This window comes from Phoenix dactylifera, chromosome 4, assembly GCF_051530095.1.
Source record: "Phoenix dactylifera cultivar Ajwa chromosome 4, Ajwa_hap1_PhDact_Kaust_v1.1, whole genome shotgun sequence".
NCBI classification, from domain to species: domain Eukaryota; kingdom Viridiplantae; phylum Streptophyta; class Magnoliopsida; order Arecales; family Arecaceae; genus Phoenix; species Phoenix dactylifera.
Window position 1 is genome coordinate 5,207,261 of NC_143193.1, and position 70,910 is coordinate 5,278,170.

Below are 70,910 nucleotides of genomic sequence, written 5' to 3' on the forward strand. Positions count from 1 at the left end.
TCCCATAATTTTTATGAATTTATTGAAGAATATTTTGAGCTAAAGAAAAAGTTCAGGGATAGCCGAGACGTCTCCTGATAGTTTCAGAGACGTCTCTGGCACAAACAGGAAGAACTAGCACAAGCCGAGACGTCCCCGGCACCTGCGGAGTCGTCCCCGCAAGTAAAAAGCAGACCAGCGGAGACGTTCCCTGAAAAAGCGGAGTCGACTCTCTTAGAGAATTCCAGAAGACTTGTTTTTCGGAGATATAACGGCGGAGTCGTCCCCGAAGCAGCGGAGTCGTCCCCATGCAAAAAGTGCAAACAAGCGGAGACGTCCCCGTAAAGCGCGGAGACGTCCCCGAAGCGCGGAGACGTCCCCGTAAAGCGCGGAGACGTCCCCGGAGCGCCTGGGACGCGATTGACAACTTTTTCAGGTTTGATTTGAATTTCAAACGTCTCTTGTTTGTGTCTAACGGCTATATTTGCTTTTTGAGCTATAAAAGGGACCTCTTAAGTGCTTCTAAACAACCTCTTACCAACCCAACACAAGATCATTCAAGAGAGAAGAAAGAAAAAGAGGTTCAAGGGAGTTAGAGCTTTCAAGAGGAGAAATCAAGTGCATTCAAGCCTTCCCAACTGATTTCGTGCTCAACTACTCACTCCCATTCGGCATTCAAAGCTCACATCCAAGCCAACGCGATCCACATCGGAAGAACCATCATCTCCCACGCTTCCAACGGCTAAAAGGGTTCTTGCGGGTTCCATTGTTTATATTGTTATATTTGCTTGTTTAAGAAGCTTTGATTTGTTTTAAACCTTTATTCTAATATCTTGTAACTTGATTCAATCAAGGGATTGAATCAAGGGGTTAAGGTTTGTTGGTGAGCCAAAGGGAAAAACCAACGTTGTAAGGTTGTGGTTGGTGAGCCTTTGGGGAAAACCAACCGGGTTGGATTGTGAGCCCGTGAAAACAATCGGTTGGTTCGAGTCGGTGAGCCTGTGAAAACCGACCGAGTTCGTTGTGATCTCGTAAAACAACAAGTTGGGTTGTGAGCTTGTAAAACAACCGACTGTAATCTAAGAGATTATAGTGAAATTCCCAAGAGGTCTTGGGGAGTGGATGTAGGTGCTGGGGTGCACCGAACCACTATACATCTTTGTGTTTGTGATGTCTTATCTCTTCTATTTCATGCCTTACATTCATGCTTGATTGTGTAATATCTCTAGCTTTGTTTTCTATAGAGTTATAAGTGATTTGCTTAGCTTCCACTCCATTCTTACCATACACATAGATTAAAATTGATCATACAACTATAAGTTAATTTTAGATCAATTGCACCCTAAAGCCATAGTATAATTGCTCTAGCTTAATTTTCCACTGCTTTACTTGTAATTGCCTAGAGCTTAAGTAAATAACATCTTATTATTCCGCTGCACTCTATTCAAAGTAAAAATTAGGGAACATAATTTTTAGAAAACCCAATTCACCCCCCCTCTTGGCTTGTCACCTTGGGCAACATTAATCAAACTTGTCCATAATTTAGCATATCTCAGATTATCATAAAAGACCGGTTACATCCTAATTGATGACCTAACCATATTTCGAAATTTGAAATCTGAATTTAAAATTTTGAAATTTGAAATTGAAAGATTTGTCCACCGAGCAACCTATATATCAATTGGATTCATCCAAGATGAGAGGAACATGCAAAAGGAGAATTAGAAGAGAAAAGAAAAAAAAGGACGAGGGCAACATGGTAAAGGAGAATTAGAGGAAAAAAGAAAAAAGAAGAAGGAAGAATTGAAAGGGGGAAAGATGATATCTAGCCTAAATACTAAATATTCAGTCCAACAAAAGATGAATCCATAGATCAATTGGACTCATCCATGATTTAGTACATCTCAGTTGATCATAAGACCGGCTAGATCCCAATTAATGACCCAACTACATTTCAAAATTTAAAATTGGAAGACTTAGTCCACTAAACTTTGATTCTCCGAAACTATACACCATATAGCAAAAGATCGGCCTATAGATCAATTGGTTTCGTCCATAAGAAGAAAAGAGCAACATGCAAAAAGAAAATTAAAAAAACAAAAAAAAAAGCAAAAAGCAAAAAGAAAACAAAGAAGGAAGAAATTAAAAGGGAAAAGATGATACCTAGCCTAAATACTAAATGTTTGGTCTAACAAAAGATGAATCTATAAATCAGTTGCACTTATCCATAATTTAGTATATCTGAGCTGATCATAAGATCGACTAGATGCCAATTAATGACCCAAATACATTTTGAAATTTGAAATCTGAATTTAAAATTTTGAAATTTGAAATTGGAAGACTTGTCTGATTCACCGACTATGGACACCAATATATTAAATTTGGTTTAGAAAAGGCCAACCTATAGATCATTTGAATTCATCCATAGTACAAGTCTATCCTAGCTTATTCTAAGATCGGACAGATCGCAATGTAACAACCCAACCATGCTCCAAATTTAAAACTTAAAATTTGAAAACATGTTTGGCATTACCCTAATTGAATTTTACCACCAACACACTAAAGTTTGGTCCAACAAAAAAACCAACCTATAGACCAATTGGATTCGTATATAATTTAATTCTATCGATCCTATTGCAGGACCAACTAGATCCAAATCTAACAACTCACCTATATTCCAAATCTAAAATTGAAATCTAAAATTTTGAAATATGAAAACCTATCCGCTAAGCTCCAATTATGTAATCCTTTCACTCTAGCGTCACCATGTCACCCCAATGACCCTATTACATTCCACATAAACACAAGGCACTGCCTAAATGAATTTTCATTAATAAAAATATCATGCCCTAAATTCGACGCTTGGGTCTTCTGTATGACAGCCATATTACCTATAGGGTATAACCTTATAAGTATGTAAGACCTGACACTTAATAATAGAAGATAAGAAAATAAGATAAATTAAATATTATTATTAATTACAGATAATTGAAGTTGTCCATAATAGAAGGTCAGATATATTTAATATGAGATATAGAATTTGATTGATATTTTCTAACCAGAAGTTCCAAATCAAACTCGTGAAACTAGGCATCCTATGGCTCTAAAAAGGAGAAATAATGACATGACAAGAATAAACACCCACATATTCAAGTTCGGGCTAATGAAAAATCAACCTATAGATCAATTGAGGTCATACATAATTCAAGCTGATCGGAACTCGGTTCAAGACTGGCCTAATCACACTCCAAATTCAAAATCTAGATTTGAAATTTAAAAACTTGTTTGGCCACCTTTGAATTTGAAATTTTAAAAGGTAAGTTTCTTCAACATTACCACCTCGATATCCTCGTGTCACTCCAAAGGCACTACCTAACTAAGGGCGTGTTTAGATATTTCTACAGGATTGGGCTAAAAATCCTTTAGGATTTGTCAATTGGACTGTCCATTTAAATATGGCCCTGTATCAACTAAATACCACCTAATCTAAATTCTATGGGAAGAAAAAAAATCTCCATAGATCGTATTTGTTTTGTAGTCCAAAGCCTCGAATCTGAGCTGGATTTGGATAGGCTATTAGAAAATACAAAATGGATGATCTAATGGATTCAATTTCTACAAAATTTTTAGTTTAATTCTGTAAAAATATTCAAATAGATCTTGCGTAAATATACTCTATTATCTCTCCTTTATCTCCTTCTACTTAAATTAAATGCCAAAAGCGGAGAATAAGCTCGTCCTTTCTTGGATATATGGATAACTATTTTAATAAAACTAACTTAAACAATGAAACAAAAGACAACCATCTCTTTCAAACAATTATAGAATTTAGTATATATTAAATACATATATTTATCCTTTATATTTATCTCTTCAATGAAATATATAAAATTTTAATTCCGTAAAATTAATTTTATTTATTCAAACTTATTTAGATAACTTTTTTATGTCCTTTCATAATTTATTTTGCAATGGAACTCTAAAAAAAACATTGGACATATTAAATGTTAGTACTATATTTACCTCTTCAATAGAATATATAAAATTTGAATTCTATAAAATAAATTTTATTGATTCAGACTTATTTAGATCACCCTTTTTTTGTCCCTTCACAATCTAATTTGCAAAGGAACTCTATATAAAATATATGTTGAATGCTAGTATTATATTTAGCTCTTCAATATAATATATAAAATTTTAATTTAATAAAATAAATTTTATTGATTCAAACTTATCCACATAATTTTTTTTTCTTCACAATCTAATTTACAATCGAACTCTACATAAAACATTTGTTGAATGCCAGTATTTTATTTATATTTTCAATAAAATATATAAAATTTTAATATTATAAATAAATTTATTTTTTTATATTTATTTAGATATTTTTTTGTCCTTTATAATCTATTTTGCAACGGAACCTTATGAAAGACAATGCTCATATTAAATGCTAGTATTATTACTGATAATTATTACGACGTTTTTTTTTACTGAAATAGATGGATCATACATTAACCCATCCCTTTCAAACAATTATAGAATTTAGAATATATTAAATACATATGTTTATCCTTTATATTTATCTCTTCAATGAAATATATAAAATTTTAATTCTGTAAAATTAATTTTATTTATTCAGACTTATGAGATAACTTTTTTATGTCCTTTCATAATTTATTTTGCAATGGAACTCTAAAAAAAACATTGAACATATCAAATGCTAGTACTATATTTACCTATTCAATAGAATATATAAAATTTGAATTCTATAAAATAAATTTTATTGATTCAGACTTATTTAGATCACCCTTTTTTGTCCCTTCACAATCTAATTTGCAACGGAACTCTATATAAAATATATGTTGAATGCTAGTATTATATTTAGCTCTTCAATATAATATATAAAATTTTAATTTAATAAAATAAATTTTATTGATTCAGACTTATCCACATAATTTTTTTCCTTCACAATCTAATTTGCAACCGAACTCTACATAAAACGTTTGTTGAATGCCAGTAATTTATTTATGTTTTCAACAAAATATATAAAATTTTAATATTATAAATAAGTTTTATTTTTTATATTTATCTGGATATTTTTTTGTCTTTTTATAATCTATTTTGCAATGAAACCCTACGAAAGACAATGCTCGTATTAAATGCTAGTATTATTACAGATAATGATTACGACAGTTTTTTTTTACTAAAATAGATGTATCATGCATTAACCCATCCCTTTCAAACAATTATAGAATTTAGTATATATTAAATACATATGTTTATCCTTTATATTTATCTCTTCAATGAAATATATAAAATTTTAATTCTATAAAATTAATTTTATTTATTCAGACTTATTTAGATAACTTTTTTATGTCCTCTCATAATTTATTTTGCAACGGAACTCTAAAAAAAACATTGAGCATATCAAATGCTAGTACAATATTTACCTATTTAATAAAATATATAACATTTGAATTTTATAAAATAAATTTTATTGATTCAGACTTATTTAGACAATCTTTCTTTTGTCCCTTCATAATCTAATTTGCAACGAACTCTACATAAAATATGTGTTGAATGCTAGTATTATATTTACCTCTTTAATAGAATATATATATAATTTTAATTTAATAAAATATTTTTATTGATTCAGACTTATCCACATAACTTCTTTTTTTCTTCACCATCCAATTTGCAACCGAACTCTACACAAAACATTTGTTGAAGGCCAGTATTTTATCCATGTTTTCAATAAAATATATAAAATTTTAATATTATAAATAATTTTTTATTTGACATATCTATATACTTTTTTGTTTTTTTTATAATCTATTTTGGAACGGAATTCTTAAAAAAAAATCTTGAACATATTAAATGCTAGTATTTTATTTACCTCTTCAATAGAATACATAAAATTTTAATTTAATAAAATAAATTTCATTGATATGTGTTGAATGCCAGTATTATATTTATATTTCCAATAAAATCTATTTTTTAATATTATAAATAATTTTTATTTTTTCACATTTTTTTATTTTTTTTATTTTTTTATAATGGAACTCTGCAAAAGACAATGCACGTATTATAATATTTTTTCTAAAATAAATGTATCATACGTTACAGATATGAATACAACTAAAAAAATTAAAAAATAATAGATTTTGGAGTCAGGTAACCCTCTCGCCTCCACCCAAAGGTTATGGATCAGAGATATGAGATTCCCTTGCTTCCTTCATCTGCTCCCAACCGTGCAGAATAGAGCCTTTCGCTTGTATAGCCCTGCACCCCCATTGTCGGGTATATAAAGCTTATAGATCAGAGAGAACATAAAGAGCTGAGGAGGAAAAAGGAGAGGAAGAAGATGGAAGGTGCTCAGTGGGACACTTTGCTCCCATTCTTTGTTGCAGGATTTGTGAGCTTCGCTGTGTTCTACCTCTCTAACATCCTCTGGCTAAGGCCAGAAAAGATCAGAAACAAACTGAGGAGCCAAGGGATAAAGGGTCCTTCCCCTTCCCTCCTCTACGGGAACATATTAGATATGAGGAGGATCGTCAAGGAGGAGAAGGAGACCCAAAAGGGTGGCAGTCGGCATGTATCAGCCAGTTATACCTCTGCTCTGTTTCCTTACTTCATTACGTGGAGGAAGGAATATGGTATGGTGAAAAACTTGAAATAAATTGCATGATATCTCTTTTTTTTGGCTAAAAATTGCATGGTATCTTTTGATTTGCTCAAGTATGTATCTTTCTAAAAAAGAAATAATTAAGTTTTTTTTTCAAGAATTCTGGTTCTACTTTTCTATTTGGAAGATTTAGCAAGGGAAAATTAGATGTTATGATTAGGGGAATAACCCATTAGATCATCTTCTATAAAAGATATCTCTTTATTTTTAAGTAAATGATCCATTAGATTTGTTGTTTTTCCTGGAATAAAAAATAATATCTGTGTAATTTCATCGTTTATCTTGAGTACAAATGGAATAAGATCATGCTATTCATTCCACTAAGAGGTTGAAATGATCCTATAGTGTTTCTTTGTTGCATTCTTTTATAACACTGTGGAAAACTCAGGCAGCTCCTTAGTCACTGCTATTTGCTTTTCAAATCTTGCCTGAATAAGAAGTTTGGAATTGGTAGGTCCAATATTTATGTACTCAACGGGAAGCATACAACTATTGCATGTAAGTCACCCTGATCTCGTGAAGGAGATAAGCCTCTGCAAGTCTTTAGATTTAGGGAGGCCTTCATACATGCAGAAAGAACGTGGAGCTCTTTTTGGTCGGGGCATTTTAGCATCAAATGGCGCTGTTTGGGCTCACCAGAGGAAAATTATAGCACCAGAGTTCTTCATGGACAAGGTTAAGGTAAGTTCAGCTCTTATTGGTATTTTCAAACCTTATATGTGTTTTTGCACAGTTCATGCTCACAAAACTTTGGGTAATTTGGAGCCAAGGTTAACCTACTTCTTTAAGCCCTGACTTTAGATACTGTGGCATGGTACTGAAGCTGAATTTTTGGGCTTTTAGACATACACTGCTAATTGATCATGTGCCAAGGCATTGTGAGGTTCTTGTTTGCTTTGGGAACTTAGAAGAGCGGCGGATTCCTGATAAAATTGAACATGTTAAGAAAACCACTAAATTGTTTGGAAAATTAGTTTGAAATTTTTCTCATAAGCTATTACCTTGTTATGCTTATAGTATATTATATTGGTTGGCTATGATAATGTCAGACATTCAAAGTAGGGATTGGTAAATAATGGTGCCAAACCTTATCCATGAGATGTGCACTATCTTCGATTCACTGTGCAAATATATACTGTGAGCAGCGCAAATTCAGTTTTTCCTTTGATCCCCTCTTGTTTACACTCCATGTCCTGCTGCTCCCAGCCTCTAAGTGGTGGGCACATATAAACGCTTGCGCTCTTTCTCAAAACCTTATAAAGTCCTATTAACCAACCATTTCATGAATAGTGTCACAAAAATCACTTACATTTTGTTTATTTACTACAGCTGTATGCTTGTAATCCCTTTTCATATTGCTAGTATAGATATGTCTTCAGTCCTTTATGTTGACAGATTCCAACTCTGGTTAGCAACAATGTCAACCCCCACACAAGAGCCATATGAAACTCATGTATTCATGTATTATAAATGTAATATGAGATGTGGACAAGCAGAAGTTTAATATGAAATTGATTGTGAGAGAACAACTGCGATGACTAGCTATGAATCCCCCCCCCCCCCCGGGTCATCTTTCTTCCCGAGCTCTAACAATTTTTAAACCACATATATGTCATCACAATGTAGAGTGCACATATTTGCAGCACATGGTGGACTTAATTGTGGAGGCCACAATTCCATTTTTGGAGTCATGGGACAGCCTGCTTGAGAGTGAGGGAGGCACTAGAGAAATTGTAGTGGATGAAGATTTAAGAAGCTTTTCAGCAGATGTAATCTCCAGAGCTTCTTTCGGAAGTAGCTATGCTAAAGGTGAAGAAATATTTTCTAGACTTAGGCAACTTCAGAAGGCATTGTCAAAGTCAAGCATACTTATCGGGATTCCTGGCTTAAGGTAATTTGGACCCTTCTGTTAAACTTATTTTTAAATGCTTAAGCATGCTGAGACTTAACAGTCTTGAAATAGTTCCTAATAGATTTTTAATAAGCCAATTTTATCACTGCAATCTCTATTGATCATTGTTTCCTTCTTCCCTTGGGAATACGTTTTTGCTAAGGACCATCGTAGAATTCTGTCATGTGAGTGAGTTCTCCAACAACTCACCACCAAGCTTATCTGAGTTTATTCAGATTTCTTACTCTTATCGCTAAAATATATGCATATTAAATTGCTAATAACCAACATCAGATAGTAATGATAGCTCTATCATTTAACAGAGAATATTTTGAACTTGATGTGGTCCAGGACAGTTGCATTTGGCAGAGATGACTTCAATTATTTGTTTAGCAGAACAGACCCCCTCTCCCCGGTTTGTTTAGTGGGTAGGAGGTTGTGTTAATGTCAAGTGGAGAATTTTTACAGCTATCTTTGGAAACAAATCTTTCTTTATTAATAGGGAGGGACGAAGCATCTTTTGTCCCATCCTACCCACTATGATTACAATAAACATTACTCCTTGTCTAGCCCACCCACTAAAAAATAGCAATATATGGCTTCCATTAAACACTAGACAAATTCTTAATGGCCTTAATATGAGGACACCTAAGGACAAAAGCATATGCTCTATCAAAATAAAGGAATGGAACATATTAACTTTTCGATAGTTTTGGGTATTTGAATACATCATTTATTAAACATCTTCTCTATCAAAAACAAAACACTCTGTAAAAATATTTGCGTAAGGTGACCTAAGTAGCAGAAGATTGCCAAGTTTGAATTTCTTTTCCCAATCATATTTCACATTTCTACGAGTGTCGTATTGGTGGTTTTAACATCTGGGATGCAACAAGGAGCATGATATTTTTTTGGTTTTTTTCTATAAGAAAGCAGTTAAAAATGATGGTATGACAAGCCAAAAAAAAATTTCTTAATTGCAAATTTTACCTGTTTTTCTGAAGAGTCAAATATTTGACCATGCATTTAACAAAGTTAATGACATTCCTCAAAATTAAAGATTCACACTACTGATCATGGTTTACAAATATTTAAATCTGTAAAAATGAAGATCATATATGTTTGGAAGCTTTCTGCTTATGCATCAAGGAAATGCAAAATAAACAGTTCTAAACAATATTTGATGATAATATATTATAAAATTTTCCAACATATCGGATTTTTCTAATACATCTTTTATGATGCGTTAATAATGATTCGACATTGTGAGTTCTTAATTTATGCTATTTGATTTATGTATTAAGACACTGACACTAGTTTTACCATCCATTTTATGCTCCCTTAAGGCATAGGAAGGAGACCTCCAGAACATATGCATTTTCCCTTATTGATTTTTCTAGTGATGGTACATCATGATAAATTTGCAGGCTTTCAATTTGATTGGTCCAGCATTAATTTTTTGCATTGTTAATTCCAAAACCAAACAATTGAGAAAAATGAAAATATGTCGTTTGTCAACTTCATTCACAAAAGAAACAACAATGGTTTTCTCCAGATTCTTACCTACAAAGAACAATAGAAACATATGGAGATTAGACCGAGAGATCAGGTCATTGATCCTAAATATAGCAAATGAACGTAGAGAAGGCTCGCAGGGTTCATCAAAGAAGGATCTCTTGCAATCCATCATCGACGGTGCCAGTGCCATCCATGCCAAGCCCAACACTATCGATGAATTCATCATCGATAACTGCAAGAACATCTACTTTGCAGGGCATGAGACGACTGCTATCACTGCAACATGGTGCTTAATGCTTCTTGCTTCACATCCAGAATGGCAAGCTCGTGCTCGTGCTGAAGTGTTGGAGGTCTGTCAGGGAAGATTACCAGATGCTGACATGCTTCATGGGTTAAAAATGGTAAGCAAATGGGGGTATAGTTGTAAATCATGCAGCCACCCATCTCCTGGAAAAGGGATGGTAATCTTTAGTCCAAAATTTACTGCAGCACTTTCTTATAGGTCACTATGACTAATGTTAGTTTGGTTGATATGCTCATTTTTTGGAGATGATATTAATTTTCATACGTAACTAGACCTCATCTAAGAATTTTTTGTTATGTATGCTTAGTTGCTTTGCTTCTAAACATGTGTTCCTTGATACATGAAGGTAAATTTGCAAAAAGAGTTATAGCTTTTTCTTTGTTTTAGTAGTCTAGAAATAATGAGAGGGCGAGCCTTGGCATAATGGTAAAGCTGCTCCTGTATGATCTGAGTGTCATGGGTTTAAAATGCAAAAAATAACCACTCCGCACGTGCAAGTAAGATTGCATACATCCGGCTCTCTCTAGACCCCATAGTGGTAGGAGTCTCGTACATCGAGCCACCTTTTTAGTCTAGAAGTAATGACTCTTTAAATCAACCATTTATCTTTACATGGCTCATCCCTCTCGGAAGTTTATTGTCTTAATTTTTTCCCCTCTTCCTCTTTATTTACTCTCTTCATAAAGAAAGATCTATCTTATCTCCATTTATTTCAAATTTTGATGTGAATATTAAGAAGGGATGTGCATTTAGCTGACCCCAATCTATAGATATGACACAGTAGCACCCAAACACAAAGTTGAAGTTGCATGCACTTAGGACATGGGGGGAGTATCACAATTGTGGCAACCAAAGATTAGCATCATGTACGAGAATGAAATAAAATGTCATATTGACAAATAGAAATCCTTATATTAACTTTTATTATTCCTTGATTCTGAGTGTAATCCTTGAAAAATGATAAGCTCGTTGAGTTCTATTAATGTGAAATTTATTCCCATGATAGAACTGTTTATAAAATTATTTCATGAATAAATCAATGAATTCATTGTTCAGAAAATCCATAGACACCGCTTACTGTTGTTAAAGTACAAAAAGATCCATTGTTTGATGGTTTTTCTTCTCATGCAAACTAGAATTGTCACTGAAAATGCAGTTGACTATGGTGATCAGAGAGACTCTTCGCCTCTATCCTCCGGCAGCGCTTCTGGCACGAGAGGCTTTTCAAGACATGAAGCTTGGAGGCATCTATATTCCAAAAGGCATCACTCTATCAGTCCTGATATCAGTCCTGCACCATGACCCAGAGTTCTGGGGACCCGATGCTGATGAGTTCAACCCCGAGAGGTTTGCGCATGGCATCAGCAGTGCTTGCAAATCTGCTCATGCATACATACCATTTGGTATCGGGATTCGCACGTGTGCAGGTCAGAACTTTGCTATGCTAGAACTGAAGATTGTCCTCTCTCTTCTTCTGTCAAAGTTTAGCTTCTCTCCATCACCGAAATATATCCATTCCCCAGCATTTAGATTGACTGTAGAGCCTGAGTTTGGTGTACCACTTATTGTAAAGAAGTTGTAACTGTCATAATGGTATGGTGTTCGAAGGTCATGACTCTTTAACGAGCCTGTTTCGCTGATGATTTCGGGTATAGATTTCATGAACATTTTGGTCTTGATTTGATAATCAACTGAGTTGATAGGAATAGTCAACTATTTAGCTTACTGAAAAGAAAAGGTAAATTGCTGATTTATATAGCTAAAGCAAGCTTGTGTTTCTTGTAACAAAATTTAGTATCATTTGTCACATGCATAACCCAAAACTTGGGCCTAAAGTATCATTCATATTTACTTGGAAAGTTTTTCATTTATTCAGTTGACGCATAGCATGGCAGATATAAGTGGTTGTTGTTGTACTGTAAGCAAACTTTATAACTTTGATTAAGCTAAGGTAATTGGAGATCAGTGTCACTCGAGTAATATTTTGCTGCTTGATGAATTACGGACCTTCCGTCATTGCTGTGCTTTTATTTGCAGAAACGATAGGTCTTTAACCATTTCAAGCCAGCAAATTTTAAGATCTGAATATGGTTCTCTGAAAGATTTTTCAGTACATCACTGAACATATGATTTTATTTACAAATCTCAAACTCTGCTATATATGGTAAGAAGGCCAAAGTGGGAATTTAATTTCCCCTCTGTAGAGGACCCAAACTGCACTCTTCATCAAGAATTGATCATTAATGCATTATGAAAGGATGCTTGCTAAATCAGGATTTCTATCACAAGAGATTCAGTGAGATTCACCGAATGAGCCAGGGTGGCCTGAAAGGCTCAGAGACACAACTCATGAGCCTAAGTTAAACTTCAAAGCTCCAAAATCTGATTGAATATGAAAGACAGGAAGTGCTTCCAACATCTGGCTCGTAGCCAGCTTGGAAAACTGAAAGCAGCCTTCCTACAGATTTTTCAATGCCCTGCATAATGGTAAACTCATTCAAAATGTTCGCAAGGGTGAATTCATCCAAGCCAATCCCATCTCAACGCATCTCCTGAATAGCTAATACATGCACGACTCATGCATCCTAAATTACGAAGAAGAATAGTGCAACAAAATATTCCAAGACATTTTCCATGGCAAGGAGGCAAGGTAGGTGGATATACCTCGTAACTCATTTTTTGACTGCATCTTGGGCTGGAGTAGCTTTTCCAAGTAAAAGGGCCTAGGTACTGATCTCATCTTCTGTTCTACTGACCTTGGGTATGATAGCAACAGCTAGTTCTTCAGGTTGATCACTATGATGTGGGCTCCCATGTTTTGGCACTTGGTCCGCCTTCAGAGATGGCTGTTTGTGAATAATTTTGGATTCCATTTTTGGAGGTTGGGTGGACTAGTACACACTGTTCACGTTGCATTGTATGTAGATCTTTCTTTGGTTTACACACAGGTGGGTTTGGTGGTTTGTACCCGAATTTTGTGGGGTTACGTGCTCTGCTTTTGCTGTGAAATAGGAAGCTTGAATCCTGACGACAATATCTTATTCTTAAAGGGAGACTCTTGTTCTTTGGTGTTGCATTCCATTTCCTCGACGCTGAGGAGGCCTAATATATTTTTAAGTAAATTACAAAAGTTCTTCTGAAGTTTACGTTTATTGTACATACACCTAATAGTTTGAGTAAATTTATAGCGAAAAGATGGAAAGTTCCTGCTTTCATTTATTTACAAGTAAGAGAAATATGAACCCAATGCACCAATTTAATGCCAGGGATGGTACACCATTCCAATACAAAAGTAAGCTCAAGCAGAACCAGAAAGAGGAGTGAAGAGAGGAGATGGAAGGAGCCTCCAGGGAGCTCCTGCTTCTGCTCCTTGTTTCCACACTGGTGGGCTTGGCTCTGTTCTACGTATAACATTCTCTGGAGGGCCGGAAAAGAACAAGAGAAGCGGAGGAGCCACGGCATAAAAGGCCCTCGGCCTTCCTTTCTCTAAGGGAACATAGTGGAGACGAGGAGTCTCCTTGAAAGAGAAGACGACCAGAAGAGAAGGCACTGGGAACATCATCACCGGCCAACCATTCCTCAACTCTGTTTCCTTTCATTAAATGGAGGAAAGAATATTGTACGTGAGAATGTGTGTTTCACGCACTACATATTAATGTGAGTCATTTGTTTTGCTAAAACTCCACCTAATTTTCTACATTTTGGGAACCTTTTTTTTCATCCAAGTTTAACGCAATTGTTTTCTATATAAGCATCTAAGATTTACCCATATATCCGATATTGTATTAGATGGAATTAGGTCAACAGAGTTCATTTCATTCTTTCGATGAAATCAAACATGAGATTTAAACTCATTTCTGTTCACAGAAAAATCCAAATAACACCTTCTTTTTGAGTAAGGTCTTAGATTATTAGAAATAGTATTAGAGCAAATCTGATCTATAAACTATATGGACCAGAGAACACTGCAACATGGGTCTATTTAGAATGACCACAAGTTAATTATGGTAGTCATGATAGGGTCTATAGTACTTGTAATTGAATTTAAATGGATTTGTATTCTTAGCCTGGTGAAAATGTTAATGCTTAAATGGAGGATCATGTGAGGACCCGTGCGGACATGTGTTGAGTCCTATATGGGCTACATATTATATAGATCTTGTATAATTATACAGGTCAAAAAAAATTAAATAACATCTTCTTACTAGTTTTTTTGAATGAACCCTTATATTGTTACAATAACTAAGGGACAAATGCAGCTCTCACCTACTTCATCCACAAGGGATCTAATACAATCCATCATCAGAAATGCCTCTTGTCAACAATGGCTATCGTGGCCCGAGCGATGACTTCATTGTTGATAATTGCAAGAACAACTACTTTGCAGGGCGCGATTCAACTGCAATCACTGCTACATGGTGCTTGATGCCTCTGTATTCACACAAAGAATGGCAAACTCATGACCGTGATGCAAGTATTGGAGGTCTGTCAGGGAGGACCACCCAATGCTGACCTGCATTATAGGCTGAAAAGGGTATGTAAAGGGGGACATGGCCTTTTCACCCTCCCTAAATTATCCCCAGGTTCTTAGATGAACTACTGGCTTTAATGGGAATTGGATCATGTCATGTTATTTCACTGAAGTTTGAAAAGAAATGGGGTCTTGCTATAGAACAATCATTTATTTTTACATTATTCCTTCCTTTTGATTTTGTTTCCTCTTATGTTCCTCCCTTTTTTTTCCCTTGTACCCTGTCTGTAAAGAAAGATTTGCCTGTCTCTGTTTATTTCATCTCATATTTATGTTTCCTTGACAAAATTGTTCACAGAGTTACTCAATAAGAGTCAAAGTATAGATCATCCAGAAGCAAGCTAGAAGCAACGATCCCAGAGTTAGTCAATGTAGTCCAAATGTTATTAGCCACATAAGCCGCCACCCTATCAGCTTCATTGTTGATTTTTTTATAAACATATGCCATCTCAAGAGAACGAAAAATAGCAGCCGTACATCAATAATCCTCTACAAGAGGATAAGAACTAGCAGTCTCTTGATGTCGTGCCAGTAGCCACCGTCTCTTATTTGATAGCAAGGAAATAAATAGAAAAGTTCAAAACAAGATTAATCCACTAAAAAATTAAAGAAGCAAAAATAAGCTTACCAAATTTATTGATTTTTCAATTGAAACAAACAAATGGAAAGCTAATTTTTCCATGAAAATAGGTTTTCCAATTACTTTTCCATACAAGAATATACATATAGAGCATGATTAGGAATAAAATTTAAAAGCAAAGAATATTGTTTCGGAGGCTATAATTAGGGGAAAGAATTCAAGAAGCAAGTTCTTCCATAATTGGAGTCCAGCTACAGAAAGTTTTTTGAGTTATAAAAGAAAAATTGTCATAGAAAGCTCCTCTCCTATTTTGGTAGAGCTGATGTTGGCTGGTGCTTCTTTGGGATTACTTTCCTTCCAGACTAATCTGGTTCTAATTTGACTCTGTTTCTTGCTTGTACACAGTTAGTACTAGCTGTGTATTCGCATTATGGAAGGAGCACAATTCTAGAGTAATCCTAAAGAAGAAGACAACTCCTTTGAGGCTTGGCGTGTTTTTGTTGGGCTAGAGTTTCTGATAGCCATGTTCTCATTGTAATCTCTTTAAAGACTATTTCCTTGATCTAGGATGATACATCTTTTTTCCTTCTTTGCTTACGCTCAATAAGTTAAGGGGGGTATTTTACCCCTCCGCTCTCCTTAAAAAAAAAAAAAAAAAAAAAGAAGAAGAAGAAACTTCTCAAATTAAAGACATAAAATAAAATTAAAAAGATAGATATTTATAGTGAGAATTCCAATCTACCATTCTTCTATTATATTGGTTCTACACCACCTTAAGCATTGTTTATAGCTCTTTGATTGGAATTTCATTAAAACTCCAAGCAACTAGCTAACTCTTTCTCAATGTCACATCATGCAGCATCCATTTTAGTTTTCCATGGTCCAGGTTCTATAGTCTTTAGAATTCAAAATCTCCATCTTACATATTAATCCAAGTCAGGATGTGACAACTTTCTACCCATCAGGCTCACTTTATGGGTGTTTACTAGCTGGCATGACCATGCTAATGCAAGCATTCCAAACCAATCCTCTCTCTCTCTGTGTCTATATATATATATATAAGCTACAACCTGAGGAGATTCAGAGCTTATTTACAATCGCCCTGCCCTGGTTACTAGCTTTTGTAGATGAAAGGTTATTTCATGAACGATTAGGTGCTATGGTAGACGGCTACAAAAATGAAAGCTGTAGCTTACGTACATGTCCTTCTAGGGGTAAATTGTGCAATGGATTGGTCCCACCAAGATTCTTTGACGTCAAGGGATGTGATCATTAAACCACCGTTGGTCCATGATTGTTAGATCAAAAGGGAGACAACCTGCGTCTCCCTCTGTAAGGGGAGGTGATTAGATTGTTTGTCATGTCGTAAGGTCCTTGATATCTATGTACGGCTGATATGACAATCCCTATCTAAAATATATGCTTATGTTCCATGTCAATTCGCTTTCAAACAATGAATCCTGTCGATTCTAATGAATCATATTAATCCACACGTCACACGGGATGATAAAACTTTTTACGCGACTAACGCCAGACTCCCAGCAATGCTTAGCTCTAAAACCAAACAAAAATTCCGTCCTAAGTTCAGCATCAGCCATCTTGGTACCAAGGTTCATGCAATGCCGGCCGTTACGTGGCCCATCAGAGCTTGATTGTAAAAACCTATGCAGACTTATATTTAGTTCCATATCGATTATTTGTTAGATAGATTTTGAGTACCTATACAAGATCAAAAGAATCCAAATAATATCTTCCGACTAACCATTTGGGATGAGTTTCTGAATTGTTACAAACGATATTAGAACGAATCCGACTCATAATTTATATGGACTAGAAAACACTACGGCACAGATTTAATGGGATTGAGCACAGCCTGTTAATCTGACGAGGATGCCATCAAAATTGTTATTTATACCTAGAAGTCAATAATCATAGCCATAATAATAATAATAATATTTTTTTCACTACTATTCCTATTATAAAGGAAGGCCGTCATCGAATAGCCTAATATTATAACACAAACGGGGGGCTTTGGAAAATTATTAAAACAGCCTTTTCAAAATAAACAAAGGTTGATATCGCCGCGCCTGGGAACCAGGATTTTTTTTTCTCATGCTTGTTATCCCTCCCGTCAACTGCAGGCTAACCAGCAAACGCCTCGAGCCCAGGATTTGTGCATAAAAGCAAGAGAAAGGGAGAGAGGAAAGGAAGAGATGGACATCACGATACAGTACTTCTACTTTGTGGTCTTGATAGGTTCTTGCAGTTTGGCTGCATATTTGTATACTACCGCATGGCTGAGATTCTATGGTATCCAGAAGCAGCTCAGGAGGCAAGGGATTGTAGGCCCTCCCCCCTCGTTTTTCTTGGGAAATATCTCGGAGATGAAGAAGATGGAGGTGCCGGCAAAGATGGCTCCAAGAGATCATGGTTCCTTGCTTGAAGACTGCACCAAGACTCTCTTTCCTTATTTCGATCAGTGGAGAAAAGATTATGGTATGTTTCTTCTTCTTCTTTTTCCATATCATAAATGATTCAGCTTTTTCTATTTTCACGTCACACATTCTTAATTCTTAAAGTAAAGGGGGGCACAGTAATACAAGAATTACTTGCATCGAATATGCGAGGATTAAAACACCTTTCAAGATTCAAATACGAAATCTCCTTGGTTTGGAGGATAGGCGCCGCAGCCATCAGGCTGTAGCTCAATTCGTTTTAGATAAAAGTTTGAAGTCACGAATAACAACACATGCAGGTGATTAGAGATACAAAACCCATATCACAATTCCCAACAACAATAATCCTAAGCATTCCTCCCCTTCTTTTTAAGAAAATTTTAGTTGTTCTTGGAAATCCAAGCCCTTTCCTTCTCGTGTTAATCCAATGTTTTAAATCTCAAAATTTGGAACTGGTACTTGGATTTCAATTAATCATATGTACAATCGGATTCACAAGTCAATGAGATCATTTGCAGGTCAGTATCAAAACATATAAATTAAACAAGTAAGATAATATAGTATATATATTAAATATTCCGAAAACATTGAATCAAAGATTTGACTTTTTTTTTTGATAAAACAACATGGAACTATTAAAAAAAAAAAAAAAAAGAAATGTATTCTGCTACGTGCTGAGCTTTGTGTTGCTGTTTGCATCACCTAGGGGGCTAGAGGAAGCCGAGCATATCTAGCGTCCAATCCAGCCAAGATTTGAACCAATTTAGTTTGATACGGCAGTCCCCAGGCCGGTTAGTCTTGATGCAGCACTACCTAGGTTGGACCACCGAGTTCTGCCATGTGTGGTACATAATAGCTGACAACAGTCAGGAGCCGACCGTTGCCACAAAACTCGTACCTGCATGCTTGCTGACGGGGAAGCGTTCTAAGTTGTAATATATTCTTCTCCGGATCTTTTGCGGTGCGCATTTTGCACCACATCATCCGATCATCGAGATAGATAGCTATCGCATAGAATATGATGTACAGTATACATAATGCGTCATGTATGACACGCAATGTCCATCTCGTATGATAACCATCCATCAATCGGCTGATATCTGAGGTTGCGTTCAGATCGTAGAGAGTCCAAACTCGTATATGTCTACCACATTATATATATATATATATATGCAGATACAAACATTAATGGAGATAAGATAGGAGGATTTGGATATAGCACTGTTCTCCATTTGAATCTAGGAACTAGGATAACACATGGGAGGCAGGGGATCTTTTTTTATGAGGGATATTGTATAGTTTAATGGACTGCGTTGGTATTTAGCTTTTACATATAAATAAGGCAAACCCTGCTAGAGTTTTGCTAGTGGCCGTTCTTCAATGGACTTTTCTCTCTTTCATGGTATCAAAGCTTGTCTCGGGTGACCAAGAAATAAAAATAAAAATGGACTTTTTTTTTTTTTTACTAAATAAGACCTCTTTATATTGCATGCTAATTCCTTTCACTTTAACATTCCCAAAGTCAGTCCATTTAATTAACTTGTAGTGCTCCTAATTTCGTCTCCCATGTTGATGAAAGAGAGTGGATTGCCGCTGAATTCATGGAGGACTGTCTACAAGATTGGCGATCTATGGAGTTTACTAAATAGTGTAGTAATTTAGTCAAAATCTTCTAGTTATAAGCTTACCGATACATCGAAGTCTTGGGAGGGGGTGTTAATCTTTTTTTTTTTTTTTAAAAAAAAGAAGAAGTTAGATACTTCATATCTATTTTCCGAGTTGACAGCGTTAGAATAACATACACTGAATTTTGTGAGTTAGGTATCCCCCTCACTTGGGAGTGAAAGATTCAAGTTATATTACCTATGAGATAAACTTATTGGGTTTCAATCCAATAATGAAGACAACTATTTATGCTGACATACCATGAGAGCATTGGTGCAATTCAATGTTGTTAGGCAATTCAAGAAGAGGTAGCCAAATCAAGATGATCAAGCAAAAACCTACAACACTTTGGTTTCTAATACGTGAGCAATTTTGGTGAGTTCTATTTTACGATCTCACCAATCATGAAGCAACCACATGCAAGGTCAAACTCCTAGGTTGGTCAGGCATATTCAAGGATTGACCTTTGGTTCGATCTTATGAAGGCAGCGGCCATTCTAAATATGTTATGTATTAATGAAATTAGACATAGTACTAACTGGTGTAAAATATTTATGTCATATTTGGTTAGAGGAAATTGGGCTTTGGAATAGGAATAGAAATAAGTGACTCCCATTAGGAGGAGTCTCATTCTCATTTCGAATTTCCGGGAGAATAGAAATACCTCAATCCTCCAAAATCTAATATGGATTCTCACCTCGTATTCAAATCTCATTCTGATTCCAATTTCAGTCACGAACCAAACATGTCAGAGAATATGACCATTCCAATCTATTCTGATTCCAATTCTAGTCGCGAACCAAACACACCTTTGAGAGAAATAGCATTTGATCAATGATTTGCATTCCCATCAACCATTCAAGTCTAAGGCATATTTATCTAGAGTTTAAATCCTTGATCTCTAGTTGAGGATTGAAAGGGAGTGATCTAGTTCTAAAACACATTTTGTCCTTACTTTGCAGAACCAGAAGAGTAGATGATTAATTAGGAGTTGCAGTCCATGTATTGCAGAATAAATTGATCTGATTCAATCACAAACCATTCTGCAATACATATAAAATCTATAATACAAAACTTGACCTCGCCAATTCAACCACAAATTTGAACATAAATAACAAATCAAGAAGCCACTTGTTACACTACATGCAAACATAACATGGCTGGTAAATAGCAGCTGTTTCAAGAACTCTAAACAATCATTGCTATCTAGCGATTCTCTTGTTACTTCAGTCATCAAATGACATAAATAAAGATCATCATCTGCCCCTCTTGGTTCATGAATACAAATTAATATTTAAAAAATTCAAATTTCATGCCAGCTGAAGAAACTTAATTGTTCAGCAATGATTTGAACAAGCAACAATATTGTAGCTTGCTCAAGATATTAGTTTTCAGCAAAGAAAAAAAGCTAAAAAGGCGAGTTCAACATTCATGTGAAATTTGTTGGCAATATATATATATAAATGTTTGTTTGATACAGGTCCAACATATCTGTATTGGATGAGAAGGAGACCAGCATTGTATGTGACCGATCCTGATCTGGTGAAAGACATAGGCATCTGCGTATCGTTAGATTTTGGGAAGCCCAAACATCTTCAGAAGGTGCAGGAACCTTTATTTGGCAGTGGCATTCTCAAGTCAAATGGGTTAATTTGGGCTCATCAGAGGAAAATCATAGCTCCAGAGTTTTTCATGGACAAGGTCAAGGTAAAACCTCCTTAAAATATCTCTCTCTCTCTCTCTCTCTCTCTCTCTCTCTCTCTCTCTCTCTCTCTCTCTCTTCTCTTTCTCTATCTCCCCCTCCCTCCCTCCCTCCCACGCACACACATATACATACACGCATTTAAACTTGTATTTAAGGGGTAAAATTAAGTTTGAGATTACTGATTTCAGTCTCAATGTTTGTAGTGCATGGTGGATTTGATGATAAAGTCTGCTGCCCCACTCCTGAATTCATGGGAAAGTATGATTGATAGTGAAGGTGGCATCGCGGATATAGTCGTTGATGATGACTTTCGGAGTTTCTCTGCAGATGTGATATCAAGAGCTAGCTTTGGAAGTGATTATTCCAGAGGCAGGGAGATGTTTCTAAAGCTTAGGGCCCTCTCAAAGCTAATATCAAAGCCAAGTCTGCTATTCGAAATTCCCTACTTGAGGTAAGTTTGATAGCATCTCTAGCCCCACACATTCCAGATTGCGGTTGAACACCACTGAGCGCTAGCTCGGATATTGTATTACCTCTTTCCCAAGTCTGAAGTTCGGACGGAGGATGTCGGCCTCATTTCAATCCTAGATTAGCAAAGTCTTGCTTTTACAAGTTTTGGCTCGGTCTACTGGAGGAGAAATTATACCCTACGTCGTATGCACTATATAGCCATGCACCACGTCAATCACCTCGTCTCCTTTTAGTGGGTTCCATTCATCATGCACTTGTTTCAGTGATTGGCCCATATGAAGGAGACGAGCTGATTGGCATGGTGTAGAGCCACGTTAATGCATGCAATGTAGGGTATAACTTGCTCTACCTCAGAGCCTAGACTCTATTCCGATATAGGATGGGATGGGTACAAGATATAGTGGAGGGTTAGAGCCCCTCCAAGTTTTGGATACTTTAGAAGAAAGAGAAAAAAAATGAATACAAACCAGTAGGGAATCAACAACTTGACACTAGATTTCAATGTGTTTGGCATTCATACTATTTGATTTGCCCATTGAAATCACTAAATATATTTATGTCGGTTTCTCTGTTGTTAAGGAACCCATGCAAAACATTATTTGCGGCGAAACATACTCAAGCATGCTCTTAGGAACGACAAGGACCTAACATAGAGTTTCCAGACAACTTCGTTTTCATATACTCATCATTGTGTTTTTTCCCTGTGCTGCCTACATAGTTTTCAACATTACATCACATCATTTTCGATTGGGACAACTATGCTTCCAATCAAGAAAATTATACAGCTAACTAGGGTTATGAGCCAGACTTTTGCCAACAAAGAACAATCAGAAGATACGAAGACTGGAACGGGAGATTCGATCATCGATACTGGATCTAGTCAAGGAACGCAAAGAAAAATCCAAGGTTTTAATGGAGAAAGATCTATTACAATCCATCCTAGAGAGCGGCAACATCACTCAGGCCAGCTCCAATTGCTTCGTAGTGGATAACTGCAAGAATATCTACTTTGCAGGGCATGAGACCACTGCGGTCACAGCCACTTGGTGCTTGATGCTACTTGCCTTGCATCAAGAATGGCAGGACCGTGCTCGAGCCGAGGTGATGGAGGTTTGTGGGGGAAGACTGCCCGATTTTGACATGATCAACAAGATGAGAACAGTATGTGTGCCTCTTCTTCTATTGCTTCAATTACTCAACATTTAGTGTTTGTTAAGGATGTCGTTGTTTCTCTCAAGACCAGGTCCTTTGACATCCCTGATGCTCATTGGTTGGGTTGACAGTTGACACCAACGCCTCTAGGAATGGGCCTTTTTCACTATAAATAGAATGGGCCTAGTAATTTTGGGGCTAGATTGGGACTATTAAATATGTGGATTACTGAACAAAAGCCCACGAAGAATTAACCATCTGGGCCCAATTCTTAGCTACTAACATGGGAAGAGAGAAAAAGAAAGATATTAAGAATTGGATAAATTAAAGTTCTAGAAATTAGAATTTAAATTCTCGAATGCAGGGAATTGAATTCCATGTCCCTCTCCTCTTCTTTTGATTTTTTTTTATCCTTTTTCTTTTCACGCGTTTGCTTTGAATGTCCTTTGCTTGTTGCAGCCTATTTTTTGACATTGTTAGCTTGGATATTTAGTCCAAGCCTATCAAATATCCTGCCAAACCCTGTATAGTTCGTTAGTTGCGGCACCTTTTCTTGTTTTGATCCACGTTCTTTCACCAACCATGCTTGAATTCTTGTACAAAAGACATTTAAAAAAAAAAAAAAAGACTTACCTAACAACTACATGAAGCTTTCACATGCAGTAAGTATTCTTTAGTCCTAAAGTACTTCATTAAAATGATGAAAGAATATTCCATATATACTAGGGAAACATCTTCCAAGGTTTGCTCCTCAAACTCGAGGGGTTTCAAATTAGGAAATAGCATGTATCGCAATTTCTCTCTGGAGGGTGTTTTAGGTTTAAACTAGACTACAAGTCAAGTCAAATCCAATTCTAGTTTGGCTCAAATTTGGTCCATGCCGCTCTTTAGACCTACATCTAAGACATCATTTGGTAGGTCCAAACCTCCTTGAGGTTGGGTCCAATTAGATCTTTTCAGGCTTAAATTCCAATTCGATCAAATTCTTAACACTCAATTTATATGTTGCATCCCAATTTGCAAACATGACTAACCAATACGTACGTTCTAACCATTACGCACCCCACCCAAAAAAAAAAAAAAAAAAATCTATCAAATTTTTTTGCGTCGGCCACTTGTCATCCATGATTTTTTTTTTTTTTTTTTTTTTTTTGCTTGCAGTTGACAATGGTGATTCAAGAGACTCTCCGGGTCTTTCCACCGGTTACTTTTGTTGTGAGGGAGGCACTTCGAGACATGAAGTTGGGCAACCTCCACGTGCCCCAAGGGGTCAATCTTTGGATCCCGGTTTGGACCATGCACCGCGACCCAGCCTTGTGGGGACCGGACGCCCACGAGTTCAAACCCGAGAGGTTCGCGCGTGGCATCACAGGTGCATGTGGGAACCCACACGTGTACATGCCATTCGGCATGGGTGCTCGCACGTGTGTGGGACAATATTTCGCCATGGTAGAGCTGAAGATTATCCTCTCTCTGATTCTGTCCAAATTCGCCTTCTCTCTTTCTCCAAGGTATCGTCATTCCCCAACTTTTAGGTTGATCATTGAGCCAGAGTTTTGTCTGCCTCTCATTATGAGGAAAGCGTGACAAATTGGCCTCTCCTGTTTCCTTGAAGGATTGATACAACGCAGTTCTCTGAAAGAGTTCAGATAAATCTTATATGCACTAGTTTCTAATGGCTGATGTTTTTCTTTACACTATGAGAGTCTCTCGTCTCATGAAAATTTAGTAGAAATGCTTGCTTAATTGAATAGTGATGGTATAAGATATCATTTTATTCTATTGTTAGAGGCTTTTTTTTTGTGCGAAAAAGTATTAGACGGATCAGGTCCACCATGGACCCCATCAGTATAATCATCCTAGCATATACTGCTATTACACATTTAAAAAAAAAGAGAGATTAATTTCATCCTAGGTTTATGATAGGCCTGATTCATCTAATAATTTTTTTATATATACTTAAATATCTGCTAATTTTTTTTTTAAAAAAAAGTTTTGAGCATGGAACTCTAAAATTTGGGGGCAATATTTTTGTAGTCACTACTCCTTTAAAGGAGATTCGATCGTTTCCACTCATGCGCGGTAGCTATAGGCAAAACCGCATATGTATCTCGTCCCTTGCATGCTTTTGTTGGAATTATAATTGTGTCCCATATTTCCTCGTACGATATTAAGAAGGCATCGTTTGGTGCAATTTCGTGGTACTCTTCTAGTTCAATAAACACGGCATGTCTTATTTGACCGTACCAATCAACACTTTAGAAATGACCAAGAATAAAAGGTAAATCAAAATTTTCCAAGTAACACCAGAACTAAATGCCTAATAAGTGAAGTGATTAATTTGTTAATAAGGGACTAAGGAAAAATCTTCTACCACATAGTCAGAATGACCTAAACATCCAAGATTAGATGTATAAAAAAGTATATCACCCTGGTATACATAATTTACTGCCCCTGAACCTCAAACCAAAAAAAAAGAAAAAGAAAATAACGCTTCCTGAAAATTTAATGCATGGTGTTGATAATGATGATAATAGAAATAGAATATATATATATATATATATATATATATATATATATATGTTGTAGTGTCCTGGGCTAGGTTGGATGTTTGGGTTGACTTATCGATTTATAGGAATAATAGAATGTAAAATTTTTTTTACTTGGGCTTGTCAACTGTTCGCTTAGGAGAATTTTTGCTTGCTATGCCCTTTCTTATATGTGAAAATATTTTATTAGTTATTATTGTTGAATATAACATAAGTTAGTAATCACAAATAAAGAATAATCACTCTTTGATTTTTGAAAGACCAGAGCATTAAGAAAGTAACCATCATCAAGTCATATCTTGGTCTTGAAATATGGATCCTGTTAGTGCACAACAAACTATGACTATATTCTGACACACTGAGAGCATGTCTGGATATTTTCACAGAAAATTCTATAAGAATCGGGAAAGAAAAGAGGTGTAGAGGAGAGAAGAGAGAGAAGGTGGAGGATTGGTGATCGTAAAGAGATAAAATGTCGAAAAATATAGGAAGAAAAAAAGTTCGAGGGAAAGGGGTATAAAGTAGATATGGGCCATACTAAATAAATTGTCCAATAGTTACTGAATTTTCAAAATAGACCGTAAATGAATTGCCACTTGCATGATAATGGACTATAATCTGTCATTAAATTTGGTTTTAAACTCAATAGGTATAATTGTTGAAAAACCATCTTGGGTTCCAATAATTCCTTTATCCCTTTCAATATAATTGTCACTTCATTTGACCTGCAATCTCTTACTTTCCGTAACATTATCCAATAATATTCATAGATATATCAAAGGCGTTGTGATGGTACAAACATGAAGACCATAAAGACAACAAGCGTTTTAAGGAAAGAGCAATCAAATAGCTCAAGTGGTGAGGGTATTCGAAGCAGCTTTAATATAGTGCACTTATAAACGAAAGCTTGAAAAAGTACAGAAAAGTCAGGATGGCCGAGTGGTCTAAGGCGCCAGACTCAAGTTCTGGTCCTCGTGAGACGGCGTGGGTTCAAATCCCACTTCTGACACGATCTTCCAATTATTTTGTCAAAATAACAATTAGCTGATTTCTTTTCTGACATTTTGTCAAAATGGTCATTAGCTTAAATATTTTTTAATAAAATGTTAATTAGGTAACATAATTTTTTTTGTTAAAATGGGAATTAGTTGACTTATCCAAAAATTTCTAGTTTTTGCAAATTTATATTGCATTGACTAACCCTTAAAGAAACATATCGTCCCTACTAATTTTTTAAAAGAAAAGCACTTTTTTCATATTTCTATTACTTTGTATAAGAAAGGATATTTCAAGAAATGAAATTTATAATTGCTCTTATGCTTAGTATTTTGATTGAAATCTATTTTTGGACATCATTTTAAACATGATATAACATGGAAATTAAGTGAGGCAAAAGTTTTCAAGTTTGTGGATCTAGTAAGAGCGAGCATACATACATGTGTGTGTACATATATTGTGTGTCTATAGGTATAGATGGATATAGGTATACATAGAGATCGTACGTTCTAATTGGTTTATCAAAAGCAAAGCACTTTTTCTATAATATCATATTTATGTTACTTTTTATAAGAAATGATGTTATAAGAAAATTGAATGTATTTTGAAATTTATTCTTATGTTTACATTCCATTTCACAATGCATTGCAGTCCAACTTAGGTTAAAATATTTTGGCCTACTGTTTTGCTTTGGTAGATTTCAGCCAAGACATACATTAACTGAAAAAATCAAATTTTAAATAAAATATATAAATTAGAGAACATGATAGATATGGAAAATACATGCATTAACTTAAAAAAATCAATTTCTAAATAAAATATATAAATTAGAGAACATGATAGGTATTGAAAATGAAAATTAAATAAAAAATCCAGCTACACATAACCTAGAATGCCAATGGAAAAAAGACAGCAACACAATGTTTGTTACAATCCAACAAAGAGTTGGAGCATCAATTTGGGACCAAAAGACCAAATTATGCCTATTAATGATTTATTTCTGATTCCAATTTACTATTAATTATTATTACTGATGGGTCATTTCATATTACAAATTAGTCATGTGAAGGGATAAACAAAAGAAGTTAAAGATCTTGCAGATGTTTATTCATAATAATGGTATATATACAAGGGATTCTTTTTTTTTTTTTTTTCTCAATAACTTATTTGCTTGCTACACCACCAACAAGCAACAAGGTCTGCTTTAAAAAATTAGTAGTCAGGTTGAGATTAATGGCTAAAACCAACACTAATATTTAGTCCAGGCCAAGAGTGCACATATTCAAGCAAGCTTATTTTGTACCGGAGAAATTAAACCAAGTGGTGAATCTATCGTTCGTTGTCATAACCACCAAGTGACATTTTACAGTGGACTATTGCAGCGTTTACCGACCCATCCCTCTCCATGACTCTTTTTTCTCTAACACTTGTGTGATATGATGACTGCAAAATTGAGCTTGAGTAGCCCCCAAAATTTGGATTTCTCCTGCCTAAATTTGAACTAAGAGCATTGAAAGCATCTAATTTCTCAGCATCAGAAATCATTAATTTTCTTGCATGTTGGTTGTGGCTGTTGTTAGTTTTGTTATCGGCATTGCTGCCCTTCCAAGGTAGTATCCATTTGTAAAATGGAAGAGCAAGTTTCCAACGCCTAGGACTTCTTTTCTGGTTCATATAGTTGCTCCCTCTCTTAGCAGGGTGGTGGAAAAAACAGTATGACTTCATTGTAGAGATAAAAGATAATCCAAACTTTTCTGGTGGCAATTTGATCAAGAACTTCATTATGCCACCATTGAGAACCGATATGATCTTAGAATGTTTCCTGTAATAATGTCAAAATTAGATTTGCTCATCAGGCCGAGACTGCAAAAGATTAATATATGTAATGACTTTGCTGCATGTGATAACCAAAAGTACAACCATCAAGCTTTCGACTAAAATTTGGGTTGGCAATAACTTCGCTGCATGCATTTGAAAAGAAAAAAAATACATATATTTAGAATTCATATAAGTAGGTAAAACGAAACAACTTCATATCATACTTGATAACTTGAAACAGAAGTTCAAGCCATATATATAATCATCCAAAACAACCCAAAGACAGAGCCCCAAGCACATTCTTAACCATGATAAGGATCTATAAAGAACAAAAAAGTGCACACATAAAACCACAAAAAAAAAAAATCACTGGAATATGAATTAAGAGGGGTTTTGACCATTAACCAAGTGCAAGCTAGAAATAGGTTTTGACCATTAATTTTCCTAAGTTATAACTATAGACCTTATCGTTACTTCTTACAAGGGCCAGAATTAATGGGTTGACCAAGCCAAACCGAAACCCCTAGAATTACGGCTTGAGGCTTGACCTAAAAGTTAGAGGGTTTGAGGATGCCACCCAGACCATTGCCCTTCACCAGGCAAGCGTCAAAATTAAGGTGCCCTTCCTAACCTCCTATCTTTGTCTAATTTGTGTGGTGCTAAATGATGCCCTTCTTAGCTTTTCTCTTTTTAGAACTTTGAATAGTATTAAAGATGCCCTTCCATGCTTTTCTATATGTATGCATCTTTTTTGTTTTTATGGTGAAATTGGATTTATTAAACTAGCCTAGAGTAAATACATCCATGAGAATCAGAAAATAAAATATCCAATAAATTAGAAAGAATATCTGTCATAGCAGTCCACAAAATAGTCCTCGTGAGATTGCTCAGTCTATCTATTCGAAGAGTGTTTAATGGTACCCTTCCTAGCTTTTTCTCATAGTCTATTTTCTGCGTCTATTTGTTCAAAAGTCCTACGTAGGGCAAGGTTAGCATGGCATTAGCCTTTGTATTTCCTAATTGACCTTCAAAAATCTGGCACCCTTTCAAATGGTTCATTTGACCTACCAAGGCCATTCTGGCCGAGACCTTGAATCATAGGCCAATGCTGACCGGTCAACGGGAAAGATGGAAAACTAGCAAGCCATGCATCCCTTAATCCAAAAAACTATCAATCAGACTTTCTGAAGGATTCTTCCTCGGGTAAAACTAATACATCATTAATGTTGACACGAAAAGTAACAAGCTGTTCGCATACCTGGTTTGAGCTGTCTCCTCCTCCTTGAACTCGCCGACTAGCCGCTGGTTCTCACCGCCGGCTTCATGGTTATCGGGGCTCAATTCCCTGCATTTAAGAAGCTCGACAGTAAGAATATCCATAGAACTATAAGCAGTAGAAAATCTAGCCCAAGTATTTAGAGCCTGCGAGCTCTCTTTGTTGACCGTATCCATGTTCTCGAGTGGAACTATTTGCCCGTCGTGGAAGAGCTCATCAGCCGGGCTCTGATAGCAAGATTTAGGTGAATATTGAGATGAGGAAGAGATTTGGAACTCAAACTCATCGGACTCCGATGTCTCCCCCAAGATTAAGTCGATGTAAGAGTCTTCCTCATCATCGACGAACTCTATTAGCACAGTGTCTGACTCATGAGAACTACAAGTGATGCCTTCTTTGATACCTTAAGAGCTTTGTTGAGGTCCATGAGGAGGGTGGGTGGGGGGAGAGAGAGAGAGAATAAATAAGAAGGGACGTTTGTTTACTATCGATGAGAACAAAGGAAGTCAGAGAAGAAGGCGGTGGTTGTTATTATACTTGTTAGTTTCGTCCGCGTCTACATTGTCTAAGCTCAGGGAATCTACACAGTGCCATAAGAAAAAGTTGGGACATGAGACGAAACAACATCAGATGCTGATGAATTGATCTCTTGATAAGGCATTCCAATTGGTTGATCAAATGGACTTTTGAATGGATCATCCAAATGGCAACGTCGACCAACCTACCAACCTTTTGGAATGGCTCCATTAATCCATTGAATGGGAGGACAGGCACTCCAAATTAGACGACTTCTTAGCGTCAGTTACTGGAAGTTATACTATTTTCAAAATCTGGATTAGAAATTTTCTTTATTGTTTGGCCTGCTTTGACCCAAAGCCACGCCGGTTGGTGATTTGGTAATCGACGGGTGCGAAGGTGGAAGCTCTCGAATAATTCCACGGCAACGTGATGCGGAAGGTGGCAGTTCTTGAATAATTCCACGGCAACGTGATTGCTTCATGATGCGCGCGCGTATGTGTGTGTATATATATAATGATATTTATGTTTATTTTAAAATTCATTAATTGCTATTTTCTATTTTTAAATTATTTATATTAGCATGGATATGTGTAAATTTTTATTGAGCTCTCATACTATCTCTTGTTTTTTTTTTCAAAGTTCCAGGATGCTTAATATTTAGCTATGGTTTGAAACCTAATAAAAGAACGACTATTTCGAACGTCACCGATACTAACCAAATAATTAAAATTTAGAATTAAACAACTTATATTACTTATGAATGATGGATTATTTTATTTTTTTATCAAATAATATTTATATTGTCTAACGATATAGAGGTTATGATGATTTTATATGTCTTGCATATTTTTGTGGATCTTCCTCAAAAAATTATGTGGTTGCATAAAGAATGAAGCTTCTTTTCCCCGTGCAAAAATTGGTGGATGTTATTGGTTAAATTGTCAAATTATTGAGATGTTTCGGAAATAGCAGCCGAGCCAGGTGCATGTGTAGTCACCACCCTACGTAGACATTGTGAAAGAGACTTTCCATTTACGTAAAAAGACTTGCTTCCACGTCTTAGAAAAAAATTTAAAACATTTGAAACAATTAACAAATGGGGTAAGATTGTTTTTTTTTAAAAAAATCTAAAATTAAAATTCAACATATACTCTTGTGTATAAATGTGCAATTTGTGATTTTTAATAACTTGGATGGAGCATTGCCCCCATCTTTATTTTTCTTTTCTACTCTTATGTACAGATTTTCTTGGGCTTCCAGAAGAAATTAAAAGTTTCTTGTTTTTGTAAAAGTATAAAAAAATAAAAAAAAAAATTGAGGAAAGATTTATTAGGAGGAATAGGGTGACTCCAACCAATGCAATCACATATGCTCGCATCGAACTTCCTGGGTTCTTCTTTCCTTTCTTTTATGCTTCTTCCTCTTTTTTTTCTTCATGCTTTTTTAATTTTTTTTAAAAAAAATTTATTACTTTCTTTTCTTATGGCATTTTTACTTGCCATTCTTTGTAATTATTTCATTAGCTAAATAAAGTGATAATGCTTATTCCCTATTTTTCGGTTAAAAATAAAATTATTACAATGACACATGTTCTCTCCGGACAAGAATATTTCAATGGCATATGCTCTCTTACATCATAGCCATCAAGCAATCGGCAATCCAAATCAAATAATGCAAATCCACAACAAACGTAATTGCACATGCATATTGAACAGTCAAAAATTTAGTTTTATAAACGCTAGATCTATACAATATAAACCACAAAGAGAAACATACGTCATGAAGACTTGAAATGAAAGCCTTACGCTATAACCATATTTAAAGTGCCCTTATCATTACGCGATCTATGATTCACGCGGTATGGACGACTTTTAGCCCAGACGCGGTAGCAAAACCCCAGTGCTGCTCGTACGATTCGTTATCCGTCCCACTTGTGATAGAAGAAAATAAAATATTCCGACGTCTTCTTTAATTAAATCTTCCGTGTCCGGCTTGGATCACAAAAGGCTCGTTTGGTTCGCGGGAAAAAAAAGAGAAAAAAATATGGTCAACAGAAAAGTAATGGGATACCTCTTATTTAGTTGGAGTTTTCAAAGAAGAGAGATGAAAAAGTTGTATTCCAATGAAAATATTATTCTCACATTTAATGAAAAAGTCTTTCCCATAAGAAACATGAGTAAGTTACTTTCTCATCAGGCGAGAATCACTTTAATTTTATTTTTTCTCAAAAAGGCCATTCAGCATTAAAGAAACATTAAAGAGGGATTAAAAATCTAATTTTTATTAATGGCATAATATGAATTATACATAACTTTTCTAGAAAAGTAGATGGCCAGCACTTTGAAAATTTGTCACTTTTCTATGATCAATCAAACATGTCAAAAGTATTTTCTTAGGCATCCTTTTTCTAGAAATTTGTTTACTATAAATTATATTTCTAAAAAGAAAAATGCTTCCTGAGAACCAAACTAGCCCAAAGTTTTACAAAGTTTTTTTTCTTGTCCCATACCACGGTCTTCCCACTTTTTAACCCCATAATTAACTCCCAAGAAACGCTCCAACCACCTTTAAACCCATTTATTAACTCCTAAGTAGAGCTATTATATTCTAAATTAGCAACTATCCGTCCACGTCCCCGCCCCCACCCTTGTCCCTTGCCTCTCCTATAAAACTCTCTCCCTCCCCCTCCTCCAACCCTAACGCCCATCTATTGCTTCCAATAACAGAGAGAGAGAGAGAGAGAGAGAGAGATCTTTTTTTTCTTGTCCTCTCCTCGCGATCCGATCTCGATGGCGAACGCGACGCCCCTGCCGATCTCCGCGCAGCTCGCCCGGCCGTCGCCGTCCTTCCGGCTCCGCACCTCGAACCTCAACAACCTCCGCCTCCGGCGCGTATTCGACCTCTTCGACCGGAACGGCGACGGCGAGATCACCGTCGAGGAGATCTGCCAGGCCCTCGACCGCCTCGGCCTCGGCGCCGACCCCACCGAGCTCGCCTCCACCGTCGCCGCCTACATCCGCCCCGGCGCCGCCGGCCTCGCCTTCGACGACTTCGAGGCCCTCCACCGCGCCCTCGGCGACGCCCTTTTCGGCGCCCCCCCCCCTCCCCCGCCTGCGAGGCCGCCGAGGAGGAGGACATGCGGGAGGCCTTCAACGTGTTCGACGAGAACGGCGACGGCTTCATCTCCGCCAAGGAGCTCCAGGCCGTGCTCGACAAGCTCGGCCTCCCCGACGGCCGGAGCATCGACCGGGTCCACCAGATGATCTGCTCCGTGGACCGGGATCTCGATGGACAGGTGGATTTCTCCGAGTTCGTGCACATGATGCGCGCCATCACCGTCCAGTCCAGCTGATTGATTAGTATTAATGCAGCCAACTCCTTCTAATTCATCCTCAGCATTAATGCATCATATCTCACTGCTTTGGGGTGTGTGACATGTTATTTAAATATGCTTGCTTGTTTTGATGTTTTGACCAGTTAATGGGACGGGGAAAATATTGTTATGTTATTAATTTTGTGATTAACTCCATTATGTATGGACGAATTGGACAAGTGGCAACGGAGTTTGTTATGTTTTGGATCAAAATGATTGATTTGGATTGGTCAGTGTTGCTTCTATTTTGGTTGTTTAAGTTAATCACTTTGTGTTTAAAAAATAAATGTTGTTCATAGATTTAAACGAGGTAAGATGCCAAAGCTTACTCAATTAGTGCAGAAATGGATGAATGGTTATTTTAATATTAGGACTGCCGTTGTACCGATTAGAGAAGGCTTCCATCTATTTGGTATTTTGCACATCTGAGTGCACATGGAGAACATATGGATGGCTGTGATTTACAAAGCACGCCGATCCCTATCCCGGGCAAAGAAGCATGCTTATGCCAATAATAAGGCAGAAAGAAGTGCATGTGCCATGGAGAATCTAGACATTAAAATAAAAAATTATAGAGATGTTTCTTCAACTTTGTGCGAGAAACATAATTGCCTCTTTCATTCTCGGGTGATGGAGGGCTCCTACCATTTTAGTCTTTTTTTATTAATATATACTTTTTTTGGGAGGTCCAGAAAAAGCATCAGGCAATAGAATTTTTCTAATTCTTTTGAAAAGAAGAATGTAAAATTATTTTTTCTTTCCGCATAGATCAGGAGATCGGATCTAGCCATAAAAAGAACGCTCGGTATAAATAACTATTCATCCTAAAGTTTTAGTTTTTCTTAAATTAGATTTCAAATTAAAATATAGTCCCTCCATCAATAGCAGAGCAAAAAAAAAAGGAAAAAAAATGAAGGCAAATTTGTTCCAAAGCCAGATTCAAGTTTGAAGACAGAAAAGAGAGAGGAAAAGAAATAAAAAAACGATAAGAAAAGATGATGCATTTTTTAATTATGATCCCTTATTTTTCCACTTTACCGGGCAGCCTCTTCTCGTTCTTTTCCCCGTAAATATATAAATGTTTGCACTATTCTTTTTTCTTTTTTTTTTGCTGAAAAAAAGAGGTAGGAAGGAGGAAGGGACAAGCCCACCCCCGCCCCACCAAGAGAATGTTCGATGCGGGCAGAAATGGCCGTGTGTTGGGCACCGCGACCAGTTTTACTCATGCCTTCCCCATCCCTGGGCCCGGCTCAGCTATCACCGCGACCAGTTTTACTCATGCCTTCCTCATCCATTACTCATTAAGAGTCATTCGTATCTTGCTCTTCTTTTGCTTCCTATCTTTCGTCCTGAAGTCAAGGTGATAGCAGAATGTTTTAGTTAATTTGAGGATATGAAAATTGCCATTAGTTTCAAGCTTCTGAGTCCTTTTTGTTTTAAACTAATTCGGTGAGTTAGTTTGTTGGATGCAGGAGAAAGTTTGTCCGGAAGCCTCAGAGAACTAGCAGGCCCTCCATCAGATGCAGAATCACAAACTGGACAGCCATCTCAATAAGAGTCTAGCACAGTAGATAGAATGAAGTGATACTGATATTTAGAGCCACTTCATGCTTATTGTTCTTCTATTGAAAGTCACCGAAGTTTGTATTTGTAGATGAATGCTCCCTTTGCACATCACACGCACACAAAACCAGATACAATGCCATGCCCATGAAGTGTTATAATTAAGTAAACACAGTAGTCATAGAACAACCAATTTAAGCAAACAAGGAGAATGTAATAATAGAAAAACTTACAATATTTGTCTGATCTATAGTACAAACAAAGACATAATAGAAAAGAAACGACAGTTCAAATTGTATAGCAATATAGTCGATTCATTTGTTTTAGTTTTGATAAGCATTATTGATAGTTTCCAATAGCTCATTACTTTTTAGTGGCTTTGTCAAATGGAAATCCATTCCAGCGGAAATTGATTTCCTTTCTTCCTCAGGTGTCGCATGAGCAGTCAAAGCAATTATTGGGATGTAGAAACCATAATATTTTTCCTCTTCCCTTATTTTTCTTGTTGCTTCATAACCATTCATAATAGGCATCTGAGAGAAAAAGAATAAGATATCAGAAAACTGATTTAGTTAAATAAGACAATTATTGTGAAGGTACTGCAACATAACCATCATCCATTTTATATGAAATAAGAGAGTACAATGCACGATGAGATGCTTATGTGCAAGGTAAGTAGTAATAGCATTTTTAAATGGCTTGCAAGCATAAAATACATCAATAGACATAATAACAAAAATAAGATAACATAAAACAGAAATACAAGTCGATGCTTAACATGGTATTTAGTGCAAAACATTATAATATGTTATATATGCATGTGTGTGCATTCTAGCAGATAAGAACTATAAACATTAAGAAAAAAAACTGAAGGGACAAAAATCATCACAAACTTTGCTATTTTATTTTCAGAAAGACTTACCATAACAGGTGGAATTTAATGTACTTTCTATCTGAAAATCAATAAATAGATCCATATGAGCACTTATGTATTGATATTCGGTTACTCTAACGATGATTTCATATGCTGCTACTCAATATACTAAAACAATTTTATTTATTTGAGCAATGGAGTGGTAATGTGTTACCACCAAGGTTTAAATCCTAGACCTAGCCTAGGATCAAGCCCTTCGGAAAGGGGTATCAACATTGGACTCGAGCCCAGTTGACCAATACAATCAAAAAGTTTTGTCATTCAAAGTCAGCCACTTAGATCCTTATTTTAACTTGGAGTTCTTTATAGAATTTCAAATCCAAGTAGTTACCTTCCTTTTGGACGACAATGATTATTACTAGTATAAATACATAATTGCTAAATTTTTTTCTTACCTCACAATCCATTAGAATAATATCATAAGGTAAAGGCTTTAAATCTCCTTGTGGTTGGGCAGTTCCATTGTGCTTATCAGATGTTCCTCGCAAAGCCTTTGTAACCAAGTCCACAGCATCCCGCCCATTTTCAGCATGTTCAACAGTTGCACCAAGTCTTGAAAGTGTGTGTTTAGCAACCTTAGATAAAATGGGCATATCCTCCGCAAGTAAGATGTTCATGCCACTTAAGGGTGTGTCATCATCCATACTGTATCTCGATCCAGATGTTTTGTTAGTATGTTGGCTTGATTGCGAAGCAAAAGAATTGGACAATAAAGTTTTATCATCCATAGAAGAACCAAGCTCGATAGATTGTTGTCGTTCTTGCATTGTATTCATAATCTGTATTCCTTGTGGATCATCTACATTTGTTCCTCCGAACTCTTGTAAAAGTTTCAGGAGTGCATATAAACGAGAACCATGTAATGGTTTTTGCAAAACAAGATCACATTTCTCCTGATTAGAACTACTTAAATCAGCGGCCGGAGTATTGAAACTGGCCAACCAAACAATCTTGCACTGGATATTATGAATGCTGCTAGTAAAATTCTTCAAAATCGAGCATATTTCTGACATATTTCCACTGCTCAAATCAATGACAATCAAAATGTAAGTTGGCAAACCACTAAAACTTAGCTTCTTCAGACGTTCCTTAGTGGTAAGAGGCAAAGTTTGATCAGCCACATCTACAGAGCTAGAACACCCCTCATTTTCTTTGTTATAATTGAGAGATGTGGTTCTGGACAAGGAATTGCTACGTGACACTGAATCGGGCTTTGCAGAGGCACAAAGACTATTCTTGATCTTTTCGAGTGAAGGATAAAGAAGCTTGTGGTGGTCGATTGCCCATACCTTTACTCCAAGGCTTTCCATCCATCTTTGCATAATTTCTTTTGTTTCACCTTGAATCAAAAGTAGAGAGTGAATTCCTTCCATTTGAAGACCTCTTTTGAATGTCATGGCACGAATTTTTGATTGGGCAGTCACATTTTTCCCAGCAAGTTGAGTACTAGCAACAGATGTATTTCTTGGATACAACTGAGAATTGGTATTCTCTTCACCATCCAAAGATGCATCACTTGACTTGAGAAAAATGTTAAACCTAAAACATGTTCCTCTTTCACCAGGATCTTTCTCCTTAATACTAATCTCACCACCCATCAGTCGCACCTAATAATAGTAAACGAAAGTAGGATATCAATTCAACGAACAGAGATATAATCAAGGTAAAGCATAGAAAATTTGCAACAAATTTGTAGGCAAAAAACATAGGAAAAAACTTGAATATACGTTACAAAGAAGTAACAGATGTAATTTTTACTTACAAAGGATTGAACTATTCCAAGTCCCAAACCAGTGCCCTCATGTCCTCCAGTAGTTGTTTCTTTGACTTGCACATAGTTCTTAAAGACAGAAGCTCTCTTTTCCTTGGGTATTCCCTTACCAGTGTCCTCTACCTCAAAAATAAATTCAACAGAATCTGGGCCATGCTGAACAGGATTAAGAATTTCCATATTAGTTTCATTCTTCCAAAGGCACCTTGTCAGATGGCTTAATATGCTAGGAAAGTGGAACTCATGGTTCGAAGAAAGTTTAAAATTTTCTAAGCTAGGCTTCTTAGCCCAAGCACGCACAACCACGTGTCCCTCGGATGTGAACTTCACTGCATTGCCAAGTAGGTTATCGAGAATCTGTTTAAGCCGTCGACAATCTCCTTTGACATTTGAACATCTAAGAACTGAGCAATCACAAGGATCCCAAATCACCTCTAGGCCTTTCTTAAGAGCGACAACATGGAATATGTCTGCTGACTCCTCAAGCACTTGAGCCATATCAAATTCAACCTCTTCTAGTTGCATCTTTCCTGCTTCTACTTTACTTGTATCGAGAACTGAATTTACTATCCCTGTCAAAAAGGTTTCATCAAAAGAAATCAGTTATTTGTCTGTAGAATATTTTCTTTCTGAATATTACTAGAGTAACATGATAAATTACTAACAACATGAACTCCATCAGCACAACCCTTTAAGCTTGAATCAGTTGGGTATCGATAGAAAATTTTGATTTGAAGAGGAAGCTAACAAAGTTTTCCAAGATCAAGCATGAAAGAAATTAACAATGGACTATGAGCAAACATAAATGTTTTCTTTTTTTTTTGAGGGAAAACAAAAATGATTTCTATACATGCATTTAGAATTATATGTATGTACATTTGTATGATGTTGAAAGTGGTTCTGTATTAAATATGCGTGTCTTATCATGAAGAACCAGATAAGGAAACTATATACCTAGAAGTTGTGATGCACAAGTACTCATCTGCTCCAAGTGCCTATCCAATTTGGAATTTGGGGTGGCATCAAGACGACAAAGTTCTACTAAGCCAGTGATGCCTGCGAGAGAAGTACGCACGTCATGGCTGGCACTAGCAAATGCCAAGCTCTTATTCATACTCTTCCGCTCTGCCTGTTGAATCGCCTCCTTTTGCTTGATGAGGCTCGCATATAGAAATGCCTCCTGTATTCGTGATCTCCTCAACAGTTGCAGCATGATGGAACTTCCGACAATCACACCGAGAATCATAAGTGACAGCAGTGAGACAACAACTATCTTCATCTTATGAACGAGGGGAATTACTTCCTTACAGGGAAAAGCAATTACATATACCTAGTAAATAACCAAAATTCGATCAATTTAGAGCAAGGCAAGGCATAACTATTAATGGAAAGGACTGAACTGAAAATGACATCATTTCATAAGAAGAAAGCATCAAAAAGCTTTAATTCCAGGACCAATATCCAATGCATTACCATTCTGATTCCAGAAACATCAAGATGAGCACAACCAAAATTGTATCTCTTGCCCCAAATGCTCAAATAGTTAGTATGAGATGGATCACTGCCTGTACCTTCAGGGTTATCAAGCTGGCATGAAAAATTATCATTTTTTTCAAGTGGTAAGGTATCACTCTTATCCATTACATGGATTGAAACTGTATTATTACCAAGCACATAGCGAGTATGCGGTGGTCCAGTCTCTGCTATGACATGCCCATCTTCTGTAGCTACATACAAGTGCCCGCCCCAAAGGTTGACACGAAAAATATTATCAACGAGATCTTTCATGGCAATTCCGATGGAAATAACTCCTGATCTGGCCACTGGAGCAGTGAAAAAGAGCATCTGATCCCTAGCTTTGTTCCAGCCAACTCCCCATGAAGCATACCTGCTCTTACCATTTAATGCATCTTGAAACCATTGGGAACCAATTTGTTGTGGAGAGCAAGGAATCACATCTCCATACACCATCCCAGTATCTCGATCTACTGATTGGCTGTACCATTTATGTGCAGCAGAATAATTAGAAGAATCTGAAATATTCGAAAACATCGTGCGCGCCTGGTTCTCATCATTGTAATAGGAGAGAAGCATTCCACCATGTATACCAACATAAGATATCTGTGATATCCATGGCATTGTTGCAAATGCCAGGAACAAATTTGGCGCCACCTGCAAATCGAAAACATCAATTCAGTACCAACCTACTCTGCTAATGGCATATTGCACTCTAATATCTACCTTGTCTGCGATGTTGGAGAATGCGGACAAGTCTCCAATGGAGCTTAGCACCCTGGTGACATGAAATACAGTGGCATTCGCCTGCATCAGGAGATCCGCACGGTCATGAACGTGCGCCAGCAACAACTTGACAGGATCATAAGGATCATCCCGCATGGCGGGCTTAATTTGCTGGGTCATGAGTACCATCACCGAGATCGCACTGACGCCCAGTGCCACTAGAACCTGCATGTGTTAATGATCACAGTAGCATCTAATTCCATTTTCACCTTATTCCATCTTCCAATCCAACAAGGACGAAGGTTATTTTTATAAGCATAGATTAATGGAATAAGACAGTATAGGGAATGCAACCACATGGCCAACTAATCCTATCCGGAACCCTCTCCTAAGAGTATCTCATGAAAAAAAAAGGAAAAATAATAAAGAAGAGAGATGGGAAAAAAGAATGATGAACAAAAAGAAGGGATTAAAAAACAATGAAGAAAATGATATTCATGAAAAAGAGAATGACATGAAAAAAAAAAGAAAACAAAAAAGAAACACGATAAAGAGAGAAAGAATGATGAAGAACGAGAAGCGATCAAAAGAAAACAACGAAGAAAACGATATAGAAAAATCGAAAGAGAAGGATTACCAGAGGGAATATGATCCAGTAATGAAGAAAAGCGTTCATTTTCGCACTCATTCTTGCCTGCATGTCAAAAAGATCAAGAAGAAGAAGAGTAAGAGGATAACGCTGAAAGAAAACTAGATACGCAGCAAAGAAGATAAAGAGTTTTAACTCTCTTCCTTAAGAGCGAAGGATTATGGATGCATTACCTCTTCTTGAAATCTTCTCTCTCTGCTCTTTTTTTTTTTCATGCACCTCTTATTTTTTTCCCTTCCTGCTTGTTTTGGAAATGTATAAATGCTTTATATAAAATTGATCACCAAAAACAACTCAAAGTGAGAATCTTCCCAGATTTTCTTTTTTTAGGTAACAACAGCGATAAGGCCAAAAACGATATTCACCTTCTTAAATATGTAAATTAAATAGGATACAGAAGCAAAACCCTAAGCAATGAGCATGAAATCGTTTAACCCTAGCGCATAGCAAGAAGTCGGTCCTTGGACTCCCGTTTAATTTTCCCCTTGACTCGTGAAGACCGGCAGCAAAAATATTTCTATTCATGCTTGACTCTGAGACGCTGCCACGCGACATGGAGCCCGAGCCCCCCAAACCGTGGGCCCCCACCGATTCGGTTGGAATCTTCGAGCGGCCCCCGAAACTAACGGATGCGCCGCGCGGCCTCCACCGGTTCGGTTGGAATCTTCGAGCGGCCCCCGAAACTAACGGACGCGCCGCGCGGCCTCCACCGTTGTTTTGGGCTTATCGAAAGCTATCCTTTCGCGCCTTCCCACCTCCGATCGGCGCCGGCCGGGGCACGGCGGCGGCCTCCGCGACGCGCGGAGCGTGTTCGGTGAAATGCCCGAGAACGCGCTACTTGCTGGCTGAGCCGAACTGAGCGGCTTCGCCGGTACGGTCTCGCCGGGTCTTCCGAGCCTAAGAGATTTTGAAGGCGCATATGCTCTCCTTCATGCATGATTGGATGATGCGAAGTCCAAGGGCGATGGTTTCTCTCTGCACATCAGAGGTAAGGAGTCATTGATATGATTCAGTCAATTTAAATTATAATAACTATATTAGTTCTTCATTTGAAATGTTTTATGACACATGGCAAGTTTGTAGGTTGGATCTTGCTGTGCAAATCATTTCATATCTTACCAGTCTTAAATTCTGTATGCTTTCTGTTTTTGCTCTTGCGTCTAGGTGCTTGTTTCTCAAATTTTGATGTTGGCTTTAGAAAATAGCATGATCCAGCTTAATTATTTTGAAATGTGCATAATTTTGCTTCCCTCACTTTGTGTACCTGGAAGAATTAAAAATTAATTTGGTGGGAAAATACAACTCATCATTCCATGCTGATGCTTCTATGTGTTTGAATTAGATTTTTTTATTAAAAAAAACTTGAGGAGACAAGGAGGATGCGCAATACTCCTCCCAAATGATCTTGACATCAATTGATGGTCAATCTCTAGGATTCAATGTCTGATGAGGACTTAGTGATTTGTAATGAAAACTAAGTACTTAGGAGAGACAAGTGCGTCACGAATTGAATTTTTTTGTGTTTGTGTTTGTTGTATGATGATGAAAGCTTCAATAAATAAGCTTGCCCTTCTACTCTTGCATCAAATATGCATGTCTTCAACCTCGCAATTGGGCAACATGCCGTGTTTTGCGGTAAATAAGCACCTCATTAAGATGCAATGACCCCTCCATGCCTATATTTTCGCACATGAACTAATCGCTAATCAATTCTACGTTCCCATCATATGCCATATTGAGAATATTAATTTTTCATGGAAAGGATGCAGTATTTCTTTTTATTATAGCTTAAACAAAATTCACATGTTTGGATTCTATGTTAGTTCTATAATATATACCTTCATAAATGTGCGATAATTATCTATCAATGGGGGTGCAATAAAAATCATGCATGCTTGTGCACTAAATGCAGTATAATAATGCTGCAGGTTTCAACTCTTTCGTATGATATCCATCATAATGCTAGCTTGTGCGCATTTACGACAATTACAAAAAAGTAGAAGTGTTGACTAGTTGGCTAGAGAGAGAACTTTGCATCTAACGACTTATATTTAGCTTCTCATTACCGAGTTCCTTAACTTGTGGATGGCTAATATAAGAAAATAAAAAATATTCAAAATTTTCAAATATCTATTTTAGAATTCTCATATCGAAGTTTTTTATCTTAGAATTGAAGAGAGGGGATTATATCTTATATTGATATCATGCACTTATAAATATGATATATCTAGAATATTGGTCCTCGTGCTTATCAATCTAATATATCTAAAATTATCATTTTTTATTATCTAGGTCAGTATAAACAAGTATATCTTAGAACATTCACTAATATATTTTTAATAAAAGTCGATCAAAATTTTTCAATCATATTCTTTTTAGTATCTTAAATTAACTTTGACAAAAATATATAAAAAAAATAAATGTCCAATGATTGAAATATCAATTTTTGGTTTCCATCTAATGCTAGGATCTACAATTATCTTGTTTCTTTTTAAAATTTCTCCACCTTCCAACTTTCATCTCAGCCAATATATTCGTGATATATCTTGATATTGATCACTATATATAATGAGAAAACCTGGGCTCCCAAGGAGTGTAACCGCCTGAAAAGTATAGAATTTTTGGTAATAGAGTGGGGCCCATATAAGAGAGAGCATAATTGAAAGAAAGCAAGGAGAGCGCAAATTCTCTCTACCAATAACAAAAACATGATTAAAACCCAAATCCGAATAATTTTTATCACTGGAGAAATCATCTTATAGGACTTGGGACATAATGGCAGCTCGTCCTCCCTTCTTAGTCTCTTTCTCTAGAAGAGAACGATGACCAAGGCGGCTTTGTCCCCATCCCTCCCCTCTCTTTCTCCTTTCTACGTCTCCCTCTCCCCCTTCTCCCTCTTCGACCCCTTAGGTCCAGTGCACGTTAGGTCGGTACGATACAATACCAGTATCATACCAAACCGATCAGTACGACCCCAGTATATCGGTTTGGCGAACCTTTACTTCACCAATTGAATCAATAGGCATCTTGGACTAAAGAATTTTGTTCTAATACAGAGGTACCATTAGATTTGTACCAAAAAGAAAAGTATCAGATTAAGAGTCAACGGATAGTGCTAATTATTAGGGTAAATAACTATCGAACATATTCTATCCCACAGACCTGCCTTGACACCAACATCAAGCCTACTGTTCATTAGTTAAACTGAAAATCTTATCAGTGGTCCTATGTATACTACAAGTTTCAGCTCACTGGTTAGACTCAATACCTTCGCCATATCTTATCCAAGCCTTCCCATTTCTCTGCTATACTACCTCATTTGCGATCCCATTTCTTTTTGGGGGGAATTTATTTGCAACTTCAACTCTATCTTATGGACCTAGTTTTAAGTAAATGCAACAAACTACATTTTACTTTATGCATCAAAGAGGGAAAGTCTAATGAACAGTATTCTTTCTTTGTGATTTGACCTTTCACCAAGGTTAAATCAATGGCCCTACCTCATTGACAGTCAACTATATTTTCTAATCTCGTGATAGACAAGTATTTATCTGGTGGATTACTTTTCAGCAGGCTTGTCGAAGGGGAAAAGAAAAGTTTTAATTTTGTAACTTAGATCAATCACGTCTGCTAGCCACCGTCAAGACTGCAAACTCTATTTCCATTAGATAAGGAATATTATTTATACTACATAAACAGCTAAAGTGTTATGATAAAAATGAACAAGAGGACATCATACCCGAGAATGAGACAGCTGTCAGTGAAAAAGAAAAATGGAGCATCGTCTGTAAGGATCAATTTCTTTAGGAAAGGTACAGTTCCAATAACAATTGCCCATTTTTCTGTTGCAAGATCAATTGTACAAATTAATAATGATAAAACAGAAGTTATATCAGTCAAACTCAAAAAAAGCAAATCCTTAAGCATAACGAATTTTAATAGTAAATGACAAGCTTCACAAGAATCAGATTTTTTCTTTTAAGAAAACAAATCAACCATAAGAAATGAGGAAAACTGCAGATGTCCCAATCCCTGTATGATATCATTTAAAGCCTTTTCCAGTTCTTGTCAACAGCTACTTCTCTGTGGAATAGAACTCTAAGTCGAGAAGGCTTTATTTAAGAATAGTAGAGTATGACTGGAATTTCATCCAAAGTATTAAAGGATTGTTGAATAAAGTGGAGATTTGACCGTACAGATACTGAAAATATCTACCATAATTTATATTTGAACAGATTACTTACAGAAGCAGTTATAGGAGGCTGAAAAATCTGTTTTAGCTTCAATTTTTCAACAAGATAGTGCAGCCGGCTGATTATCTGCATCAGGGGTTTCAGTTGTTAAATCACCCAAAAAAGAAAAAACACAAATCTAGTAGAAAAAAGGATTGTAGTAATTGCAATCATCAGGAGATAAATCTGTCAAATAAAAAATGTTTCTTGAAAGAATAGCCAGATTTGCAACTATTTCATTACAAACTTCTCAGAAAATGAACAGATGGTGTTTAATAAAACAAAGATAGCTGAGAGTGATGGGAGGGACAGCGTAGGAGGAGAAAAATCTCCAGCAGTCCGGGAAGTAATCGATCCAGTAATCCCTAGAAAACTAGGATACTGCACTCCTTTTAAAAAGTGTTATTTCTTATTCAGACTACTCTGAATCAAATCTGTTTTGGTTAAGCACTCCTTTTTCTTTTGGTTTGTTCTCCTCAAACTCCTAAATGTTTGGATATAAGCATCTCTTATTGCTGGATACGATGCTCCAGTGTCCAAATAGGGCTTTAGAAACAATGTACCAACAATTTTTCAGGGGCAACTTTCCTGCCGATTAGCATGTATGCAATCCTAAATGCTAAAAAATACATACAATTTAGGAACCATGTGCTATCTAGATCGATCATGTTAAATTAATCAATTTTCAATTTTAGCAGATTACTATTGACACTCTGTACATGTGATTGCGCTTTTGTCAGCCATAACAACTATTTGGCTGTTTTAACACCTTATTGTTTGCGGTTGCTAAAAGAAGAAATTTCTTATCTATGCCTAGGTTATTAAAATATAAATCCCGAATTGTAACCCAAAATTGTAGCCCAAAATTCGAGTTGCAAAGTTTGGAGCTGCAGCTATTTATATTGTCATTGGACAACAAAAGCACTTTATCTTTATTTTCCAGTATGACAGGGTTGGATGATGTAAGCTTTAAATTGCTGCTGCAAAGCATGTCCAAAAAGCATTTAGATTGAAAATATTGTAAACTATAGCAGTTGAAATATGTTGTTTAATAGAGTTAATGACTTGGGTCTATTTTGACTGGTTGCTCTGAAACCAGACAAACCTGTAACCTACTGTTTTGGTCAAAACTGACCATATCTAATCTGCAAGGGGACACGTATAACTGAAAATTACTTGTTTTGAACACTTAATTTAGTTTGCTAGGACAAAATCCCCCTTCCCCCTGAATGAGATAGTTACAGCAGAATGTCCAAATATAGCAAGATAATATCAGGTGCAAGAAAATATCCTTACAAGTGTGACAGTTAGTAGTCAGCATGCAAGTTACAACATACATTTATGTTAATAAACTTCTTTGTATGATATCATAAATATATAGATATATTCACATCATAAACTCTCTCTAATATTTATTTCCCTTGGTGAAGTGAATGCTCTGTAATCTAACAATTGACCATTTCACTTGAATAGGGTTAACCAAGAAACGCTATCCTACAGAAAGCCAAAAAATTAGAATGAATGGAATATAACATTGAAGTTTGAACCTCAATCTGCTTGATACTCTAATAAAGATACTGACAAGTTAGTTCTAAAGGAGAGAACTTTTAGAAATGATATCCAAGAAAAAATTACATTGGTCTAACTCTAAACACAATTTCATGTTGTCAGCCCAAACAGATCACTCTATTCAAAACGCAAATTCACAAAACAAATGCACAAAGTTGTGAACTATGGATAATTATAGAAAGTCTCTTTCAAAAAATTGCATAAAAACCATCATCTATGATATCATTCTAATCATGAATCTAATGTAAAATAGCAGAACAAGAACTCTGGAGTAGGGTGGCTCCATATTGGATTCACTATATTGAAAGCTAACGTCATGATAAGCAATTTCTTTTCGAAAAGTTTTTTCAGTTAGATGATTTTTTTAAGAAACAGTTAGATAATGGTCCTAATATTTGTAAACAGTATCATATCTTCATACAAAATACCAATGCATTTCCATGCACAAGTTGGTGAAATCTTCAACAAACCCATGAAAGGGGACAATTGTGAGTGCTTTCAACAAAGGTGACTATAATCACAAAGTCAAAAACCACATTGGCCCCACTAAAGCTACTAACCCATCTTCTTCATATCCTTGGATAATGCTATTCCAGAGATGTATTCCGTTAGAGGTTGGAATCTGCCATCAACTCAGAACCTACTCTACAACATTATCATGACATAGATATGATGCCATGCACAAGCAAATGGGATTGCTTCACATAGGAAAGGAAAATGGTAGATCTAACCAGCATAGAAATTTCAATGCACAATCAGAAGTCAGAATTGCCCTTGTCCACCCTAGCCTACCTTCCCATGATTCCATAGTGAATGCTAATGCCAGCTTCGTCCTAGCATAACTCACACCTAAGTCACCTTTGGCAATGGGTCCCTGATTTTTTGTGTTTTCACAAGTGGGGAATTCTACTCCCGATCACTGGATGGAAAGAGTGATCTCTGGGACCACCAATAAGAGACTCTCCTAACCTGAATGATACTATTGTCAAGGCAACCTTGTGCCTGATGAGCTTGTGGCAATGAATATTATGCTTTAGCCATACATCTTTCTTGATGAGCTGCCCAACATGATGGAGTAGTTGCACCATCGCTGGGACCACCAGTGATGTTTAAAGAATTAGGCAACATGATTTCAGGCCCCATTCCAGGGTCATGCAGGAGTACTTTATAGCATCCCTCTTAATGAAGCATCAAATGCTTTGGAGATGGTACCCATGGTAAGGTTGAACGAGCAGGAAGAGATGGAGGCTCGTTGGACCGCTAACAAAAGAATGCGGCTCCTTGTTAGCTTGCAAAGCTTCTTATTTAGAATTACAAGTAATTCTTTTCTCTTGTTGGATTGGAAAGGATTTCTTTATGGACTTGTCTGGATTAATATTTAAAAATAGTAAAATTGGACTTCACAAGTCCAGCTATAATATGCATAGTTTAGCTTTCTCTTTAATTTCCATGAAATTATGTCTTGCAATTTGAGTCATTTGACCTTATGTGGGTTTTTATTTACCAGGGTTTAATCAGCAGGTACCTTTAAGTTTAGAATCAACCAAATGACCATAAATAAATAAAAATTCATTCTAGAACTCATGTCAAATTGTCAAGACTTATGAGGTTTGACTAGGTAACCAACCTAATTTAGCTAATTGATCTTGACCTAAAGTATGCAAATAGCTTATTATGCATATGCTGTGATTTGAGCTCGTTACAAATAAATGGAATCATTGTGTCTGAAATCTAATTTGGGATTTACGTATAAAATGGTCCAGATCTACTCATCCATCCTTACTAAGAGCCATGTCACATGGTCAATATTTCATCACAAATTATGCCATGTTGTCGAATGGATAGAATATTTGTCATGTAATCTAAGGGGGATATAAACTTTTTGTTTAGAGATCAATCACTACGATGACAACATCAAGAACCTAAAACCCTATGATAAACCACCTCTTAAGAGGCACAAGTTTGAATTCCCTAGTTCAACTAAGGGATGATATTCCTTTGATATGTTTTCAAATGGGGTTTCTTTTAAGACTAGCTTGCTCAAAAAGATACAGTACTTAGAATTAAAAATAAAAAAAAACCATAAATAAAATAAGCATGTGCCCATGCACGTATAAGATTTTGGGTCATTCATTTGTGAAGCTACAAGAAACACAAAATGTTCTTACTTTTCCTCTTTTTGAAGATTCTAAGATTATTGCCTCAGGCTTTTGTTGAGTTAGCAACGGCACTTGCTCAGGTACAGCATTATTAATAGCAATAACAGGAGCCGCAATTGGGAGCTTGTCACGCCCCGAGCCCGGGGCGCGGCAGACGCCGCACGCCCGCACGGCGGGCCGCGCAGGCGTGCAAGGCATCGGAACATATCGGAGCGAATACAGATGTTCAAAACTAGCATAATTATTTAAATTGTTCAAAAACAGTCTTACAGAGTTTTAAAATAGCATTTGCTGACATAATTCAAATGTCTAAACTAAACTAACTAAAATGCCAATAACTGAAAAATCATCGAAAATTCTAACGCACTCCCCAATCCCGTGCGATCAAGCCTCTGGATCTGAAAAATAGAAAAAAATAAAATAATGAGCTACACTAGCCCAGTAAGCAATAAAATACCCCCAAAGTGGGGTCAGAGCATATCAAATCATAATACAGGATAATAACTGAAATAAGTCATAAATAACATCGTTATACTATTTTCAAAACTTATTATCATTTTTCAAAAACTCTGATATCAGAATCTCAACATGATAGGCTACGGCCACGTAACCCAGTGGCATGGGTCGCACAAGGTGCCAAACACCACTATTATTAAGCACCGGTGGTACGGTGTCCAAATACCACTATTCTAATCACCGGTGGTACAGTGTCGAAACCGGTTCCTCACAGATTACAAGTCGACAGGGCCAACGTATAATCCCCATTAGCGGGGCCAGAACAGAACAGATCATAGCCATGCTGAGAATGCATATATACAAATATAAATTTCATAAATTGTCTAATCATATTTTACGGATTTCAGAGCATATAACAAAATATTCAAATGAAATTTAAACATGCCAGACCCATTTTACAAAACATGTTTCAAAATTAATCCACTAATAATTATTTTACCAAATAATTTCGAAAATGCCCTTTGAAGCATTAAGTTACTTACCTCTTCTCGCCTAACCCCTGCTTCAGATAGGCGGATCAGGTTCACCTGTTTAAATTTAATTAATTCCTTGTTAATTTCAGAGCTGAGCAAAATCCAGAAATAATACTACTGAGTACGATCCAACAGGTCCTAGAGTTGGCCCATAATGGGCATGGTCCGATAGGGCCCATATCGGACACGGCCCAATGGGCCCGCATAGACCCAGCTAAATAGGGCCCCCAAGGTTGGCTTCTAATTAGTTCATTTATGCAATAAAATTCATTGCAGGGACTAATACTTAATAAAACTTGAGTGAATGGACTTAATAATATATTTGAGGACCTTTATGCAATACAACTTTCTTAGAGGGATCAAACCTAAATTACAGAAGGCTCTTTTGTGCAATAATATACTATCAAGGGCTTAACTGTAAAATTTCATTTACTGGCCAAACAGGTTCGGATTTTGGGTTCTGGGTTTCAAGTTTCGGATTTTGGATTTCGAATTTCGGGTCAGAACTGGATTTCAAATTTCGGATTCTAGGTTTCGGGTTTCGGGTTTCGGGTTCGGGTTTGGGCTCCGGGTTCGGGTTCAGAGTTGAACTGGGTTTTGGGTCGGATTTCGAATCTGAACTGGATTCTAGATTTCGGGTCTGAGCTGGTTTCAGGTTTTCTTCTTCTCTTTTTTTTTTTTTTTTTTCAGGTTCCAACTGGGCCCAAGCTAGGCCCACAGTGAACTGGGCCAAGCTTGGCCCAATTCGGCCCACATTGGCTATCTTCTTCCCCAACCGCCCCCCACGGCAGGGAAACCGAGAGGGATAGCGGAAGAGGAAGAGGGCGGCGGGGTGGCCGGAGGCCACCCCTCGGTCGACGGTCAGCCGGCCGCCATGGCGGTCGGCGGCCATTGCGGTGGCTGACAGGGAGGAAGAGGCCGAGGGTGATCTCGGTTTGGGGCCGAAACGGAAGAAGCATCATGTTATTTGGCATGAGAACGAAGGCAAGGAGGAGGGATGCTCACCGGCGGTCGACGGAGGTGGTGGGTCTCGGCCAAGGGAAGCTCGATCCGGTGTCAAGCGGCGGCGGCGGCGGCGGTGCTTTCCGAAGAGGAAGGAGGTCTCGAAACAGGGGAGGCTCGGGTGGTGGTGGTGGTTGATCGGGCGGCACGCCGGCCACTTGGGAGGCAAGAGCAGAGGAAGAAGAGGGAGGAGAAGGAGGAGAGGAAGAAGAGGGGGGCTCGGTGGTGCTCTAGGGCAAGAAAGGGTGGGGTTTTATTAACCCCACCGTAACGGCCCTCCGCCGCGAAAATCGCGGCGGTCGGGCGAGATCCGCGGCCGTGACTTGGCCGCGGAATACTCGCGGCGTCCTTGCCCCTTTGGTCCCCCGGAGGAGCTGGAGAGGATCGCATTTGCGATCCTCTGTTCTGGCTTTCCAAAGAAGGAAGACGGGGCTGAAGTCGGCTGGGGCTGCCGACTTCAGCCCGTTTCTCACAGAGCTTCTCCTCTTCAAGGCTATCAAAGGTTTCTCCGGGGGGTGGAGCAAGCATCTGAAACACGTAAGTGTACAGAACAACTGCGCCAACCTGCCATATCACCAACTTCAAATTAAAAAAATTATCTATTTTGTAAATGAATACAAGGCAAAATTGTAAACTGCATTATGCTTGCAGCTCCTGATATCTTGGTGATTTTTGATCATTATCTCAATGAACCAGGTGGAGTTTACCCTTCCTCTGGATGATGGTAGTAATATTAATAACAACAAATGTCATTATGATGGATATATGATCAAAAGAATAAATGCACCTTCATTTTTATCCAGGAAAATGGCAGAGTAGCACATGAATTAATGCAAATGATGTTTTTCTCGGCCAGTACACGCTTATATTCACAAATCAGCAGCATACCAAAAATATTCATTATTTCAATGCCTGAGGTGTACATATGGTGATAAGAACGATTATTGACCTCCTGCAAATCATTCAAGACAAATATAATTCAAGTTCTCCATGAGAACATTCTTCACAAGAAACCTAAAACTCTTGAGATGCGAGAATCAACGATACTCGATCATTTTTCTTTTCGCTCTCAAAATACATATTTGAAATGGACCACTAAAAGCAAGCATCAAACTTCATTATTATATTGCACTGGGAACAAAACATGCATATGAAATTCACATAGTAAAGTTTTATTATGAAAAATGCATAACAGCTAATCTATAGAGATTCAAAAGCAAAAGTTGGTGCAATAAGGCCTCAACAGAGCGAATTACACTAGCCAACCATTATACAACTCATTCCAGATCATAAGCCTTAGAAAGTAAAATTGATGACCTTCTCTGAATTACAAAAGGAGGTTTGATAAAAGGCAGTGCATAACATTTTGATGCAGGAGCAGTTTAGATTTTGATAGGAGATCAAGGTTTAATTCAAATGAGGAGCATGTTTTGAAAATATTAATGATATTTATTTGGAAACCCAACTGAAATACAGGTGATAGAACTAGAAGTTCTGAACAAACTGGGCCAGCTTAGTCTGTCAAGTATTTTCATTGAATATCATCTTTGGTGTACAGCCAAAGCACAGTAGTGGACCCTACTAATTATGAGTTATCATGAGATATTACAAAAGGTTTCTTCTAGTAATTATGTTTGCATTGAAGTATATCCTCTTTTGTGCATTGTAAACACAGTGAGACACCAATTTATGCACCAAGGAGAGGAGGAAGAGGGAAGGAGGGAGGAGGAGGAGGAGCTTGAAGGTGCCCTAGGGAGGAGGGCTTGGGGGGTTTTATCACCCCTTTGTATCGGCTCTCCGCCGCGTGAATCGCGGCGGCCGAGCGAAATCCGCGGCCGGGATTGGCCGCGGATTGATCGGAGGGGGGGTGCCGCGGGATCCCTGCGGCGCCCTTGCCTCGTTTGTCCCCGGAGGAGCCGGAGAGGATCGCAATCGCGATCCTCTGTTCCGGCTCTTCCCAAAAGAAGACGCGGCTGAAGTCGGCTGGGGCTGCCGACTTCAGCCCGTATCTCACATGGGGGTCGAACAATACATGCGACAATAAAACCAATTAAGGATCCTGATATTGTAGCCATAATGACATTGACAATAATATACCACCTGCATTTCCAACTTTGTTAGTTAGTTCCATGCTAGTATATAATTTATATTTTCAATTCGAAAATAAAGAAGCTATTTTACAAATTTATCATACCAAAACACCATCACTGGAAACACATCAAATAAAAGAGGAGAAATGACAATATCATAAAATCTATAAATCACCTGCTGTTACAATGTTAGGCATTGCATATTTTTGAAAAAAAAAAAACAGAGCATTAGGCAGGAACAGAAAAAAGGAGCATTCACCATCAATACAAAGATTATAAATAACTTTATGTAGGCTGAGAAAACACCTAAGTCCAGAAAATTGAAAGGGATGAAACTCAGAAAAGTAAGAACAAGCCCTCAATGCTAGAAAATAATTTCTTGGCCAATAGAAGTTACAACAAAAATTTACAAGAAAATACCTAGAAACATCGTGTCATGTCAAATGCTTTATGTCCAAAAGTAATTCCTTAACATCAACTTTCCCTCTTGAACCTCCCCATCCCAAAAATTCCACCCCCAGGAAAGAAGGAAAAAAAAATACTAGCATGCTTCTACGGAGGGATGGGTTTTTATTCCTGCTAATGGTCTTTTATATATCCTAAATTACCTTCGCCATGACTTCACACTAGTTCAAACTGGGATGACACCAATTTTAAGAGCAGAAAAGGTTCTAGAAATGTTATAAAGCATTCAGTGCTCTATGTAGCCGACCACCTAATGACTGCTTAAGACTTACCATTCTACCTTAAGATTGAGATATATTTCTAAATTTGTGATATTTGGCATCATCCTCTCTCACTTACTCTAGCACACGTGTGTATGCACGCAGTTATTAGAAGATCCATAAAAAGGCCTACTAAGAAACTTAATATTTCACCAACAAATCAAGAAAGATGTTAAAGGACAATATCACATACTATCACAGTTTGCTTTTCAAACTTAAATATATTAACCAAAAATAAGTCAAGAAGCATTCTTACCACTCCAACAAATTTTCTAGAGTAATTGCTCTTCCAAGTTGAGAAAATATTAGACAAGGAAGGAGGAGAGAGAAGACTAGCTGCACAAATATCAAAACAGGCTGTTAACAACCCCACTGGAGAACTTGGAAAGAGATCAAAAGTAATTGACAAATTAACATGATTCCTTTTTTTATTTCCAATTGCTCAAAAACAACAGTCTAATCAGCATGAATTATGAAGCAGAAAAATAACACCTGCAATAAATCCGGCACTATTTGTGAAAATCAAAGCACTAAAATGATCTCATACGCTTTAACCAGACTTGCTAAATGGGTATGTAGAGGTGAGAAATTTCCTTTGCAGTTATTGTAAGGCCTCCAAAAATATCCTGCAGTTCAGATGTACAAAAGGATAATGATAACTTTCTTCAAGCATGCAAAAGGAAAGACAATTAAAATTCACATTATCATTCAATTAAACGAGTCCCTTGGGATACATCTTACTAATTATATACATTATCCAATTAATGGGATGATACTGTTTGATAAAAAAAAAATTGCACTATTCTTCAAGAATTGCCCTATACCCAGTGAGATGGCCCCTACTCCAAGTGACGGTAAGATCACACCAAAACATTACATATTTTGGGGGACCCCACCTGCATTTGATGAAGGTACCAGATCCGTAAGAAGGTCCCCATCATGGAAAATTTATACCATACAAAAATCTACTATTTTAAGTAGCGAACTTTGGAAGCCAACTGATGGATCAAGAGAATTTAAGACTACGATAGGTTGCTGAGAAAGTGTAGGAAGGATATGCACGAAAGAGGACATAATTTTCTCCATCTAGATTCTAGGCATACTTAACCCATTTCCACCCATTTTTATCTACTTACCTTTCTCGACAATCAAACATAGAGTAAGTAGTAGTGCTGCCACAGGTAATGAATAAAAAGACAAACTTTCTTTACCCACTGCTCCCTCTGTTTTTCTTTCCACCTTGACCCATTAAATTCCTTTTTAATCAGTTTTGTACCATTCCATAATATTTAAATAACAAATCGACCTCTTTAAAATTAAAACTGCTGTGTCTCTGTGTGTTGTGTGTATGCATGCACGTAGATGAAATCAATTAATATATTTTGAGAAAAAAATTATTCAGTTTTTGCTGGAATTTCAAAAAGTGAGATCCGAACTATGTAAAACTTTCAAAATTTGCTAACAACCATATATAAAAATTACTTAAATGTCAAAGCAAAGAGAATGTGGAAAAGGAAAGAACTTGTTTTACCCCTATCTTCTTTTATCATAAAACTAATAAAACAAACGAGCAATTAATAAAAACTAATTCTGCTTACCCCATTAAGAAGCTTACGGCCATTGGCAGGAAGGATATTCACATACTTGGAGGCCATGAGACACCCCATAAAGCAGATAGTGAAGACCTTTGCAATTGGCAGAATAGCAAACTTCATCGTGGCAAGGATGGATTGCCCTCCACCCCTCTGAGTGTCCACCAGGATGGACAACAAAGACTTCTCCATTTTACCTCCGTAATGAATCTCTCAACCCAGAGGCACAAATCTTTACGCATACACCGCAGCAGCTCCCAAATCACCAACAGAATCGTGAAAAGTTGTGGAATTCAGCATTCCACGAAAAAAACTCCTCCAAACCCGTAGCTTTAATAGAACCTAATGTAATGCTTATTCCTGCAACGAACAAGAAGAGCAGGCAACGTTCACTCTTTTGTGAAACATTTTTTTTTTTAAAAAAAGCACTTTTTAACTAATAACAAGTTTAGCACGACATATTAGAGATAAAAATAATACATTGAAAACTTACGTAAAGCTCAAGAACGTAGATAAAATAAAGATAATTCTATTAATGCAAGACGATTTCCAGTAACATATTCCTGTTTCGTTAGAAATTCACGAAGAAAGGGGTAGAAAACCGCAGAAAGAAACCTCAAATCCTCCAAAGAAATCTCGAAAACCCCAAACAGAACCCTTCATTCATTCTCGAAAGGATTTTATCCTCTTCTTTTTTATTCTCTCTCTATCTCCTTTTCAGAGCAAAAACCTAAATATCAACCCCACCGCCAAAAAAAGAACAAGAAGATAAGCAGACCACCAAACAAAGAATAAATAAATTGGGTCCATTCTCGAGAATTCTCAGTAAAAAACGTCATTGCCGGACGTAAATCCTTCACTAATCAGACGCGGAGAAAAACTAATAAAATACCAAAATTTCATAACTCTTCTCCAATTCTTGAGTTCCAAACCCATTCCTCTCCCAAAAAAAAATACCTGGATTCTTCCAAACAAGAATTCAAACCAGAGCACAAAAATCCTCTTCCAAGTCCAAGATTTAAAGAATGCTCGAATATTTAATCCACTCCAAAGCCCTTAAGATTTGGGAGGAAACTTCGAAGAGGCGGGAGGAAGGGAGAGAAGAACGAGAACTCTTTCGAAGATTCGAAGATTCGCCTGCTGGCTTCCGGCGAGTTCCGTCCAACGGCCTACGACTCTGCAACTCTTTAAACCCGAGGATCGTTCCGTATATAAAACAAATACGGATCCGGTTCTGGATTGCCCCCGACGTTTAGGAGAATGACGATGATACCATTCCGTACGAGAACAACCGGCCGCCCGCATAATTCTTCACTTCTTTGAAAGTACGAGCCGTGGGACCATGCAATCTCTCTCTTACTCCGGCCTGCCTGCTTGCCTCGCTGACTTTAGGAAGCTCTCCCTTCAAAGTTGGGAAGTTTTTTTTTATTTATGATATCCTAATTTTCATACCATTTTGTGCAAGTGTAACTTGAAAATCTTACTTAAAATAGTCGTGTTACTGCATTTAATCGAGAATCTACTTTGTAAGGACGTAAATTCAGTTTTAAATGTGACACATAGGGGATTTTGTAGTTTAATGTGGGTTGAAATTACCAACTCCATTTTTTAATGATTTGCGGCTTGTTTAGAAACTTTTCTTGAGAAAACAAAGCTTTTTATAAAACTATAATATTGTAAATGCGCTGATTCTGATAATCTATGTTATGTCATATGTAAGCTCTCAATAAAAAATACAATGGAGAAATGTCATATTAGGAGTATGTTTGATGTTACTTAAAAAAAAAAAAGTATGTTTATATTTTTTTAAAAAATAGGTTCTCTAAATATATATATGTGTGGTAAATTATCTAAAACTTGCTTTTATCAAAAAAGATTAAAAAATATTTAGACGGCTACTTTTACAAGGAAAGAAAAAACTTTAAAAATCAAATTTGGAGGGGGAGGGGGGGGGGGGGGGGGTGCTCTTAACTTTAGCGTGGGATTTCATATATTAAAAAAAAAAACTTTGGTGTGAGATTTGTATGTTATTTTATTTGACCCCTTCATAATCCATTCCACTCGTGTGGTTTGATTAGGTTATTTTTATTTTTTTAATTATATTAATAAGTGAATAAAATATAGCTCTAAAGAGTGGACCACCAACTCACTATTTTATATTTAAATCCGGTCAACTTTTACATATCTCTAGTTTGTCTTGTACCTACTTAGATAACCACCAATAGGCTATCATAGCGAACTTTGTACTTGTTCATCCATCTCAACCTACTTTGATCTATAAAAATATATATTTTCTACAAATATTCTTTTATTCCTTGATTTAAGCATATGACCAATAAAAAAAAAACATATAATTAAGTTAAAAAAATGCTAACACAGCATGATTATTAAGGATCCCATAAAAAATATAACAGAAATTGCATCAAACATGCTAGATACATGGAGTTGCAAGCACGCAAATGTTTAGATCTAATCAATTTTGTTCCTGTGTACAAAAATAATAGTTATTAGTTTCGTGATAGTTCAAACTCCAGCCAACTCATGCCCATCTCTAGGTCCAAGTTGAAGCTCGTGAAAAATATAATAGAAATTGCATCGAACATTAAAGCTAGTCTAGATACATGGAGTTGCAACCACACAAATGTTTAGATCTTATCAATTTTGATCTTGTGTGCATAAATAATAGTTATTAGTTTCGTGATGGTTCAGTTAAACTCGGAACTCCGGCCAACTCATGCCCATTCCTAGGTCCAAGTTGAAGCTTGTGAAAAATATAATAGAAATTTCATCGAACATTAAAGCTAGTCTAGATACATGGAGTTGCAATCACACAAATGTTTAGATCTTATCAATTTTGATCTTGTGTGCATAAATAATAGTTATTAGTTTCGTGATAGTTCAGTTAAACTCAAAACTTCGGCCAACTCATGCCCATTCTTAGGTCCACGTCGAAGCTTATGAAAAATATTTTAGAAATTGCATCGAATATTAAAACTAGTCTAGATACATGAAGTTGGAAGCACACAAATGTTTAGATCTAATCAATTTTGATCCGGTGTGCATAAATAATAGGTATTAGTTTCGTGATGGTTGTGGTAAACTCGGAACTCCAAGCCAACTCATGCCCATGCTTAGGTCCAAGTTGATGCTGGTGACAATGATTGAATCATGACATTCCAAGCTAGGGATGGAGTATCAAACAAAAAAAGTGATATCTGAGAGGATAGGACCATGTTATGAAGAATAAAAGGAAAAGGAGACCATTCTCTGCCACAAAAGGAAAAAAATAGGACCACGTACCATGGTTTTCGTCGATGGTCTTTTTCATGCAGGCCCTTCGCGGCACCATCGGCCTCTCCCGCCAGGGAAAAGTCCAAAGACTTTAATTAAACTAATGCGACGGGTGCAAAAATGGTTTGCGTTCATTCGCTACCATGGGAAGCTACCAAGGAAACTTCTCATCCTATTTAAGTCGACACCTCTGGTGGCTAAATTAGCCGCCGGAGAGCTCATGCTTTTCTCGTTTGTTCCCATCCAAACGAGGGCGGAGTCACGGCGAAGCTGGGTTCGGTTGTCCGTTGGGTACACCGGAGCTGGTCTCGTTTGGACAGCGTAATGGGCCAGTTTTTGCCGTAGCAGTCAGGCCGGACTTAAGGTGGGGCCCGTGACAGAGGGGTAAGGCCCCACGAAGGCTGCAAGATAGGATAACAAAGAAATCTCTGTCGTAACCGATCTAGTGAGCACTGCAGCTGATACGTCATCTAGAAATGACAGGGATACTTGAGGTTTCTTTTTTTGGCTCGTATAGCAATTAACTAGGTATGCGATGATACCGATAGTACCCTAGCAGTCTCACCCTCGATTTTTTTAAGATGAATTTCGATGGTAGCATATCAGATGGCGGCAATAGAGGTGGCGTGGGTTTTGTGATTAGAGATCAGGACTTCAAACTGATTGTGGCCGGAGATCGGCATACATTTGGAGGATCTATTCCTGTGGTATAGCTGCACGCGGCGTGGGAAGATCTCGTTTGTGCTAGAGTGCACCTAGGCGCTCGGCGTATATTCCTAGAGGGCGACTCGGCCATAGTGGTCGGCTGGATTCGGTGCCGGCAGGCCGAGCCGGACCTACACCCTCTACTTCGGGATATTTGGCGCATAGTGGAGGAGCTCGAGTTATTTCGGGTCTCGCATGTATTTCGAAAGGCGAACAGTGCTGCGAACTGGGTCGCCTTCTATGCAACCCACCACTCCGAGTTTGTATCATGAGGTACGTCCGATCGTGTGCCGTAGGTATTTGATCGCGTTTTGTTTTATGATTGCTCTGGACCTTCTCACGGTCATGTGTAGTGAGACGTCGATTTACCAAAAAAAAGAAAAAAAAAAGAAATCTCTCTCTATCTCTCTCACTCACTGCGTTGCTCTCTCTTAAATGAAAGGTAACAAAAAAAAAAAAAAAAAATCTCACACAGACAAGTTAGAAGGACAAGCTGTAGCTTTCCAATTTCTTCTCCTGTTGATAATCTGTACTGGATGTGGTATAGCTTTCATTGTAAGGGAAATGGAGAGAGATGCATTTATATTACAATAATTCAAATTTAATTTTTCGAGGATGCACTGGTTGCTAAGTAGAGAGGTGTAATTATTAGGACAGATTCTAATCTATCCCGATATGATGTAACTTAATTTTTAAGCAAACTGTGTATCTAATTTTAGTTAAAATGTTCATTTTTTTTATAATTGTTGCATAACCTTGATGAATTGGGATCGATCTTGCCTAATCTTTTTCAACAAATAAACGGAGAAAAGAAAGTTGATAGTGAAAATTGGAGCGGGAAAGTTAGCTTTACGGCTTTGTTCTGGTGTGAAATTTCTAGCACCGCTCAATTTGCAATTCTCTTGGGGTTTAAACTTTACCGATCTTTTTTTATCATCAAGCAAAAGAACAAAAAACTTTATCCAATTTATTGAGATAAAGAAAGATGGAAAAAAAAAGCAAGAAATATTTTCTAATAAAGAAAAATAAAGGAACAAAGAGAGAATATACATCCTTGACTTCCTTAATTGAAAAAAAAAGGACTCGGCTTTTCTGCAGTTTAAAGTTCTATCCTCTAAGAAAAGATGAAGCAATGGAAAAATGAAAGATAAAATTTATTTGATAATACTAAACTTGTTCAAGAAGATTCACTAGTTCATAATCTAATTCAAGATATAAGAACAATTATGGTATAATTTGATTAATATCTACAAAATATGAATTCTAAACAAGCTATTTTAAGTGTAGGAACAATGAAAAACTGAAGTAATGGGCATAATTTCTTTTATTTTCAGCTATGACCGGGGGCACCCTACTCTTCATCTCCCCATCTCTCACCACTCTTGTCATCTCATTGTGCATTCCCCATGGCCTTTTGCTCTCACTCTGTGTTTTGATTCACTTCATCCTTCCATCAAAAAAAAAAAGACAAAAAGATTGGGGCCCCCCAAGATGGTTATAGCTGTTGTCTTTTTAAATCAGGCCCAGGGACGTAGCTCTCTGGTATGGGGAGGTAGCTCTCAGCCATAAAGCAGATAACCTAGATGTAGTTGATCTCAAGCTTTCGAAATAATATCGCTCTTCCATCCCATCTTTCTACTGATCTTAGAGTAATCAGAGGTCAATTTGGTGGCATCATCTTTATCCGAAAAAAATGATGGCATCATCAAGCCACTGGTGTCACTGCCTGGACTCTTTGCTTTGTAGACTTTTGATGGTCGCTTGCTCTTGGGTGCGACCAAACAATCACAGAAAATGTAGCTAAGTATGTGAGCTTGCTTGGCCAACCATTTACTTAACAATTGACATGAGGTATGAGAGAACCAGTGTATGAGACCACTGGTGCCTCCATGTTCTCATGTTGGCATGAGAGGATCGGTGTAACTTGCAAGAGTGATGAAATATGTAGGAGATAGTTGAGTGTTGAATTGCCAAGCCAAGGTTTGATCAAACTTATTGTAAGGATTCGTGCGGGCGTGTGTTTAGTCCTATGTCAGTTATTCGCTGGGTAGATCTTAGATACTTATACAAGATCAAGAAATCCAAATAATACATTCCAGCTAGCCATTTTGGATAAGGTCCTGAGTTGTTACAAATGGTATCAAAGCGGACCTAGCCCATAACCTATGTGGATTAGGGGACACTACAGCACGGATCTATTGGGGCTGACCATGGGCCGATCATGGTGTTTGTGATTAGATTTGAATAGATTTGAACTCTTAACTTAACGAGGACGTCGGGGCTTGAACGGAGAAGGTATGTGAGAACCCGCGCGGACGTGCGTTTAGTCCCACATCGGTTATTCACTAGGTAGATATTAGATACTTATACAGGATCCAAAAACTCAAATAATTTCTTCCGACTAGACATTTTGGATGAGGTCCTCAGTTGTTACACTTACATGCGTACTAACAAATGCCCAAAACAAGTCTTTAATATGCATTTTTTTTTCACTTTTCTAAGAACTAAAATAGAAGAAATTTGGGCAGAGATCGGGTGATGAAAGGATCAAACTTAGGTTACTGGTTAGAGCAGATATGGTATATTGTTTGTGTGGGGAGATTTCGTACATACTACTTTCAAAAAAAAATCCATGGAGAGTCATGTGTTAAAAAAAAAAAAAAAGTTAACATCTCCACCCAATTAGTCTCTTATATAATGTCAAGGCAATACTAGGATCTATCCTGGTTAATTTTTAGGTTGGTTTCATGTTGTTGTCAGGTTGTAACTACGAAGTAACGTAGAACTGAGATAACATATATTAAAGTTTTTCTCAGATGGAAAACTCATCTCTAGCAAGAAGTAATGCAGCTAGTTCTCAATGAAATGGTAATGGAGACAATCAAGAGCGTGTTTGTCTTAGAAGACTGCCATCTCTAGCCCATCTTTATATAACAGTCAGATTCCTTTCTCTAGCTATGGTTGGTTCATCACACTATTAATAAAAACATATGGACTTAAAAAGGGCACTTGGATTCTTTTAGGGACAGCCACCACTGATAAAAACTGGGGCAAGTCTTCTTTCAGTCTCTTTCAGTGCTCAGATAAAAGCAACTGTCATTTATTGCTGTAGACCAATTTCATTGATCAATTCCTAGAAGAATATTTCTGCAACATATGAACCGACCCGAGTACTTGGACGTGAGACATATTCTTGGTGATAAGGCCAATCAGCTTTGTCTCAACTGATTTGTATTTCTATTCACCTGAGGAAGATCTAGAGTTTGAACTATGATTCTGCCACCCCCACCATATTTCTCAACTTTCTTTTTCAAAAAACAAAAAATCTTGGATACAAGTAAACAGCCAAAGGTGGTTTACTTTCCTTGACATTGACCAAAACCCAAACACCAATTAGATTTGTGTTATATTTTTTTTTCTCATCCATGTATCATGTGATCTGGAAAAGCCCTAACATGCCATCAATCAACAATTACATAATGCAAAAATCACTATTTAAATAAATTATGGCAGCATGAACTATTAATAAATCTCTAACCCAGACAACCTCTGAAAGCAAGTGACAGAGTTGGATGGATGCTAACTTAATTAGGTGAATGACAGAGGTTTAGTTATAAGTCCGGCATGTACCTATTTCAAGATTAGATAACCTTCTCTTTTGAGCAAAGATTTAGTTAATCTTTTCCTCGGATAACCCTATTTCACACCAAAATCATCTTAGTAAACAAATTAGTACGTACTGCTTTCACAAGAATTGAAACCTATTGATGTAGACTAAAACCTTTCTTCTTACAACGCAAGGCTGCTATACTCGTCTAATTTTCACAAAAAAAAAACAAAGAAAGTAAAGGAAACAAAATACCGGGGGCAACCAAGTTATACATGACAAAGCTAATTGCGTGCAAGGCAGTATCTCCCTCGTCAAAAAGCCTGAAATGGACTGATGGCTGATGCCCACTTGGAGAATTATACACCAAGTTCTTGTATGATGAGGTGTCCCTTTGCTCTCCCTTCTCCACCTCAGGAAGCCTTTAACAATCGCCCACTGATACAATTACTCCAAGCCCATTCATTACATGATCGTTATATTTAAACAGATAGGATGGATGTTGAATTATGACATACCATCAGGCAAATTTATTAACGTTTGACAAATCATTAAGATTCACACAGCGTGTCCTCTGTCTATATATACCTTAGGCTATTGTTTCAAGAGGTAGGAGGGTGGGGATCATCTGGTCCCCTTGGAAGATTTTAAGGAGTAGGTACACATGACATCTTGTCTTAATTAAGCCCTGTTAGGTGGCATTCAAGTTTGCTTGATATCTAATTGGCTTGGAAATTGAAATAGTACAGCTTCAGCCCAATCCTGGCAGCCATGGTAAACTAGTTTAGCTCTAATTTCGTTGACTGAATTCTCCCTCTCCATATATGTCTGTTTCATGTAGTACTTATTAGTATTTGGCCATCAAGCCAACATTTAGAATTCTACGACGCACTCTGAACAATCATGAATAGCTCAGCTAATGAACGTAAATTCTTTTTTCCCGTACATTTTTTGGAGTTAAAGAATGAATGTAAATTCAAATACAAAATGGTGTGAAAATAATATTATAACATCTATGAGTCCTTTGGATTATCTTTATAGCTCTTTGTGGAGAGTCTACACGTAGCTAATATTGGGTATCTCTTCAATTAATGATGTGGAAAATTAGAGTTCTGTGTGCCCCTTTCGTTATGCCAAATGGTTCAAGCACATGGGCTGCGAGCAACTGGATTTAGCCGACAAGGAGCCATGGCGGCCGTGTGTTCCCTTGGGCCTTATCCATCTGCCGTCCTATTAACCCAAGAATACGGCATCCACCGCAGCCCACCCTCTGATTCAAGCACATGGGCTGCAAGCAACTGGATTCAGCCGACAAGGAGCCATGGCGTTCGTGCGTTCTCTTGGACCTCATCCATCTGCCGCCCCATTAACCCAAGAACACGGCATCCACCGCACGTCTGATCGGTTGGTCTATTAGTTGGGCCCCTGAGCATGTCGTACGTGGTCCAATATTAGGATACATGTTCGCCCGCCAAAAGAGACGAAGAGCTCGTGGTTGCACGAATTTTGAGTTGTCTTCCATCAGCCCGACATCATGTGGAAGTTGATAAGGATTTACATAAATTAGAGTATCCTTAGTCTACACACACACACACCCCGACCGTTTAAATCAGACATGAAGTAGGAATGAACCCAATTTTCTTCATCGCTTTGGACCTTTAATGTCTTAATATTGAACTGTAACAACTCGGAACCTCACCTAAAGGTATTATTTGGGTTCCTTGATCCTATATAAGTACCCGAGATCTACCCAGCAAATAACCGATGTGAAAATAAATGCAAGCCCGCATAGATCTTCACATACTCCTTCCATTCAAGCTCTGACGTCCTCGTCAGGCTAAGGGTTCAAATCTAATCACAAACACCATGATCGGTTCGTGGTCAGCCACAATAGATCTATGCTGCAGTGTCCTCTAGCCCACATAGATAATGGGTCGGATCCTCTTTAATACCATTTGTGACAACTCAAGACCTCACCCAAAGTGGCTAACCGAAAGGTATTATTTGGGTTCTTTGATCCTGTATAAGTATCCAAGATCTACTAAGCAAATAATCAATGTGAGACTAAATACGCGTCCGCACGGATCTTCACACGAACAGTCTCTCCATATGCTTCCATATGTATATACATACATACATACATACATACATATATACATACATACATATATATACACTACTGGCTCTCCTTATTGCCTCCAAATGCCAAAGGCCTTATTGTATGGATAATTGAAGCCAAGGTTAAGCTCTCAAACCTCTTTCTATCCTGTCCCCAAATCTAGCCATTACTCATTAAGAGTCATTCGTATCTTGCTCTTCTTTTGCTTCCTATCTTTCGTCCTGAAGTCAAGATGATAGCAGAATGTTTTAGTTAATTTGAGGATATGAAAATTGCCATTAGTTTCAAGCTTCTGAGTTCTTTTTGTTTTAAACTAATTCGGTGAGTTAGTTTGTTGGATGCAGGAGAAAGTTTTTCCGGAAGCCTCAGAGAACTAGCAGGCCCTCCATCAGATGCAGAATCACAAACTGGACAGCCATCTCAATAAGAGTCTAGCACAGTAGATAGAATGAAGTGATACTGATATTTAGAGCCACTTCATGCTTATTGTTCTTCTATTGAAAGTCACCGAAGTTTGTATTTGTAGATGAATGCTCCCTTTGCACATCACACGCACACAAAACTAGATACAATGCCATGCCCATGAAGTGTTATAATTAAGTAAACACAGTAGTCATAGAACAACCAATTTAAGCAAACAAGGAGAATGTAATAATAGAAAAACTTACAATATTGGTCTGATCTATAGTACAAACAAAGACATAATAGAAAAGAAATGACAGTTCAAATTGTATAGCAATATAGTCGATTCATTTGTTTTAGTTTTGATAAGCATTATTGATAGTTTCCAATAGCTCATTACTTTTTAGTGGCTTTGTCAAATGGAAATCCATTCCAGCGGAAATTGATTTCCTTTCTTCCTCAGGTGTCGCATGAGCAGTCAAAGCAATTATTGGGATGTGGAAACCATAATATTTTTCCTCTTCCCTTATTTTCCTTGTTGCTTCATAACCATTCATAATAGGCATCTGAGAGAAAAAGAATAAGATATCAGAAAACTGATTTAGTTAAATAAGACAATTATTGTGAAGGTACTGCAACATAACCATCATCCATTTTATATGAAATAAGAGAGTACAATGCACGATGAGATGCTTATGTGCAAGGTAAGTAGTAATAGCATTTTTAAATGGCTTGCAAGCATAGTGACAAATAAATACATCAATAGACATAATAACAAAAATAAGATAACATAAAACAGAAATACAAGTCGATGCTTAACATGGTATTTAGTGCAAAACATTATAATATGTTATATATGCATGTGTGTGCATTCTAGCAGATAAGAACTATAAACATTAAGAAAAAAAACTGAAGGGACAAAAATCATCACAAACTTTGTTATTTTATTTTCAGAAAGACTTACCATAACAGGTGGAATTTAATGTACTTTCTATCTGAAAATCAATAAATAGATCCATATGAGCACTTATGTATTAATATTCGGTTACTCTAACGATGATTTCATATGCTGCTACTCAATATACTAAAACAATTTTATTTATTTGAGCAATGGAGTGGTAATGTGTTACCACCAAGGTTTAAATCCTAGACCTAGCCTAGGATCAAGCCCTTCGGAAAGGGGTATCAACATTGGACTCGAGCCCAGTTGACCAATACAGTCAAAAAGTTTTGTCATTCAAAGTCAGCCACTTAGATCCTTATTTTAACTTGGAGTTCTTTATAGAATTTCAAATCCAAGTAGTTATCTTCCTTTTGGACGACAATGATTATTACTAGTATAAATACATAATTGCTACAAATTTTTTTTGCCTCACAATCCATTAGAATAATATCATAAGGTAAAGGCTTTAAATCTCCTTGTGGTTGGGCAGTTCCATTGTGCTTATCAGATGTTCCTCGCAAAGCCTTTGTAACCAAGTCCACAGCATCCCGCCCATTTTCAGCATGTTCAACAGTTGCACCAAGTCTTGAAAGTGTGTGTTTAGCAACCTTAGATAAAATGGGCATATCCTCCGCAAGTAAGATGTTCATGCCACTTAAGGGCGTGTCATCATCCATACTGTATCTCGATCCAGATGTTTTGTTGGTATGTTGGCTTGATTGCGAAGCAAAAGAATTGGACAATAAAGTTTTATCATCCATAGAAGAACCAAGCTCGATAGATTGTTGTCGTTCTTGCATTGTATTCATAATCTGTATTCCTTGTGGATCATCTACATTTGTTCCTCCGAACTCTTGTAAAAGTTTCAGGAGTGCATATAAACGAGAACCATGTAATGGTTTTTGCAAAACAAGATCACATTTCTCCTGAGTAGAACTACTTAAATCAGCGGCCGGAGTATTGAAACTGGCCAACCAAACAATCTTGCACTGGATATTATGAATGCTGCTAGTAAAATTCTTCAAAATCGAGCATATTTCTGGCATATTTCCACTGCTCAAATCAATGACAATCAAAAAGTAAGTTGGCAAACCACTAAAACTTAGCTTCTTCAGACGTTCCTTAGTGGTAAGAGGCAAAGTTTGATCAGCCACATCTACAGAGCTAGAACACCCCTCATTTTCTTTGTTATAATTGAGAGATGTGGTTCTGGACAAGGAATTGCTACGTGACACTGAATCGGGCTTTGCAGAGGCACAAAGACTATTCTTGATCTTTTCGAGTGAAGGATAAAGAAGCTTGTGGTGGTCGATTGCCCATACCTTTACTCCAAGGCTTTCCATCCATCTTTGCATAATTTCTTTTGTTTCACCTTGAATCAAAAGTAGAGAGTGAATTCCTTCCATTTGAAGACCTCTTTTGAATGTCATGGCACGAATTTTTGATTGGGCAGTCACATTTTTCCCAGCAAGTTGAGTACTAGCAACAGATGTATTTCTTGGATGCAACTGAGAATTGGTATTCTCTTCACCATCCAAAGATGCATCACTTGACTTGAGAAAAATGTTAAACCTAAAACATGTTCCTCTTTCACCAGGATCTTTCTCCTTAATGCTAATCTCACCACCCATCAGTCGCACCTAATAATAGTAAACGAAAGTAGGATATCAATTCAACGAACAGAGATATAATCAAGGTAAAGCATAGAAAATTTGCAACAAATTTGTAGGCAAAAAACACAGAAAAATACTTGAATATACGTTACAAAGAAGCAACAGATGTAATTTTTACTTACAAAGGATTGAACTATTCCAAGTCCCAAACCAGTGCCCTCATGTTCTCCAGTAGTTGTTTCTTTGACTTGCACATAGTTCTCAAAGACAGAAGCTCTCTTTTCCTTGGGTATTCCCTTACCAGTGTCCTCTACCTCAAAAATAAATTCAACAGAATCTAGGCCACGCTGAACAGGATTAAGAATTTCCATATTAGTTTCATTCTTCCAAAGGCACCTTGTCAGATGGCTTAATATGCTAGGAAAGCAGAACTCATGGTTCGAAGAAAGTTTAAAATTTTCTAAGCTAGGCTTCTTAGCCCAAGCACGCACAACCACGTGTCCCTCGGATGTGAACTTCACTGCATTGCCAAGTAGGTTATCGAGAATCTGTTTAAGCCGTCGACAATCTCCTTTGACATTTGAACATCTAAGAACTGAGCAATCACAAGGATCCCAAATCACCTCTAGGCCTTTCTTAAGAGCGACAAAATGGAATATGTCTGCTGACTCCTCAAGCACTTGAGCCATATCAAATTCAACCTCTTCTAGTTGCATCTTTCCTGCTTCTACTTTACTTGTATTGAGAACTGAATTTACTATCCCTGTCAAAAAGGTTTCATCAAAAGAAACCAGTAATTTGTCTGTAGAATGTTTTCTTTCTGAATGTTACCAGAGTAACATGATAAATTACTAACAACATGAACTCCATCAGCACAACCCTTTAAGCTTGAATCAGTTGGGTATCGATAGAAAATTTTGATTTGAAGAGAAAGCTAACAAAGTTTTCCAATATCAAGCATGAAAGAAACTAACAATGGACTATGAGCAAACATAAATGTTTTCTCTTTTTTTTGAGGGAAAACAAAAATGATTTCTATACATGCATTTAGATTTATATGTATGTACATTTGTATGATGTTGAAAGTGGTTCTGTATTAAATATGCATGTCTTATCATAAAGAACCAGATAAGGAAACTATATACCTAGAAGTTGTGATGCACAAGTACTCATCTGCTCCAAGTGCCTATCCAATTTGGAATTTGGGGTGGCATCAAGACGACAAAGTTCTACTAAGCCAGTGATGCCTGCAAGAGAAGTACGCACGTCATGGCTGGCACTAGCAAATGCCAAGCTCTTATTCATACTCTTCCGCTCTGCCTGTTGAATCGCCTCCTTTTGCTTGATGAGGCTCGCATATAGAAATGCCTCCTGTATTCGTGATCTCCTCAACAGTTGCAGCATGATGGAACTTCCGACAATCACACCGAGAATCATAAGTGACAGCAGTGAGACAACAACTATCTTCATCTTATGAACGAGGGGAATTACTTCCTTACAGGGAAAAGCAATTACATATACCTAGTAAATAACCAAAATTCGATCAATTTAGAGCAAGGCAAGGCATAACTATTAATGGAAAGGACTGAACTGAAATGACATCATTTCATAAGAAGAAAGCATCAAAAAGCTTTAATTCCAGGACCAATATCCAATGCATTACCATTCTGATTCCAGAAACATCAAGATGAGCGCAACCAAAATTGTATCTCTTGCCCCAAATGCTCAAATAGTTAGTATGAGATGGATCACTGCCTGTGCCTTCAGGGTTATCAAGCTGGCATGAAAAATTATCATGCTTTTCAAGTGGTAAGGTATCACTCTTATCCATTACATGGATTGAAACTGTATTATTACCAAGCACATAGCGAGTATGCGGTGGTCCAGTCTCTGCTATGATATGCCCATCTTCTGTAGCTACATACAAGTGCCCGCCCCGAAGGTTGACACGAAAAATATTATCAACGAGATCTTTCATGGCAATTCCGATGGAAATAACTTCTGATCTGGCCACTGGAGCAGTGAAAAAGAGCATATGATCCCTAGCTTTGTTCCAGCCAACTCCCCATGAAGCATACCTGCTCTTACCATTTAATGCATCTTGAAACCATTGGAACCAATTTGTTGTGGAGAGCAAGGAATCACATCTCCATACACCATCCTAGTATCTCGATCTACTGATTGGCTGTACCATTTATGTGCAGCAGAATAATTGGAAGAATCTGAAATATTCGAAAACATCGTGCGCGCCTGGTTCTCATCATTGTAATAAGAGAGAAGCATTCCACCATGTATACCAACATAAGATATCTGTGATATCCATGGCATTGTTGCAAATGCCAGGAACAAATTTGGCGCCACCTGCAAATCGAAAACATCAATTCAGTACCAACCTACTCTGCTAATGGCATATTGCACTCTAATATCTACCTTGTCTGCGATGTTGGAGAATGCGGACAAGTCTCCAATGGAGCTTAGCACCCTGGTGACATGAAATACAGTGGCATTCGCCTGCATCAGGAGATCCGCACGGTCATGGACGTGCGCCAGCAACAACTTGACAGTATCATAAGGATCATCCCGCATGGCAGGCTTAATTTGCTGGGTCATGAGTACCATCACCGAGATCGCACTGACGCCCAGTGCCACTAGAACCTGCATGTGTTAATGATCACAGTAGCATCTAATTCCATTTTCACCTTATTCCATCTTCCAATGCAACAAGGACGAAGGTTATTTTTATAAGCATAGATTAATGGAATAAGACAGTATAGGAAATGCAACCACATGGCCAACTAATCCTATCCGGAACCCTCTCCTAAGAGTATGTCATGAAAAAAAAGGAAAAATAATAAAGAAGAGAGATGGGAAAAAAGAATGATGAACAAAAAGAAGGGATTAAAAAACAATGAAGAAAATGATATTCATGAAAAAGAGAATGACATGGAAAAAAAAAAGAAAACAAAAAAGAAACACGATAAAGAGAGAAAGAATGATGAAGAACGAGAAGCGATCAAAAGAAAACAACGAAGAAAACGATATAGAAAAATCGAAAGAGAAGGATTACCAGAGGGAATATGATCCAGTAATGAAGAAAAGCGTTCATTTTTGCACTCATTCTTGCCTGCATGTCAAAAAGACCAAGAAGAAGAAGAGTAAGAGGATAACGCTGAAAGAAAACTAGATACGCAGCAAAGAAGATAAAGAGTTTTATCTCTCTTCCTTAAGAGCGAAGGATTATGGATG

The 70,910-nt window shown here is 37.2% G+C and overlaps 6 protein-coding genes, 1 non-coding gene and 1 pseudogene across 10 annotated transcripts; 4 read left to right on the forward strand and 4 right to left on the reverse strand.

Annotated features, from left to right (window-relative positions):
• The first annotated feature begins 6,118 nt into the window (after positions 1–6,118).
• LOC103712265 (cytochrome P450 714C2-like) lies at positions 6,119–12,141 on the forward strand. 3 transcript variants are annotated; one of them, XM_088719677.2, is made up of 6 exons: positions 6,119–6,635; positions 7,119–7,162; positions 7,238–7,345; positions 8,308–8,555; positions 10,111–10,474; positions 11,534–12,141. In XM_088719677.2, exons 1-6 carry the CDS (start codon positions 6,344–6,346, stop codon positions 11,957–11,959), a joined length of 1,482 nt encoding a protein of 493 aa, XP_088575803.2. In that variant the 5' UTR covers positions 6,119–6,343; the 3' UTR covers positions 11,960–12,141. The 3 variants fall into 3 exon arrangements, with proteins under 3 accessions (XP_088575803.2, XP_008796964.4, XP_038989736.3); XM_008798742.5 differs by having other exon boundaries at positions 7,119–7,345; XM_039133808.3 differs by having other exon boundaries at positions 6,131–6,635; positions 7,119–7,345; positions 11,551–12,141.
• A 5,414-nt stretch (positions 12,142–17,555) lies between these two features.
• On the forward strand, positions 17,556–25,138 carry LOC120105108 (cytochrome P450 714D1-like). The gene is made up of 5 exons (XM_039117243.3): positions 17,556–17,984; positions 21,090–21,316; positions 21,518–21,765; positions 22,592–22,946; positions 24,099–25,138. Exons 1-5 carry the CDS (start codon positions 17,702–17,704, stop codon positions 24,522–24,524), a joined length of 1,539 nt encoding a protein of 512 aa, XP_038973171.3. The 5' UTR covers positions 17,556–17,701; the 3' UTR covers positions 24,525–25,138.
• A 1,273-nt stretch (positions 25,139–26,411) lies between these two features.
• On the forward strand, positions 26,412–26,495 carry TRNAL-CAA (transfer RNA leucine (anticodon CAA)). Its single transcript has one exon. It is a non-coding gene; the product is annotated as a tRNA-Leu (tRNA).
• A 914-nt stretch (positions 26,496–27,409) lies between these two features.
• Positions 27,410–29,979, reverse strand: LOC148703663 (uncharacterized). Its single transcript, XM_088719678.2, has 2 exons — positions 29,559–29,979; positions 27,410–28,304 (listed from the first exon to the last, which is right to left on the reverse strand). The coding sequence occupies exons 1-2, from the start codon at positions 29,750–29,752 to the stop codon at positions 27,812–27,814; spliced, it is 687 nt and encodes a 228-aa protein (XP_088575804.2). The 5' UTR covers positions 29,753–29,979; the 3' UTR covers positions 27,410–27,811.
• A 2,797-nt stretch (positions 29,980–32,776) lies between these two features.
• Positions 32,777–33,681, forward strand: LOC120105109 (putative calcium-binding protein CML27; annotated as a pseudogene).
• A 1,514-nt stretch (positions 33,682–35,195) lies between these two features.
• LOC120105105 (putative histidine kinase 2) lies at positions 35,196–39,758 on the reverse strand. The gene is made up of 5 exons (XM_088719679.2): positions 39,210–39,758; positions 38,691–39,066; positions 37,728–38,308; positions 36,361–37,572; positions 35,196–35,564 (listed from the first exon to the last, which is right to left on the reverse strand). The coding sequence occupies exons 1-5, from the start codon at positions 39,705–39,707 to the stop codon at positions 35,355–35,357; spliced, it is 2,877 nt and encodes a 958-aa protein (XP_088575805.2). The 5' UTR covers positions 39,708–39,758; the 3' UTR covers positions 35,196–35,354.
• Positions 39,759–49,647: 9,889 nt separating this feature from the next.
• On the reverse strand, positions 49,648–56,165 carry LOC148703664 (uncharacterized). 2 transcript variants are annotated; one of them, XM_088719680.2, is made up of 4 exons: positions 55,942–56,159; positions 54,991–55,344; positions 53,649–53,728; positions 49,648–51,141 (listed from the first exon to the last, which is right to left on the reverse strand). In XM_088719680.2, exons 2-4 carry the CDS (start codon positions 55,174–55,176, stop codon positions 50,808–50,810), a joined length of 600 nt encoding a protein of 199 aa, XP_088575806.2. In that variant the 5' UTR covers positions 55,177–55,344; positions 55,942–56,159; the 3' UTR covers positions 49,648–50,807. The 2 variants fall into 2 exon arrangements, 1 of the variants encoding a protein (XP_088575806.2); XR_016400151.1 differs by lacking the exon at positions 49,648–51,141 and adding an exon at positions 52,080–52,677 and having other exon boundaries at positions 55,942–56,165.
• Positions 56,166–65,464: 9,299 nt separating this feature from the next.
• LOC103712309 (putative histidine kinase 2) lies at positions 65,465–70,325 on the reverse strand. The gene is made up of 7 exons (XM_088720752.2): positions 70,095–70,325; positions 69,856–70,025; positions 69,328–69,742; positions 68,810–69,185; positions 67,847–68,427; positions 66,480–67,691; positions 65,465–65,674 (listed from the first exon to the last, which is right to left on the reverse strand). Exons 1-7 carry the CDS (start codon positions 70,323–70,325, stop codon positions 65,465–65,467), a joined length of 3,195 nt encoding a protein of 1,064 aa, XP_088576878.2.
• Positions 70,326–70,910: the final 585 nt, after the last annotated feature.

Excerpts from the sequence above, each read along its gene's own strand:
- LOC103712265 (XM_008798742.5), top strand. The coding sequence starts at position 6,344 with ATGGAAGGTGCTCAGTGGGACACTTTGCTCCCATTCTTTGTTGCAGGA. Across the intron at positions 7,346-8,307 it reads TCTTCATGGACAAGGTTAAG|CACATGGTGGACTTAATTGT; the intron begins GTAAGTTCAGCT and ends ACATATTTGCAG. Across the intron at positions 8,556-10,110 it reads ATCGGGATTCCTGGCTTAAG|ATTCTTACCTACAAAGAACA; the intron begins GTAATTTGGACC and ends GGTTTTCTCCAG.
- LOC120105108 (XM_039117243.3), top strand. The coding sequence starts at position 17,702 with ATGGACATCACGATACAGTACTTCTACTTTGTGGTCTTGATAGGTTCT. Across the intron at positions 21,317-21,517 it reads TTTTCATGGACAAGGTCAAG|TGCATGGTGGATTTGATGAT; the intron begins GTAAAACCTCCT and ends CAATGTTTGTAG. Across the intron at positions 21,766-22,591 it reads TTCGAAATTCCCTACTTGAG|ACTTTTGCCAACAAAGAACA; the intron begins GTAAGTTTGATA and ends GTTATGAGCCAG.
- LOC148703663 (XM_088719678.2), bottom strand. The coding sequence starts at position 29,752 with ATGGATACGGTCAACAAAGAGAGCTCGCAGGCTCTAAATACTTGGGCT. Across the intron at positions 28,305-29,558 it reads GAGGAGACAGCTCAAACCAG|GAAACATTCTAAGATCATAT; the intron begins GTATGCGAACAG and ends ACATTATTACAG.
- LOC120105105 (XM_088719679.2), bottom strand. The coding sequence starts at position 39,707 with ATGGTGTATGGAGATGTGATTCCTTGCTCTCCACAACAAATTGGTTCC. Across the intron at positions 37,573-37,727 it reads TTGGAATAGTTCAATCCTTT|GTGCGACTGATGGGTGGTGA; the intron begins GTAAGTAAAAAT and ends TACTATTATTAG. Across the intron at positions 35,565-36,360 it reads TTATTCTAATGGATTGTGAG|ATGCCTATTATGAATGGTTA; the intron begins GTAAGAAAAAAA and ends TTTTTCTCTCAG.
- LOC148703664 (XM_088719680.2), bottom strand. The coding sequence starts at position 55,176 with ATGGAGAAGTCTTTGTTGTCCATCCTGGTGGACACTCAGAGGGGTGGA. Across the intron at positions 53,729-54,990 it reads GCCGTAAGCTTCTTAATGGG|CTAGTCTTCTCTCTCCTCCT; the intron begins GTAAGCAGAATT and ends ATATTTGTGCAG. Across the intron at positions 51,142-53,648 it reads CTAGAAAATTTGTTGGAGTG|GTTGGCGCAGTTGTTCTGTA; the intron begins GTAAGAATGCTT and ends GTGATATGGCAG.
- LOC103712309 (XM_088720752.2), bottom strand. The coding sequence starts at position 70,325 with ATGCAGGTTCTAGTGGCACTGGGCGTCAGTGCGATCTCGGTGATGGTA. Across the intron at positions 69,186-69,327 it reads ATGTTTCTGGAATCAGAATG|GTATATGTAATTGCTTTTCC; the intron begins GTAATGCATTGG and ends GTTATTTACTAG. Across the intron at positions 68,428-68,809 it reads TTGTGCATCACAACTTCTAG|GGATAGTAAATTCAGTTCTC; the intron begins GTATATAGTTTC and ends CCTTTTTGACAG.